This window comes from Triticum urartu, chromosome 5, assembly GCF_003073215.2.
Source record: "Triticum urartu cultivar G1812 chromosome 5, Tu2.1, whole genome shotgun sequence".
Classification (NCBI taxonomy): domain Eukaryota; kingdom Viridiplantae; phylum Streptophyta; class Magnoliopsida; order Poales; family Poaceae; genus Triticum; species Triticum urartu.
Window position 1 is genome coordinate 354,904,806 of NC_053026.1, and position 72,089 is coordinate 354,976,894.

Genomic DNA, 72,089 nt, shown 5'->3' on the forward strand with positions numbered 1-72,089 from the left:
ACATTGACCTCATCGTGCGAAGACATTCACTCATAGATAAGAAGTTGGTTCCAGATTTGTACGAATCCACAGATCAGTACAAGTGAGGAATCTAACTACTTTGTGAAGCACAAGTGAATATACTAGGCATGTTATGAGATGCAGTAAGAGAGAGATCTAGCTTGTGTGAACAGAAACTACTTGTGGTAGAAAGTGACAGATCAATAGGATCAACGGTGCTGTAAAAAGGGAGTTTTATTTACCACACTGAGAACTGCTAGACGGAGTGGGAGATGAGGCCGAGCAGTTCACTCGTCCGCGCCCTAACTTGGCGATGGAGGAGACCTACGGCGACTGCGGAGAGGACGATGTCCGCGGTCGGCGTGAAGACGGCGTCGGAGAGGTTGCGGCAGCGAAGCGCTTCGTCGCCGGTGTCGTCGAGAGCTAGCGGTGGCGCTAGGGTTCGTGCGAGGGTGGAAGAAGAGATAGTTACTGCTGTGAGTGTGTATTTATAGGCACAGGGGTGGCACTGTGCTATTACACAGGTGCCCCTAGAGATTCGCATCTGAGGAACGCGTGGTCAGTTTGCGGAAGTTTGGGGTTTGTTCCACGTCCCACGCACGCCTGGATTGTCGGGTGGTCGTTCCTACTTCTCCGGATTTTATGTGGAGGAATGAGCATTGAAAACGGACTTAATGGTTGTCTCTGTATCTTCTGCTGACAAGGACGCAATGAAGACATTCGACAGTTTCAATAGAATGCATATGACTTGGAGAGATAGAGTTTGAGATAGGAAGCATAGAGAAGTTGGGGTCCGATTACATTCACTTAGTTCAAAAGATTCAACACGAAGACATAGATATAAGTGAATGCTGTAGAGGACAGAACACTAGCATATATATATATATATATCTATCTATAATCAACATAGTGAAGATAATCATGAAAATATGTTGAGTTCGAAGCCAAACCAAATGTGAAGACATTGCAAGGTAACGCATGAGAGAAACACTTCAAAATAGAACATTTGGTGGTGGCGTTACCCACCGTATAGGAAGTATTAGACCCAGACACGGCGCACAATTATCGTGGCGCTCCGAAGTCAAATTCCACATTAATGTATTCACACTTAGAATGTATGTCTTCATTGATTGAAGATATACTTTACTTTGTGTGTTGCACATCTAAGTCATCAATATGCATAAGGGTTAGGATGTGTGCCTGATCACAGGACATTTGAGGATTCTAGGATATTTAGCTCACACCGTAACTTGCAAAACCTCTTCTCATCCAAGGGCTTGGTGAAGATATCTGCCAATTGCTCTTCAGTGTTGACGTGTACGATATCAATGTCTTCCTTCACAACATGATCTCTGAGAAAGTGATGACGAATTTCAATGTGCTTTGTCTTCGAGTGCTGAACTGGGTTGTTGGCAATCTTGATGGCGCTTTCATTGTCGTAGTAAAGTGGCACTTGCTTCAGATGAATGCCATAGTCCTTGAGTGTTTGCTTCATCCACAGAAGCTGAGTGCAGCAAGATCCAGCAGCAATGTATTCAGATTCAGCAGTGGAGAGAGATACACAGTTCTGCTTCTTTGAAGACCAACATACAAGTGATCGTCCCAGAAAGTGACATGTGCCTGATGTAGACTTGCGATCAACTTTGTCACCAGCATAATCAGCATCCGAGAATCCAACCAAATCAAACTCTGAGCCCTTTGGATACCATAATCCTAGAGTTGGGGTGTGAGCCAAATATCAAAGAATTCTCTTCACAGCTAAGTGATGCGACTCCTTTGGTGCCGCTTGAAATCGAGCACACATGCAAACACTAAGCATAATATCTGGCCTAGATGCACATAGATAAAGTAAAGAACCAATCATGGAGCGGTATACCTTTTGATCGAACTCTTTACCATTGTCGTCAGGACCCAGATGATGTTTGGCTGGCATTGGTGTTGTGAAGCCTTTGCAGTCTTGCATACCAAACTTCTTCAGGCAATCTTTGAGATACTTCTCTTGAGATATGAAGATGCCATTGCGTTGTTGTCGTATTTGAAGACCAAGAAAGAACTTCAGCTCCCCCATCATGGACATCTGATATTGCTCTTGCATCATGTATCCAAACTCTTCACTGTACTTCTGATTGGTGCAGCCGAAGATAATGTCATCCACATATATTTGGCACACAAACAGTTCACCATCATATGTCTTCGTGAAAAGAGTGGGATCTAGGGAACCAGGTATGAAGCCTTTGCTCTTCAGGAAGTATTTGAGTGTGTCATACCAGGTCCTAGGGGCTTGTTTGAGGCCATACAGTGCCTTGTTGAGCTTGTATACCATGTCAGGATGTTTTGGATTTTCAAAGCCAGGCGGTTGTGCAACATATACTTCTTCTTCAATCTTGCCATTGAGAAAGGCACTCTTCACATCCATTTGATATAGAAGTATGTTATGATGATTTGCATAGGCCAGCAGTATGCGTATGGCTTCAAGCCTAGCCACAGGAGCAAATGTTTCATCGAAGTCAATGCCTTCCACTTGAGTATATCCTTGAGCAACGAGATGAGCTTTGTTTCTGACAACTTGACCATGCTCATCTTGCTTGTTGCGATATATCCATTTGGTGCCTATTATGTTGTGCTTCCGTGGATCAGGACGCTTAACTAGTTCCCATACATTATTCAGCTCAAACTGTTGAAGCTCTTCTTGCATAGCTTGAATCCATTCAGGTTCCATGAAGGCTTCTTCAACTTTCTTGGGTTCTGATATTGAGACGAATGCGAAGTGCCCACAGAAAATTGCTAGCTGAATTGCCCTTGAACGAGTGAGTGGACCAGGTGCATTGATGCTATCAATTATTTTTTCAATCTGCACTTCATTGGCAACGCGAGGATGTACAGGGCGAAGACTTTGCTCTTGATGTTCATTGTCGTTGTTGGAAGGAATGTCTTCAGGCTGAGCATTGTCTTCATGTTGATCAGGTGCTGAAATGATAAGTTCTTCTTCAGGATGAGCTTCAGAAGGTATAATTTCTCCAGTTCCCATTAGCTTGATTGATTCAATGGATGGAACTTCATCTAGCACACTTGGCAGCTGCTCTCTTTGTGATCCGTTGGTCTCATCGAACCGCACATCCACTGTTTCAACCACTTTGTAATGAAAGAGATTGAAGACTCTGTAGGAGTGCGAATCCTTTCCATATCCAAGCATAAAACCCTCATGTGCTTTTGGTGCAAATTTTGAGGTGTGATGTGGGTCCTTGATCTAGCACCTTGCGCCAAATACTCTGAAGTAACTGACATTTGGCTTTTTGCCAGTAAGGAGCTCATAAGATGTCTTGTTCAGTAGCTTGTGAAGATAAACACGATTGATTGTATGACATGCAGTATCAATGGCTTCGGGCCAGAATTTTCTAGGGGTCTTGTATTCATCTAGCATCGTTCTGGCCATCTCAATTAGTGTTCTGTTCTTGCGTTCGACGACGCCATTCTGCTATGGCGTGTACGGGGCTGAGAATTCATGTGTGATGCCCAGGGTATCAAGATATGTATCAAGGCCAGTGTTCTTGAATTCAGTGCCATTGTCACTTCTGATGTGCTTTATCTTGGCGCCAAAATTGTTCATAGCTCGATTGGCGAAGCGTCTGAAGACATCCTGCACTTCAGTCTTGTAAAGGATTATGTGCACCCAAGTATATCTAGAATAATCATCAACAATAACGAAGCCATAGAGGCAAGCAGTAGTAGTTAGAGTTGAGTAATGAGTGGGACCGAAAAGATCCATGTGAAGCAGTTCGAAGGGTTGAGTAGTAGTCATGATTGTCTTCGAGGGATGTTTGGCCCTCGTCATCTTCCCTGCTTCACAGGCACCGCATAGATGGTCTTTCTTGAACTTGACGCCCTCGATGCCTATGACATGCTTCTTCTTCGCAAGGGTGTGGAGGTTCCTCATGCCAGCATGTCCAAGCCTCCGATGCCATAGCCAGCATTCTGAAGCCTTTGCTAGAAGACATACTGCAAGCTGTGGCCCTGCTGAGAAATCTACCACGTACAAATCATCTTTTCGATACCCTTCAAACACTAGAGACTTGTCAGATTCCATTAGTACAAGGCAACGATATTTTCCAAACATTACAATCATGTTCAAATCGCAAAGCATTGAGACAGACATTAAGTTGAAGCCAAGGGATTCAACAAGCATGACTTTATCCATGTGTTGATCCCTTGAGATTGCAACTCTACCTAGACCCAATACCTTACTTTTACCAGTGTCAGCAAATGTGATGTGGCTCTTGTCGGATGGACGTAAGGTTGAGTCCATAAGAAGACTTCTTTTGCCAGTCATGTGATTTGTACACCCACTGTCAATAATCCATTCTGAAGACGCTGGTGTCGTACCCTACAGTGCAGTTAGGGGGATAGGCTTCACCAAGAGCATTGTGAAGCAAAAACATTTGACGAACCAGTGGGTTATGAAAGCTTAGATCCAGGTTAGGACTAATAGGAAGTGTAGCAAGCGATTCAGGTACGAAGTACATAGTAAGACCATTTGGGCATTTGATCTTGCGCCCTACAAGATGTTTAAGGTCCCCAGCAATAGCGTCAGATGATTTTGGTTTTCTGCTGGAGACCTTTCCCTGCAAAAGAGAGTTAAGCCTTCTTAACCACCCACATCTTCAAGGGTGGCTTAGAAGCAGTAAGTCTAAGTGCAGCATCTGAGAATTTTGGCTTTGAAGCCTTAGCAAACAATCTTGCAGGTGGACAATAGTACTCATAAGAATAAGCAGAATAGTTCTTGGTCTTATGAACATGGCGGTTTGATGAACCGCTCTCATATTCATATGCCCGAGTATGGTTTCCCTGCAAAATATTTGCGTTAGTGCGACTCAAGTGAGTCCTCTGTTTGTATGAAGCCTTTGGACCGTATGAAGCCTTTGGTCTGAGGTTTGTCTTCTTCAAGTGAGGTGTCATGAAGACATTCACAGGAAGATTTTCCAGACACCTTTTCGGAACCCAGATCTTCTTCATAGGCGGTCCATTCCTGCAGTTAGTACCAATGTACCTAGCAAACACTTCACCATTCTGATTCTTAAACAGTATATAGTTTGCATCAAAGGATTCATCAATGATAATGGGGTTAGCACAAGTGAAGCCAGTTAGATTGGATGGATCTGCTGAAGGTTCCTTTGCAGCAACCCACATGGTTTTGGGGTACTGCTCAGGTTTCCAGTACGAGCCATCTGCATTCATTTTCCTTACGAACCCTACACCCTCTTTCCTAGGGTTTCGGTTCAGAATCTGCTTTTTCAGGACATCACATAGCGTTTGATGCCCTTTAAGGCTTTTGTACATCCCTGTTTCAAGCAATGTCTTCAACCTAGCATTCTCATCAGCAATAGCGGTGGTATCCTCAACAGAGGGGTTAGTTACCGCATCAACAGTTGAAGATATTGCAACAGCAGTAGCAGTAGAACATTCAGCAACAGAAGTAGCATTATCATGCTCAATGCATTTAAGACATGGTGGTTCAAATCCTTCTTGAGCGGGACTGATCTGTTTGGCGCGAAGTGACTCGTTTTCCGTTTGAAGGTCTTCATAAACCGCTCTCAATTTCTCAAGATCTTGCTTCCTTTGAAGATAATCATAGAAAGCTTTTCATGAGTTGTTGAGAGAGTTTCATGACGATTTTCAAGTTCCTGATACTTAACGTGAAGATTTTTTATGTCTTCAATTAAGGATTCAGATCGAGTCATTTCGGCACCCAACAGATCATCGCTTCTGTCTAACAGTTTTTGAATATGTTCCATAGCTTTCTGTTGTTCAGTTGCAATTTTAGCAAGTGTTTTGTAGCTAGGTTTTGAAACACAATCAGAGTCATCGTCACTAGATGTTTGATAGTGAGTAGTGCGTGTGTTTACCTTGGCACCGCGTGCCATGAAGCAGTAGGTAGAAGCAGAGCAGTCCTTGTCGTTTGCATCGGTGTCGGTGATGAAGTCATTGTCTTCAGTGTTGAAGATGGACTTGGCAACGTATGCTGTAGCCAGACTTGCGACGCCTGAGTCGGATTCCTCTTCAGACTCCACCTCCGCCTCCTCAGAAGCAGACTCCTCATCTGAATCCATTTCCTTGCCAACAAACGCACGTGCCTTGCCAGATGAGCTCTTCTTGTGTGATGAAGACTTTGAGGAAGACTTGGAAGAAGACTTTGAGTATTTCTTCTTCTTCATCTTGTCGTCAGAGTCATATTCCTTGCTCTTCTTCTTCTTTTTGTTCTCATTGTCCCACTATGGACACTCAGAGATGAAGTGGCCAAGTTTCTTGCACTTGTGACATGTTTTCTTCTTGTAGTCATGAGCAGGAGCTTCATCATTCCTTGAACTTGATCGGGAAGACTTTCTGAAACCTTTCTTCTTCATGAATTTTTGGAACTTCTTGACAAGCATAGCAAGTTCCCTTCCAATGTCTTCAGGATCATCAGAACTGCTATTAGATTCTTCTTCAAATGAGGAGACAGCTTTTGCCTTCAAGGCACGAGTTCGCCCATAGTTTGGACCGTAGATATCTCTTTTCTCCGAAAGCTGAAACTCATGTGTGTTGAGCCTCTCAAGTATGTCAGACGGATCAAGTGTCTTGAAATCAGGACGTTCTTGGATCATTAGGGCCAGGATGTCAAACGAACTATCAAGTGATCTCAGCAGCGTCTTGACGACTTCGTGTTTGGTAATCTCAGTGGCGCCGAGGGCTTGAAGCTCATTTGTGATGTCAGTGAGTCGGTCAAATGTGTGCTGGACATTCTCATTGTCATTTCGCTTGAAGCGGTTGAAGAGGTTGCGAAGGACACTGATTCTTTGATCTCTCTGGGTTGAGATGCCTTCATTGACCTTGGAGAGCCAGTCCCAGACCAGCTTGGATGTCTTCAAAGCACTCACACGGCCATACTGTCCTTTGGTCAGATGACCACAGATGATGTTCTTGGCAGTAGAGTCCAGTTGAACGAATTTCTTGACATCAGCAGCAGTGAAACCTTCTCCAGCCTTGGGAACGCCGTTCTCAACGACATACCATAGGTCGACGTCAATGGCTTCAAGATGCATACGCATCTTATTCTTCCAGTAGGGATATTCAGTTCCATCGAAGACGGGGCACGCAGCGGAGACTTTAATTATCCCTGCAGTCGACATAGCTAAAACTCCAGGTGGTTAAACCGAATCACACAGAACAAGGGAGCACCTTGCTCTGATACCAATTGAAAGTGCATTATATCGACTAGAGGGGGGGTGAATAGGCGATTTTTATGAAAGTCTTCAAAACATGGAAGTTATGAAGACAAACAGCAGAGATATGCCTATTACTATGCAGCGGAAGGTGGACTACACTAGGCAAACCATGGTCAAGTATCAACAGAGTGAAAGCATAGTGACAAATAGCTGCAGTGTAATAAGGATCAGGTAGGAAGATGTTATGAAGCCAAACAGATCATACACTCACGTTGTGAAGACAAAAGATAGAATAGACATGCAATGACTTCACAATGAGTAATCAGTAAGAGAAAGAAGTGAAGATGAAACCAGTGACTCGTTGAAGACAATGATGTGTTGGACCAGTTCCAGTTGCTGTGATAGCTGTACGTCTGGTTGGAGCGGCTAGGTATTTAAACCTTAGGACACACAGTCCCGGACACCCAGTCCTGAACACGCAGCTCAGGACACCAAGTCCTCACCGTATTCTCCTTGAGCTGAGGTCACATAGTCCTCGCCCAATCACTCTGGTAAGTCTTCAAGGTAGACTCCCAAACCTTCACAGACTTCGTTCACTGGCAATCCACAATGTCTCTTGGATGCTCTGAACGCGACGCCTAACCGTCTGGAGGATGCACAGTCCTCAAGTGTAATAAGTCTTCAGATCACACAGACAAGAAGACTTAAGTGATGCCCAATTCTCTCTGGCTCTGGTGGTTAGGGCTTTATCCTTGCAGGGAATTCTCTCTCAAAGGCTTCGAGGTGGGTTGCTCTCAAACGACAAAAGCCGTACTCTCAATCTGAGCAGCCAACCGTTTATGGTTGTAGGGGGTGGGCTATTTATAGCCACTTAGCAACCCGACCTGATTTGTCCGAAATGACCTTGGGTCACTAAGGAACTGACACGTGTCTCAACGGTCAGATTTCAAACTCACATGGCAACTTTACTTGGGCTACAAGAAAAGCTGACTTGTCCGGCTCTGGACAAGATTCGCTCTCATTGTCTTCACTCGAAGACATAGGTTTTTGGTTTAGGCATCACTTCAGTCATTCTGACTGGTTCTCCTGGACCCCACTTAACAGTACGGTGGTTCCTATGACTCAACACAACAGAAAAAGAACTACGAAAGATCTAAGTCTTCGAGCTCCATAGGCTTCATATCGTGTCTTCTCTTGTCATAGTCTTCAATGTGAATATCTTCATATACCACCTTTGACTTCAATGTCTTCATACATTTTTAGGGGTCATCCCTGGTAGTAAAACCGAATCAATGAGGGACTTCTACCTGTGTTATCCTGCAATTCTCACAAACACATTAGTCCCTCAACTAGGTTTGTCGTCAATACTCCAAAACCAACTAGGGGTGGCACTAGATGCACTTACACACTTATAGGAATAGCTCAATAGATTGATCAGAAAGGATAACTTTGAGGTGGTTTCGTGCCCTACAAACAATTTCATATTTTGTTCTCTGCTAGATAAGAACTTTGTGGTGATTCTTTGTTGCACGTTGAGGGATTCTTATATGATTCAATTATGTTAGCACTGTTGAGAGATTACACTAGTGAAAGTATGAACCCTAGGCCTTGTTTCTAAGCATTGCAATACCGTTTGTGCTCCGTTTTATCACTTGCTACATTGCTGTCTTTTTATTTTCAGATTACAAAAACCTATATCTACTATCCATACTACACTTGTATCACCAAGGGTGACTCTTTCCTCCTTGGTGGCAGCCCTCCCTCTCCCTCCAACCTATATAGTAGGGGATTTTGCTCTTTTGGACACACAGTTTTTGGAGCCTCCTCTAGTTCTTCCAGTTCATGTTCTAGTTGGTCCTAGTTGACTAACTAGAGCTTGGCTAATCCTCTTGTCATAATTAGAAGCACAATGTGGTTCTAATATCCTCCCTCTAATTCTCCCACCTTTCTTCATCAACAATTATTGGTTAGTATCGACTGAGCCTAAGTTTTTGCTTCTTTGCATGACATGTGCTATTCTTGGAATGTCATTTTATTTTGTTTCCTTTGCTGTTTGAATAAAATACTTAAGATCTGTAATTCTTAAATGGGAGAGAGCCCTCACATAGCTACCTATTTACTTAACTACTCATTTGATCTTCACTTATATCTTTTTGGAGTAGTTTGTCAAACACCCTCATGCTTCACTTATATTATTTTGATAGTTATGAAGTTGGTCCCAAAATGATGAATATTCCAGAAGGATATAGTAAAAACTTTCATGTAGTTCATTGGATATGATAATTTTGATTCCTTGCAATAGTTTAGCGATATGGAGATGATAACATGTGAGTCATGTTAGTGAGTAATTGTGCTTTAGTAAGAATATTGGTGTTAAGGTTTGTTATTCCCTATGCATACACATAAAGTCAATAGTTATGCAGCGAACTTACATCCTACTTATGGTGCACCATTCAGTGTTAGTTATGCTCAATGCATGTTTATGACATTTTTCGCTTTTTGGTTGGTTGCTTCTCAATCTATTTGCTAGCCTTCAGTTTTACTAAGCGGGAATGTTGCCTGTGCATCAAACTCCTTAAACCCAAAGTTGGGCCAAATGAGTCCACCATACCTACCTATATGCAGTATTTCCATGCCGTTCCAAGTAAATTTGCATGTGCCAACTCTAATTTTTCAAAATGAATTTCCGTTTTGTGTGCCCATACCGCTCATGAAGCGGCTGTTGGGGAACGTAGCAGAATTTTAAAATTTTCTACGCATCACCAAGATCTATCTATGGAGTCATCTAGCAACGAGGGAGAGAGGAGTGCATCTACATACCCTTGTAGATCACGAGCGGAAGCATTCAAGAGAACGAGGTTGATGGAGTCGTACTCGTCGTGATCCAAATCACCGAAGATCCTAGCGCCGAACGGACGACAACTCCACGTTCAACACACGTACAGAGCGAGGACGTATCCCACGCCTTGATCCAGCAAGGAGGAGGGAGAGGTTGAGGAAGAGGGCTTCAACAGCAGCACGACGGCGTGGTGGTGGTGAAGCTGCAGTACTCCGACAGGGCTTCGCCAAGCTCTTACGGAGGAGGAGAGGTGTTGGGGAGGGGAGGGGCTGCACCTTGGATGTTGTATGCAGCCCTCCCCTTGCCCCTCTATTTATAGGGGAAGGAGGAAGGGGCCCGGCCCCCTCTAGATGAGATCTAGAGGGGGGGGCAAGGGGAGGGGGCTTGCCCCCCAAGCAAGGGGGCGCCCCCTTTAGGGTTCCCCCCCCAACCCTAGGCGCATGGGCCCAAGGGGGGATGCGGCCAGCCCATGTAGGGCTGGTTCCCTTTCCTCTACAGCCCATTAGGCCCTCCGAGAGAGGTGGCCCTTCCCGGTGGACCCCCGGACCCCCTCCGGTGGCCCCGGTACAATACCGATATGCCCCCGAACCTTTCCGGTGACCGTATGACAACTTCCTACATATAAATCTTCACCTCCGGACCATTCCGGAACTCCTCGTGACGTCCGGGATCTCATCCGGGACTGCGAACAACATTCGGTAATCACATACAAGTCTTCCTAACAACCCTAGCATCACCGAACCTTAAGTGTGTAGACCCTACGGGTTCGGGAGACATGCAGACATGACCGAGACGACTCTCCGGTCAATAACCAACAGCGGGATCTGGATACCCATGTTGGCTCCCACATGCTCCTCGATGATCTCATCGGATGAACCACGATGTCGAGGATTCAATCAATCCGTATACAGTTCCCTTTGTCAATCGGTATGTTACTTGCCCGAGACTTGATCGTCGGTATCCCAATACCTTGTTCAGTCTCGTTACCGGCAAGTCACTTTACTCGTACCGTAATGCATGATCCCGTGATCAACCACTTGATCACATTGAGCTCATTATGATGATGCATTACCGAGTGGGCCCAGAGATACCTCTCCGTCATACGGAGTGACAAATCCCAGTCTCGATTCGTGCCAACCCAACAGACACTTTCGGAGATACCTGTAATGTACCTTTATAGTCACCCAGTTACGTTGTGACGTTTGGCACACCCAAGGCACTCCTACGGTGTCCGGGAGTTGCACAATCTCATGGTCTAAGGAAATGATACTTGACATTCAGAAAAGCTACAACAAACGAACTACACGATCTTTGAGCTATGCTTAGGATTGGGTCTTGTCCATCACATCATTCTCCTAATGATGTGATCCCGTTACAATGACATCCAATGTCCATAGTCAGGAAACCATGACTATCTTTTGATCAACGAGCTAGTCAACTAGAGGCTCACTAGGGACGTGTTGTGGTCTATGTATTCACACATGTATTACGATTTCCGGATAACACAATTATAGCATGAACAATAGACAATTATCATGAACAAAGAAATATAATAATAACCATTTTATTATTGCCTCTAGGGCATATTTCCAACAGTCTCCCACTTGCACTAGAATCAATATTCTAGTTACATTGTGATGAATCGAACACCCATGCAGTTCTGGTGCTCTAGGGAGAGGTTTAGTCAACGGATCTGCTACATTCAGGTCCGTATGTACTTTACAAATCTCTATGTCTCCATTTTGAACACTTTCACGAATGGAGTTGAAGTGATGCTTGATATGCCTGGTCTTCCTGTGAAACCTGGGCTCCTTGGCAAGGGCAATAGCTCCCGTGTTGTCACAGAAGAGAGTCATCGGGCCCGACACATTGGGTATGACTCCTAGGTCGGTAATGAACTCCTTCACCCAGACTGCTTCTTGTGCTGCCTCCGAGGCTGCCATGTACTCCGCTTCACATGTAGATCCTGCCACAACGCTTTGCTTGCAACTGCACCAGCTTACTGCCCCACCATTCAAAATATACACGTATCCGGTTTGTGACTTAGAGTCATCCAGATCTGTGTCGAAGCTAGCGTCGACGTAACCCTTTACGACGAGCTCTTCGTCACCTCCATAAACGAGAAACATTTCCTTAGTCCTTTTCAGGTACTTCAGGATATTCTTGACCGCTGTCCAGTGTTCCATGCCGAGATTACTTTGGTACCTTCCTACCAAACTTACGACAAGGTTTACATCAGGTCTGGTACACAACATAGCATACATGATAGACCCTATGGCCGAGGCATAGGGGACGACACTCATCTTTTCTCTATCTTCTGCCGTGGTCGGGCATTGAGCCATGCTCAATCTCGTACCTTGCAATACAGGCAAGAACCCCTTGTTTGACTGATCCATTTTGAACTTCTTCAATATCTTGTCAAGGTACGTACTCTGTGAAAGACCAATGAGGCGTCTTGATCTATCTCTATAGATCTTGATGCCTAATATATAAGTAGCTTCTCCAAGGTCCTTCATTGAAAAACACTTGTTCAAGTAGGCCTTTATGCTTTCCAAGAATTCTATATAATTTCCCATCAACAGTATGTCATCCACATACAATATGAGAAATGCTACAGAGCTCCCACTCACTTTCTTGTAAATGCAGGCTTCTCCATAAGTCTGCATAAACCCAAACGTTTTGATCATCTCATCAAAACGAATGTTCCAACTCCGAGATGCTTGCACCAGCCCATAAATCGAGCGTTGGAGCTTGCACACCTTGTCAGCATTCTTAGGATCGACAAATCCTTCTGGCTGCATCATATACAATTCTTCCTTAAGGAAACCATTAAGGAATGCCGTTTTGACGTCCATTTGCCATATCTCATAATCATAGAATGCGGCAATTGCTAACTTGATTCAGACGGACTTCAGCTTCGCTACGGGTGAGAAAGTCTCATCGTAGTCAACCCCTTGAACTTGTCGATAACCCTTAGCGACAAGCCGAGCTTTATAGATGGTCACATTACCATCCGCGTCTGTCTTCTTCTTAAAGATCCATTTATTTTCTATGGCTCGCCGATCAACGGGCAAGTCAGTCAAAGTCCATACTTCATTTTCATACATGGATCCTATCTTGGATTTCATGGCTTCCAGCCATTTGTCGGAATCCAGGCCCGCCATCGCTTCTTCATAGTTCAAAGGTTCACCGTTGTCTAACAACATGATTTCCAAGACAGGGTTGCCGTACCACTCTGGTGCGGAACGTGTCCTTGTGGACCTACGAAGTTCAGTATCAACTTGATCTGAAGTTTCATGATCATCATCATCAACTTCTTCTCTAGTCGGTGCAGGCATCTCAGGAACATTTTCTTGAGCTGTGCCACTTACCGGTTCAAGAGGTAATACTTCATCAAGTTCTACCTTCCTCCCACTTATTTCTTTCAAGAGAAACTATTTCTCTAGAAAGGACCCATTCTTGGCAACAAAGATCTTGCCTTCGGATCTGAGGTAGAAGGTATACCCAACAGTTTCTTTAGGGTATCCTATGAAGACGCATTTTTCCGACTTGGGTTCGAGCTTTTCAGGTTGAAGTTTCTTGACATAAGCATCGCATCCCCAAACTTTTAGAAACGACAGCTTAGGTTTCTTCCCAAACCATAATTCATACGGTGTCGTCTCAATGGATTTTGATGGAGCCCTATTTAAAGTGAATGCGGCAGTCTCTAAAGCATAGCCCCAAAGTGACAGCGGTAAATCGGTAAGAGACATCATAGATCGCACCATATCTAATAGAGTGCGATTACGATGTTCAGACACACCATTACGCTGAGGTGTTCCAGGCGGCGTGAGTTGTGAAACTATTCCACATTTTCTTAAGTGTGTGCAAAATTCGTGACTCAAGTATTCTCCCCCATGATCTGATCGCAAGAACTTGATTTTCCTGTCACGTTGATTCTCAACCTCACTCTGAAATTCCTTGAACTTTTCAAAGGTCTCAGACTTGTGTTTCATTAAGTAGACATACCCATATCTACTCAAGTCATCAGTGAGGGTGAGAACATAACGATAGCCACCACGAGCCTCAACACTCATTGGACCGCACACATCAGTATGTATGATTTCCAATAAGTTGGTTGCTCGCTCCATTGTTCCTGAGAACGGAGTCTTGTTCATTTTACCCATGAGGCATGGTTCACACGTGTCAAATGATTCGTAATCAAGAGACTCTAAAAGTCCATCTGCATGGAGCTTCTTCATGCGTTTGACACCTATGTGACCAAGGCGGCAGTGCCACAAGTATGTGGGACTATCATTATCAACCTTACATCTTTTGGTATTCACACTATGAATATGTGTAGCATTACGCTCGAGATTCATTAAGAATAAACCATTCACCATCGGAGCATGACCATAAAACATATCTCTCATATAAATAGAACAACCATTATTCTCGGATTTAAATGAGTAGCCATCTTGAATTAAACGAGATCCTGATACAATGTTCATGCTCAAAGCTGGCACTAAATAACAATTATTGAGGTTTAAAACTAATCCCGTAGGTAAATGTAGAGGTAGCGTGTCGACGGCGATCACATCGACCTTGGAACCATTCCCGCGCGCATCGTCACCTCGTCCTTCGCCAGTCTTTGCTTATTCCACAGCTCCTGCTTTGAGTTACAAATGTGAGCAACCGCACCGGTATCAAATACCCAGGAGCTACTACGAGTACTGGTAAGGTACACATAAATTACATGTATATCACATATACCTTTCGTGTTGCTGGCCTTCTTGTCCGCTAAGTATTTGGGGCAGTTCCGCATCCAGTGGCCACTTCCCTTGTAATAAAAACACTCAGTCTTGGGCTTGGGTCCATTCTTTGGCTTCTTCCCGGCAGCTTGCTTACCGGGCGCGGCAACTCCCTTGCCGTCCTTCTTGAAGTTCTTCTTACCCTTGCCTTTCTTGAACTTAGTGGTTTTATTCACCATCAACACTTGATGTTCCTTTTTGACTTCTACCTCTGCTGATTTCAGCATTGAATATACCTCAGGAATGGTCTTTTCCATCCCCTGCATATTGAAGTTCATCACAAAGCTCTTGTAGCTCAGTGGAAGCGACTGAAGGATTCTGTCAATGACTGCGTCATCCGGGAGATTAACTCCCAGCTGAGTCAAGCAATTATGCAACCCAGACATTTTGAGTATGTGCTCACTGACAGAACTATTTTCCTCCATCTTACAGCTGAAGAACTTGTCGGAGACTTCATATCTCTCGACCCGGGCATGAGCTTGAAAAATCATTTTCAGCTCTTCGAACATCTTGTATGCTCCGTGTCTCTCAAAACGCTTTTGGAGCCCCGGTTCTAAGCTGTAAAGCATGCCACACTGAATGAGGGAGTAATCATCAGCACGTGACTGCCAAGTGTTCATAACGTCTTGGTTCTGTGGGACGGGTGCGTCACCTAGCGGTGCTTCTAGGACATAATCTTTCTTGGCAGCTACGAGGATGATCCTCAGGTTCCGGACCCAGTCCGTATAGTTGCTGCCATCGTCTTTCAGCTTGGTTTTCTCTAGGAACGCGTTGAAGTTGAGGACAATGTGGGCCATTTGATCTACAAGACATATTGTAAAGATTTTAGACTAAGTTCATGATAATTAAGTTCATCTAATCAAATTATTCAATGAACTCCCACTCAGATAGACATCCCTCCAGTCATCTAAGTATAACATGATCCGAGTTAACTAGGCCATGTCCGATCATCACGTGAGACGGACTAGTCAACATCGGTGAACATCTTCATGTTGATCGTATCTTCTATACGACTCATGCTCGACCTTTCGGTCTTCTATGTTCCGAGGCCATGTCTGTACATGCTAGGCTCGTCAAGTCAACCTAAGTGTATTGCGTGTGTAAATCTGGCTTACACCCGTTGTATTCGAACGTTAGAATCTATCACACCCGATCATCACGTGGTGCTTCAAAACAACGAACCTTCGCAACGGTGCACAGTTAGGGGGAACACTTTCTTGAAATTATTATGAGGGATCATCTTATTTAAGCTACCGTCGTTCTAAGCAAATAAGATGTAAAGCATGATAAACATCACATGCAATCAAACAGTGACATGATATGGCCAATATCATTTGCTCCTTTTGATCTCCATCTTCGGGGCTCCATGATCATCGTTGTCACCGGCATGACACCATGATCTCCATCATCATGATCTCCATCATCGTGTCTTCTTGAAGTTGTCTCGTCATCTATTACTTCTACTACTATGGCTAACGCTTTAGCAATAAAGTAAAGTAATTACATGACGTTTATGTTGACACGCAGGTCATAAATAAATAAAGACAACTCCTATGGCTCCTGCCGGTTGTCATACTCATCGACATGCAAGTCGTGATTCCTATTACAAGAACATGATCATCTCATACATCACATATATCATTCATCACATCCTTTGGCCATATCACATCACAAAACACTTGCTGCAAAAACAAGTTAGACGTCCTCTAATTGTTGTTGCAAGTTTTTACATGGCTGCTATAGGATTCTAGCAAGAACGTTTCTTACCTATGCCAAAACCACAACGTGAATTGCAAATTTCTATTTACCCTTCATAAGGACCCTGTTCATCGAATCCGATCCGACTAAAGTGGGAGAGACAGACACCCGCCAGCCACCTTATGCAACTAGTGCATGTCAGTCAGTGGAACCAGTCTCACGTAAGCGTACGTGTAAGGTCGGTCCGGGCCGCTTCATCCCACGATGCCGCCGAATCAAGATAAGACTAGTAACAGCAAGCAAATTGACAATATCGACGCCCACAACTACTTTGTGTTCTACTCGTGTATAGAAACTACGCATAGACCTAGCTCATGATGCCACTGTTGGGGAACGTAGGAGAATTTTAAAATTTTCTACGCATCACCAAGATCTATCTATGGAGTCATCTAGCAACGAGGGAGAGAGGAGTGCATCTACATACCCTTGTAGATCACGAGCGGAAGCGTTCAAGAGAACGAGGTTGATGGAGTCGTACTCGTCGTGATCCAAATCACCGAAGATCCTAGCGCCGAACGGACGGCACCTCCGCGTTCAACACACGTACAGAGCGAGGACGTCTCCCGTGCCTTGATCCAGCAAGGAGGAGGGAGAGGTTGAGGAAGAGGGCTTCAACATCAGCACGACGGCGTGGTGGTGGTGAAGCTGCAGTACTCCGACAGGGCTTCGCCAAGCTCTTACGGAGGAGGAGAGGTGTTGGGGAGGGGAGGGGCTGCGCCTTGGATGTTGTATGCAGCCCTCCCCTTGCCCCTCTATTTATAGGGGAAGGAGGAAGGGGCCCGGCCCCCTCTAGATGAGATCTAGAGGGGGGGGGGCGGCCAAGGGGAGGGGCTTCCCCCCCAAGCAAGGGGGGCGCCCCCTTTAGGGTTTCCCCCCAACCCTAGGCGCATGGGCCCAAGGGGGGGATGTGGCCAGCCCATGTAGGGATGGTTCCCTTTCCTCTACAGCCCATTAGACCCTCCGAGAGAGGTGGCCCCTCCCGGTGGACCCCCGGAACCCCTCCGGTGGCCCCGGTACAATACCGATATGCCCCCGCACCTTTTCGGTGACCGTATGACAACTTCCTACATATAAATCTTTACCTCCGGACCATTCCGGAACTCCTCGTGACGTCCGGGATCTCATCCGGGACTCCGAACAACATTCGATAATCACATACAAGTCTTCCTAACAACCCTAGCATCACCGAACCTTAAGTGTGTAGACCCTACGGGTTTGGGAGACATGCAGACATGACCGAGACGACTCTCCGGTCAATAACCAACAGCGGGATCTGGATACCCATGTTGGCTCCCACATTCTCCTCGATGATCTCATCGGATGAACCACGATGTCGAGTATTCAATCAATACGTATACAATTCCCTTTGTCAATCGGTACGTTACTTTCCCGAGACTCGATCGTCGGTATCCCAATACCTTGTTCAGTCTCGTTACCGGCAAGTCACTTTACTCGTACCGTAATTCATGATCCCATGATCAACCACTTGATCACATTGAGATCATTATGATGATGCATTACCGAGTGGGCCCAGAGATACCTCTCTGTCATACGGAGTGACAAATCCCAGTCTCGATTCGTGCCAACCCAACAGACACTTTCGGAGATACCTGTAATGTACCTTTATAGTCACCCAGTTACGTTGTGACATTTGGCACACCCAAGGCACTCCTACGGTGTCCGGGAGTTGCACAATCTCATGGTCTAAGGAAATGATACTTGACATTCAGAAAAGCTACAGCAAACGAACTACACGATCTTTGAGCTATGCTTAGGATTGGGTCTTGTCCATCACATCATTCTCCTAATGATGTGATCCCGTTATCAATGACATCCAATGTCCATAGTCAGGAAACCATGACTATCTTTTGATCAACGAGCTAGTCAACTAGAGGCTCACTAGGGACGTGTTGTGGTCTATGTATTCACACATGTATTACGATTTCCGGATAAAAAAATTATAGCATGAACAATAGACAATTATCATGAACAAAGAATTATAATAATAACCATTTTATTATTGCCTCTAGGGCATATTTCCAACAGCTGCAGGGGGTGGCCAATATTTCCCATGCTAAGTATTTTATTCTCCAAGATGAGTGTTTATTCACTTGTCATTGCACGAGAGTATGGCAGGTATTAGGGATGCCCAGTCCCGAAATAGAAAAATATGATGATAATAATGAATTCCTTGGAAAGTGTTGGTATGGAAGGCACCCCTGCATACGGCTAGCCATGATTATGAAAGAATGGTGGAAACAAAATAAACTTTATTTTCTGTTTGGGAACCGCATATGATTTGTCTAGCATGGAAGATATTGGGAATTCTTGGTTGTTTTCGTTGATAGGAAAAACATGCCTCTTAAAATACTTTTATATCTCATTTTAGTCGTGAGCTCTCGCACCTCTGCAAATCTCCGCTTCCCTCTGCGAAGAGCCTATCTATTTTCTTTTATGCAATTTTTATTTTTGAGTCTCCATCTTATCTTACAAAGCACCAACTAGCGAGCACTATTGTCATACTTGTGCAATGGATATAGCTAATATTGAGTGTGTTTCTTTAATGGATCAATGATTGAGCATAATGGATCAATGGATCAATGATTGGGCTAGGGATAACTATCTTTAGCGTTGGTATTTTGAAAGACATGGTTGCTTGTTAGTATGCTGAGTATTTATGTCTCCATGTCAAATTATAGACTATTGCTTTGAATCATTCAAGTCCAAATGTCCATGCTACAAAAGAAAAGAGTATATGATGAATACGATAGGTAGCATTCCACATCAAAAATTCCATTTTCAATTGCTACTTTATCATGATGAGTTTTATGAGAAAGAGTTGCTATTATAATGCTAGGAACATTGATTGAAATTATCATTGATCAAACTTACACATTATGCTAGCATTCACACTTCATATATTATTTCTTTTATCATTTGCCTACTCGAGGACGAGCAGGACTTAAGCTTGGGGATGCTGATACGTCTCCAACGTATCTATAGTTTATGAAGTATTCATGCCATGTTTACAACAATTTTATATGGTTTTGGTATGATTTGAATGGAGCTAACCCAGACTAATGCTATTTTCAGCAGACCTATCGTGCTGTTGTTTTTTGTGCAGAAATAAAAGTTCTCCAAATGAAACGAAACTTGACATTTCTGGAAGAAAAGAGGCACTAGAAGCTTCATGGGAGGACCAGAAGGTGAAGGAGGTGGCCACTACCCACTAGGGCGCGCCAGGGGCCTTGGCCGTGGGCTGTTTGTAGTGGGCACGCTGTGGCCCATCTTAGCGTGAGACCAACGCCAAAAAATCCTATAAATCGAGAAACCACCAGAACTAACCCTAGAACTTCAACTCCGCCACTGCATGCCTCTGTACCTTTGAAATACCATATGGAGCCCTGTTTCGGCACCCCGTGGGAGGGGAAAATCATCACTGAAGGCCATCTTCATCATCCCAGCGGCCACCATGATGAGGAGGGAGTAGTTCACCCTCGAGGCTAGGGGTATGTACAAGTAGCTCTGTGTTTGATCTCTCTCTCTCCCTCTCTCTCATGTGCTTGATTTTGCACGATCTTGATGTACCGCGGGCTTTGCTAATATAGTTGGATCATATGGTGTTTTCCTCTCTCTATCTTGTTGTGATGAATTGTGTTTTTACCTTTGAGGTTTCACTATTATCAGATGGAATACTTGTTGGATTTGAGAACACTTGATGTATGTCTTGCATATGAATACCCGTGGTGACAATGGGGTATTATGTTGATTCACTTTATGTATGTTTTGGCACTCAACTCGTGGATTCCCGAGGTGACATTGGGATAATCTATGCATAGGGGTTGATGCATGTTTTTGTCCTACTTTCACCGATAGAAATCTTGGGGCACTCTTTGAAGTTCTTTGTGTTGGACTGAATATTATCAATCTGAAGTTGTTTGATGCGTATCGTATAATTGACTCACGGATACTTGTGGTGACATTGGAGTATCTAGGTGACATTAGAGTTGATTGATGCGTATCATATGGTGTTATTTCAGTATGAACTCTAGGGCTGTTCGTGACACTTATAGGAATAGCTCAATAGATTGATCGGAAAGGATAACTTTGAGGTGGTTTCGTACCCTACAAACAATTTCATCTTATGTTCTCCGCTAGATAAGAACTTTGGAGTGATTCTTTGTTGCACGTTGAGGGATTCTTATATGATTCAATTATGTTAACACCATTGAGATTGCACTAGTGAAAGTATGAACCCTAGGCCTTGTTGAGGGAGTCCTGGACTAAGGGGTCCTCGGGCGTCCGGCCTGTTATCCATGGGCCGGACTGATGGGCTGTGAAGACATGAAGGCCGAAGACTGCACCGTGTTCGGATTGGACTCTACTTGGCGTGGACGGCAAGCTTGGCGACCGAAGATTCCTTCTTATGTAACCGACTCCATGTAAACCCTAGATCCCCTCGGTGTCTATATAAACCGAAGGGGATAGTCCGGAAAGGACACCACATATACTCATTACCATACCCACATAGGCTAGACCTCTAGGGTTTAGCCATTACGATCTCGTGGTAGATCCACTCTTGTAATACTCGTATTCATCAATATCAATCAAGCAGGACGTAGGGTATTACCTCCATAGAGAGGGCCCGAACCTGGGTAAACATGGTGTCCCCTGTCTCCTGTTACCATCAATCCTAGACGCACAGTTTGGGACCCCCTACCCGAGATCCGACGGTTTTGACACTGACACTTGTTTCTAAGCATTGCAATACCATTTGTGCTCCGTTTTATCATTGGCTACATTGTTGTCTTTTTATTTTTCAGATTTCAAAAACGTATGTCTACTATCCATACTACACTTGTATCACCAAGGAGGACTCTTTCCTCCTTGGTGGCAGCCCTCCCTCTCCCTCCAACCTACATAGTAGGGGATTTTGCTCTTTATGACACACAATTTTTGGAGCCTCCTCTAGTTCTTCCAGTTCATGTTCTAGTCGGTCCTAGTTGACTAATTAGAGCTTGGATAATCCTCTTGTCATAATTAGAAGCACAATGTGGTTCTAATATCCCCCATCTAATTCTCCCACTTTTCTTCATCAACAATTATCGGTTAGTATCGTCTGAGCCTAAATTTTTGCTTCTTCCATGACATGTGCTATTCTTGGAATGTCTTATTTTGTTTCATTTTCTTTTTGAATAAAATACTTAAGATGTGAATAACCCTAGAACTTTGAATCCACCACCGCATGCCTCTGTACCTTTGAAATACCATCTGGAGCCCTGTTCTGGCACCCTGCCAGAGGGGGAAATCATCACCGGAAGCCATCTTCATCATCCCGGCGGCCACCATGATGAGGAGGGAGTAGTTCACCCTCGAGGCTAGGGGTATGTAAAAGAGCTATGTGTTTGATCTCTCTCCCTCTCTCTCTCTCGTGTTCTTGATTTGGCACGATCTTGATGTACCGCGAGCTTTGTTAATATAGTTGGATCATATGGTATTTTCCCCTCTCTATCTTGTTGTGATAAATTGAGTTTTTACCTTTGAGGTTTCACTATTATCAGATCGAATACTTGTTGGTTTTGAGAACACTTGATGTATGTCTTGCATATGAATACCCATGGTGACAATGGGATATTATATTGATTCACTTGATGAATGTTTTGACACTCAACTTGTGGACTCCCAAGGTGACATTGGGGTAATCTATGCATAGGGGTTGATGCATGTTTTCGTCCTACTTTCTCCGGTAGAAATCTTGGGGCACTCTTTGAAGTTCTTTGTGTTGGATTGAATATTATCAATCTGAAGTTGTTTGATGCGTATTGTATAAATGAATCATAGATACTTGTGGGGACATTGGAGTATCTAGGTGACATTAGAGTAGGTTGATGCGTATCATATGGTGTTATTTTAGTACGAACTCTAGGGCTGTTCGTGACACTTATAGGAATAGCTCAATAGATTGATCGGGAAGGATAACTTTGAGGTGGTTTCGTACCCTACAAACAATTTCATCTTATGTTCTCCGCTAGATAAGAACTTTGGAGTGATTCTTTGTCACACATTGAGGGATTTTTATATGATTCAATTATGTTAGCACTGTTGAGAGATTGCACTAGTGAAAGTATGAACCCTAGGCCTTGTTTCTAAGCATTGCAATGCCATTTATGCTCCATTTTATCACTTGCTACCTTGCTGTTTTTTTATTTTTAGATTAGAAAAACCTATATCTACTATCCATACTACACTTGTATCACCAAGGGGGACTCTTTCCTCCTTGGTGGCAGCCCTCCCTCTCCCTCCAACCTATATAGTAGGGGATTTTGCTCTTTTGGACACACAGTTTTTGGAGCCTCCTCTAGTTCTTCCAGTTCATGTTCTAGTTGGTCCTAGTTGACTAATTAGAGCTTCGCTAATCATCTTGTCATAATTAGAAGCACAATGTGATTCTAATATGCTCCCTCTAATTCTTCGGTGATGATTAGCTCTGGACGACAAAGCGCTGCCGGATTGTGAAGGTTGCACGCTTGCAAGCAAGTAGAGAGGTCGTGCTTTCGGTTCGAGGGGCCATTTATGGGCGGTAGAGGGATCATTCATCGATGGTTCGAGGGACTCCAAGTACAATCTACACCGACATGTTCTTCTTCCACTGCAACTCCGTGATGGTAATGATCATGATCCCAACCCGTAATGCATCTTCATATTAATCTTGGGTGATCGTAGGTGCGATTTTTTTGTTTTCTATTACATTTCCGAGCAAATCCAACATAAAGAAACCTCAAAGAGAAAGACTCAATTCACCATAAAAGAGATAGAGGGGAAGAACATCTTATGATCCAATTATATTAATAAGGCTCATGATACATCAAGATCATGCCAAATCAACAACACGAGAGAGAGAGATAAAACAATAGCTACTGGTACAAACCCTCAGCACCAAGGATGAACTAATCACGCATCACCATGAGGCATCAAGGATGATGAAGGTGGCCTCCGTGATGGCTTCCCCCTCCGGTGGGGTGCTGGAAAAGGCCTCCAGATGAGATCGCTTCGGAATAGAGACTTGCGATGGTACAGTAAAAGTTCTAGATTACTTTTCGCAGATTTATGAATATATAGGATTTTTCAGCATTGGATTCATGTCAAGGGGGTCTCGAGGGCCCCACAAGCTCACATGGCGCTCCCTAGGGGGCGCCCCTTGAGCTTGTGGGCCCCCTGGGAACCTTATGGATCTCCCCCAAAGCTTCCCGAGTCTCTTTCCTTCTATAAAATTTATCGTAAATTTTTATCACGTTTGGACTTCGTTTGGTATATTTTTCTGCGAAACAAAGAATATGCAAAAAATAGTAACTGGCACTGGGAACTAAACTAATATGTTAGTCCATAAAAATAATATAAAAGTGCACCAAAACCATGTAGAATTCAAGTAAATATAGGAACTTCATAAATTATAGATACGTTGGAGACAGATCAACATCCCAAGCTTAATTCCTGCTCGTCCTCGAGTAGGTAAATTATAAAAGAAACTATTTATGAAGTGTGAAATCTAGTATAGTGCATAAATTTGACCATTGATAATTCTAATCACTTTTCTACCATCATTATATATCATGAACAATAGATTATTTATCATAAAACTTCTATTGATCAAGTAGCAAAGCTATTCACATGTTAAAGTATAGACCATAAACTCTCTTGAAATTTAGCAAACTATGTTTTCCAGATAATATCTTTAGATAAATTTTGTTCTAGGAATTAGTTCTAATACGATTCCCTTGTGCCAAACCCTTGACCAAGCCATGGACAATAGATGGAAACTTCATATGGGATTTATTTGGATATTGTTATTCAATAGAAACTTAGTATAGAATATATTGGATTTGAACCATGACTTTAGATTTTCGTACCATGATATTGGATTATAAGATTTAACTTGTACATGATGACTTGGATTGTTATACAAGGATCAAGACCTTAAGCCATGATTAATCTTTCACATTTCCATATGTTTAGACTAAATGGTGTTTGAACATATTTTGAAACCCTTTGATCATATAATCTAGCCCAATATGAGAAAATGGTTGTAAGGAAAGGCTTTGGACGATAGAAATGCCGTAATGTTATCCTAGGAATATTACTAGTTAATAATTTGTATCTTTTATTTGTATTTTTGGTTTTTTGAAATATTTCTCTTATCATCAGATATATCGAACAAGAAGAATAGTGAATAGGGAAAGAATATTGTCTTCCACGAGAAACACATGAAAGTTGCAAATTGACCATCATTTGTCCTATATTTTTCTCTTATACATGATATACTTTAAATTTAGTAGTATGCATGTGTATGGTACTTGCCAAAGTTTTGGAAATTATTATTGTGGTAGTTAAAGCCTTAGGATTAATTCCTATTATACTTTATGCTTATCCATGCTTGTAGAATGGGGTGGATTAAAGTAAAACTTGTTTTGAAACTTTTGGACTTGCTCCCTCCTTGAGTAATGTCTTGTGTAATGTTTGTTTTAAAAAATACAAAGATTTACTCTACTCTCTCAGCAGAATGGATTGATGGGAGCGTCTACAAGTGATTGTACCCGACTAGGATATTGCACACTTAGTGATTGTGCCCGACGGGGGATTTTGCACACTTAAGTGATTGCGCATGACTAGTGTCTTGCACACAGGTTTTTGGAGGGGACCATCGTCCAGGAGACAGACATCTTCCAAGTTTTAGTACGAAGTACTTTCCAGAATAACGACATGATATTATCATATCTAGTTTAGCTTGGTACTTATTAGGAAATCCTTTAGTTTGGTGCTGCCATCAGAAAGAGGCTTTAATTGCCTAAGCATCTGGTGAACTTGAACTAAGTAGAGGGGGCTACTAAGGAAAGGCTTCATCACAATCTCCCCCCGATCGTGCATAAATGGATTCAACGACAACATGAGGTTGGTTGTGTCACGTGGGGAACGTGTACATATGTTGCGGATTCAAACCTAATCAATTAGCCATGCCCACGGATACGGGTAATTTGAGCAACTAATGACTTGAACTAAAGAAGAATCTCCCCTTTATTTTCTTAAATCTACTTCAAGGGTTTAGGTTGGATATTTAGCACATGGATGTGTTTCACTTCAACCCTAAGTATTTTACCTAGGTTGGAGACTGAGCCTTGGTGTGGTTAGCCAAGCATTTCACTCTACCCTTTGTATCCTTTGAACTTAAAAAATATTCGTATAAGTGAAAATTGGCCTTTTGCAAACAAAACCCCTTGGCAACTCTTTTGACTTACACCACATGAATACTCAGTTATTATTTCCTTTGCAGCTTGCAAGTACATTGGACGTACTCATCTGCACATGTCATGTGCACATGTCAACAATTAAGATGCGATAGGACCACATATTACACTCAATGAGCCCGGTGACGTTCATAGAGCCCTCGACGAAGTATGATTTCATTGTAATTTGTGTTAGCCTTGTGTTCTTGAAGTAGTATATGTATGTAACTCTCAATCCAACGTTTTCTAGTAAAATAATGTATGTTTATTTGATATTCTCTCTTGTTACTGTGTGTGCTAGCTATGATCCAATGATCACACAATAAACATAGAGATTGGGATCCTACGAGATTCAGGTTGTTACATGCTCATCGTTATAGAGTGCTTCTACCTTGAGAGATCAAATAAATGATGCACCAAGGAGGTGCCAGAGAGATACAAAAGAGTTGAGGGAAAAAATAAGAATAAAATATAAAAATAAAAGAGAGGATATGAGAGAAGGAGCAACACTAATATGCCTCTTTAGTGTGCAATTCTGCTTCAACTAGCACCTAGTATAGCACGTATCATAAAGTGCTTCGAAGTAACACTATTGCATATCATATAGAGAGTTTTAATGTAAATTATGTTACATACTGGTTGTTTTTTACATTACACAACTTGTCTTGTATATTTTAATGATGAGCTTCCTCAGCCGCTCTAGGTATTTGCGAGCAAGCAAGTGGGAAGAACTCCCCACTAGTTGCATACATTCATATATCTAGTGCACCTATTGCATGACAATCCATACTCCTTGCATTAGTATCGATTATACACTTGTACATCGAGTTGCTATACAAACGGTTTTAACCCCTTTCCACGACAACATTTGGAACTGTCGCCTAGTGAGTGACTGTGATAGGGGGTCCTTCCCACACGACCTAGAAACCGTCGGGGATATACCCTCCTGGCACACACGCTCGACAAAATGAGGTCGTGTGCGATCGGCGAGCAATCAAATACGGTTATATGTAAAATAGTGCTAAAAAATTCAATTATACATGCGAAATCATTTCCAGTCGTAAGTTCATCCCACACAGTGAGTCCCCACTAAACGTTTCCGTTCGTATATACATCCCACACAGTCGCTCCAAGGAAAAAGTTTCCGTTCGCAGGTACATCACACACAATTTTCCCTGTTAAATCGTTTGTCATAGTGTTTCCATTGCACATGGTATTAAAAATTTATCGTTTGGATTACTGAATGCATCACACACGGTGCGTAGAAGAAACTGTGTGGCAAAGACTGTCCATGACACACAGTTTTTATGTGGTAAACATTTGCGCCAGGTAGCCTAAATCAAACAGTTTTCAAAAGGATGTCGTGTGTGATTGTTCATTAATCCAACACGGTTTATTCCAAGAAACTGTGTGCGTTGCCTGAGGTCATCGCCCATGGTGTTTTCTCAACAACCGTTTGCAATAGAAAAACCCAATTAGCATGCTAATTATCCTATTATTAATAATCCATTTATTAATCTAATTGACATTTCATATTAAGCACACAATATATTTCATTTTCATAGTTGAAATACATCAGAGTACAACTTCATATAGCTTCAGCACTCAGCTACCCCATTGCACAACTGCACCAGCACCAATTTTCACATGCAACATCTATAACCTTTCGAAATTAGCATCATAGACGGTACATAGACATATGTATCTCATCTGGAAAACTGCTGAAGCAGAAGGCGAATATTGAGCCTTCATTGATGTTGAAGGTCTTTGCAACTTTAGGCCAGCGCATGTGGATGATTGACCGTCCATCCTTCACCCTCTTTACGAACACTTCAATATTGAACCGTGGGTGTTGTATGAATATCTTCCTCGCCTTCTGACCATATCGGTGGTTTGAGAGGTAATCATCAATGAACTGCTTTGGAAAGGCCTGGAAACAAGGATATGCATAAATATCTTCTCTCTATTGGAAATGGGGCAAAGGAATAAAAATGCAAGGTATAATAGTTAGTACCATCCTGTAGTGAACTGATGTCTTCTTCATTGTGCAAACAAAGATTTGTTGTTTTTTGTCGCTAATTTCTTTATCTTAACAATCTTTCTAAGTTTCTTGACTTGACTGATATTCATGGACAACTCAATTCCCCATATGCAAAAAGGGTCGAACTGTGGGTCAAAACCTCTGACAGCACGACCTACATGTGCAAGACCATATTGTTAAAAACCTAAATATTAGAATGGTTCCTGCAATTGCACAATAATGTGCTATTAGACAAAGGACCATGCATGTGCAAACCTTGATTCTAAACGTCAGTGCTTCCCATTGTTTCCCTGAAACACATATAAGGTAGTTAGTGATCCGGTTAAGTGAGGGTTCACATGCTATTAGTAAAATATGTTGATGAAAAACAAGCACATTCCAGATTCATCAGATTAATTCAAGCCACATGGAAAATCTATTTATCCAAACCAAGCATGATTAAGAACTAGGAAATATAGCAATTGTATATGTTTCTCATGTATTAAGTGCAGCCAAATTCGACTATTCCTCACATGCACAACAATACAAAATTCTATCCACGACAATTGGACATCGCATTACAAAATTGAACCAAGCAGTTAACTAAACACCACAACAAATGAACAAAACATTAACTGAGCACCACATTGCACAATATAACATACTCCTAATAGAAGATCAGACAGTTAACCAAACCAAGCATGCTTAACAACTTGCAAATATAGCGATCTACTTCATTTTTCATCTTGATTTGAATTACATAATGGGGTCATAGCTACAAAGGATGGTGTTTGAATTGCTAGAACTTTTATCGGCAGTGAACATGCAACTATAGGTGTATCGTCAAAAAAATTGGAATTATTCAGTGTTCGTTTGGACATTTTTATACATTAACTTAGTTTTCTAGGCATTTTAGGTGCACAATTCAAAATTAAACTACATGCACAAGCTCTGATGCACCAAAATGGGTTGTAAAATGATATATGTGTCCATGGGTTGATGCTTATGTCTCATTCAAGAAATGGGGATGAATTTCAAACACCACGGCACCGTGGTTCTCCGGCAAACGTTGAGGTGCTTGCTTTTGTAATTCTAGTAAATACAAAAACTCGTCTGAAATTCATGAACCTTGGCATGCTATCATGGATCGACATCAACATGCTGGGGTACAAAAATATTGTCCCATTTGGGGCATCTTATGGTATAAGCTTCTCGCAAACCAGGGCTTCTCTCACAACAAGCCTGATAGTTTCGGTAGGGAACGTGCCACCTCGGGAGATGAAACGATATATGTTGCCTCTTCTTACTTTCAAAAATTTTCTCGTGTCAACATAGAATAACAGGAGTGTTGTGCAATTTTCGGGATTTTTCGGGGTTCGCTTGGACATTTTTATACATTAACTGAGTTTTCTATGCATTCATGTGCATAATTCAAATTTGAACTACATGCACATGCTCCAATGCATATAAACGGGTTGAAAAATCAAATGTGTGTCCTTGGTTGCAACCTTAGGTCCCATGCAAGAAATGTGAATGAATGTCAAACACCTTTGCCACCGTTGCTCGGCTGCTAACATTGAGATACATGGTTTTAAAATTCTAGTATATCGAAAACTCATCTGAAATTCATGAAACTTGACATACTATCACTACAAAAAAAGACACATCCATGACATTTTGGGCCGAACGATTTTTTTCTATCATACTTATGACACTTCTATGACGATAATTGTGACAAAACTCGGTATCATCATAGATGTGGTGGGGTCCTACTTCTATGACAAAAAATTATGACAGAAAATGGGCTTTTCGTCCTAGGCGGGCCGGAGACGCAGCTGCATGACATTCTTTGGGCCGTCCATGAAGGAAAAAACCGTGGTAGAAGCGAGGGCGCGGAAAATATCAGGGAGTTCCTGGTTATAGTGGGCGGTCGGGGGCCGAGCGATGCGCATTTCTCTCGTACACGTATGCGCGTGGGTGGGAGGCATTGGACTCTAACTGAACCCGACCGATGCGTTGGGATCTAACTGAACCCGAGAGATTGCACTGCAGGCTACGTGTTACACTGAACCCAAGAGATCGATCGATCGCTTACTGTTAACTGAACCCGAGTGATTCCTTCGCTATTGCTGCTAACTGAAGCCGATTGATGCTATCTCTGGATGAATAGTGAGCGTTGTTGGGGGGTTTGGATGAACAGTTCCCGGTGGGGGTTGGATGAACAGGAACCTGTGGTAGTAGAGGTCGCTGCCGTTGGATGAACAGTACCCCGATCGATCGAGCAGGTAGATGAACAGGATCCCGTGGAGGGCTGGATGAACAGGACCACGTGGAGGGCTGGATGAACAGGACCACGTGAAGGGCTGGTTGAACAGTAGTCGGTGGAGGGCTGGTTGAACAGTAGCCGATGGAGGGCTGGGTGAACAGTAGCCCGTGGAGGGGTGGTTGAACAGGACCCCGTGGAGAGGGTTGGTTGAACAGTAGCCGGTGGAGGCTGGCTGAACAGGAGCCCGTTTTGACCATAGAAGGTCCGTTTCCTCTGTTTTGCGGTACGCCAGACCCATCCCGATGAACATGATCCTGTTTCCACCGCGGTCGGTCGAACACAAGGCCGTTTCCTCCATTCTGCGGTACGCCAGGCCTCGTTTCCATCGCTTGTTCCATCCAAGCCGGTTGGCTCCCGGTGAACAACATGCGTTTCGTTGCCTCCCGATGAACACGACGCATTCCGTTGCCTCCCCATGAACATGACGACGACGACGCAGTTTCTCCGTTTCCACCCAGCCACAACCATGTACACGAGCCCTAGCCGTATGTATGCGCGAGTAGGCGTTCGAGACCCCGCCCGTATGTACATACGTGGCCGTATTTACTTTCTTGCACCCTGGCTACTGTAAGTACGTGTACATGCTACGTGCGCGCCTCTACTACCACACATGCGTGCCTCTACTACCACACGTGCACGCCTCTACATCGACCAGTATGTACGCACACGCTCGCGACCAGAATGACAACGCTACATACGCTTCGACCGGGTGGATCCCGACTGTCAGGCACTTCCTTGCGTGCGAAGATGTAGCTGGTGGGTTCCAGCAATCAGGGGGAGAAAACATTATTTTTTAGGGTAAAAAGTATGCAGTTGCATGCATGCTTCCATGGGCATGGTGCGTCCCCACTGTCAGCCTCTCACATACAGTCATCTTCCAATGACTCTCGGTTGTTGACCACGTTAACCACGCCATGCCGAGTGCAGCACGGCCGGTGGTCGATGGCGAGGCCCCAGATTGGAACGAACCGAAGATGGGGAAGACGTGGCAGTGGAGTCGCAGATGTAGAGGAGTGGGAAACTTGACTGGTTCGGGTGCGCGGCAGCACTACTGCGGTGCCGCCCACGGGAGACAAGAGCAAGAAGAGAGGTTGAAGAAGGAGCACGGCTATTGAATTAACATCCAATGGTCCAGCTGCTAGAATCATTTGTTGATTAAGTTGACAAAGCCCTGCGTCACATCCGCTTAGTAGGCCCACAAGTCAGCCACCAAATCTGACGGGTCCCAGCTGTCAACGGGAGGAATAATTTTTTTCGCATAACAATGAGGCACTTCCTTCCGTGTAAAGATACAGCCGGTGGGTCCCAGATGTCAGGGGGAGGAAACATTTTTTCAGCTTAATAAGGAGGAACTTTCCTTGCGTGAGACCATGGACCTCGTGGGTTCCATCCGTCAGGCTCTCCACATACAGTCCTCTTCCGATGACTCTCGTTTGTTGACCACGCCACACCGAGCGCAGTGAGGCGGTGGACGACGGCGAGGCCCCGAACGGGAACGACCCGGAGAAGGGAAGACGTGGTAGTGGAGTCGCAGATTGAGATGAGGAGAAGGGTTATAACTGGTTCTGGTGCGGCGTGGGGCTGCAGTCGATGGAGAATAACAGTAGGTGTGGAGGGGCGGAGGGATAGCCTGGCCGGCGGTGGGGTAGCGATGTGTGCTAAGCAGAGACGCTAGCCGCTAGCCGCCGAAGGCCGGACCAGGCGGTCCCGGCGACGCTAGAGGAAGAAGATGAGATATTGAAGGTGTATGCCGGCCATTGGATATAAATCCAATGGCTGTGGATGTCTTAATCATTTGTTGACCAAGTTGACAACGCCGTGCGTAGCCTTCGACCTATTGGCCCACATGTCAGCCAGCAAAAATGTGGCATATATTTAACCCATGTTTTGTCCATTTGCTGGGCTGGGTGAACAAATAATTTCGCGTCAATGCGGCCCATTTATATTTTCTAAGAAATCCCAGCCCATTTGCACTTTCTTGAAATACACGAATTAGCTAGACTCGTTCTATATATAATGTTAGGTTAGAAGGAGCAATTAATATCAAAAAATAAACCGGAGCGACACAATATATATATATAATCAATAAATTAGAGAGTTATTGCTCAAAATAAAAATGAGCGTGTTATTATTACATTGGTCCTTAAAATCTTTGCAAGCTTTTGTACGCAATCACCAGGATTTTCCTTGCGTGTGAGTCAAAAACAACCATGATTTTCCTTCTCAACTTCTGTTAAACATTTACTTTTATAAGTTAATAACACGTGGGATGTTTTTATAATGTATATATAAGTCTCTATAAAATATACGATAATAGTAATAATATAAATATATATAATGTGGTTAGGAGGGAAAACATAAATTCGAGACAACATTATTATTCTTATATATAGGTAAATAGAACAGAGATCTGCGTTTTATTAAGAAAAATACATTGGGCTGCCGATCTTTAAGAAAAAGCCCATAGGCCGGTATGGACCTCAAAAAATAAGTTGAAACCACTATCTCCGTATATCGTGGGCTACGCATGTTAAAAAACAAAACCTAGGCCTAACTGATACTTGTTTGCCCTCTGGAAAACAATGATACCAACTAGTTCCCCGAGCGAACTGGATTAAAGAGGGGGCCGGCGGCGTGACTGAAGAAGCACATCAGGAGCGATTTTTTCTTCTTTAGTGGATGGCTCTCGATGGCGTTTTTTACTTGCCTCTGCACCATAAAACTTGTATTTTTAGCCTCGCAGTCCGTGGTGGACCAGCAGCCCATTTGTTGGGAGGGCCAACCTACAGAAACCAACACTCGATTTTTCATCAAGCCCCCAAAACAACGCAGTACTATGTTTGTTTTGAGGCCGAAAACATTACGGCAGGGGTTGAGCGGGGGAGGGGGGAAGACAGAGCAAAAAGATTAAAAAAGAGTTGATGCGTCGTTGCTACCCTAACAAAGCAGGTGCAATTCTTCTCGGGAAGAAGGTGTGCCGTTGACACCCACACGTCGCAAATCCCACAGTAGGCATACTAACAAGTTCACAAACAAGTACAACAGAAAGGGTAAACATTCGTATCAAACTCAGGTTCACAGGACACGTTCATATTCATAGCCAACATTCACAATCAACAACTCAAAAGATTCATATATACACAAGTTCAGCATGTCTATGCATCCAAATGATTGATAGATCACACGACAATATTCATAGATAATTCATAAAAAGATTCAGATATACACATGTTCAGTATGTTTATGCATCCAAATGATTGAGATCACAACCAATATCATCCATGGACGAACTTTAATTACCTAGGGTACAGACTGGTAAATGTTGTTTAGTCGGAGGTACTTCTTGCTAAAATTAATGCTTGTACGAGTAAACTTTCGAGTACATAAGAGGCATCACAGACAATCTGAACTTTTCTTGTAGGTTTATTCTCAAATAGTGGCCTCATGCAGAGGGAGGTTTGAGCAACTTGGCCACTACTTTCATCCAACTAGTTTACTGGCTCATCTTGGTCCTGTACCTTGCCAAAATTCTACATTGCAGACAAGAAAGGAGGCGGTTGAGAAAATGAACCACCCAATTTTTTTGTGCAGTTCAACTGAAATGGAGCATCCCTGGCGTGCAGACTGATTAAGTGCCAGATGAATATACGCATCAACCAACTTGTCTAGAATCTTTAGACTCCATGCCATACAGTTCGCTACCATATGTGCCGATAACCAAAAGGCATAAGTTGGGACCAAAGACTGGACAACATTTTTCTAGGCTATGTGCCAAGCAATATTTTTGGCGTTCACTCTCCTAATACTTGGAGTTTGACAACTGGTTGACGCCGGTTGATACTTGAATGAATATAGGCACTTCTTCTTGTCAACATCAATGCTTGTCTGAGTGAACTTTGGAGTACATATCAGCAGCATAAGTACCTGTCCATCTGATCTTTTTGTGCAATTCTACTAAGATCACCCAATGTAATGATTTGCCTACGAGTTCAGGCTCCAAGTTACTCCTTTATGAAATCGGAAAACAGTAGCACAATACCAAATTACCAATACATATGACAAGCACAATAATCAGGATAAAGACTAGTACCAACCTGTGTGGGGTAGCATATCAATTACTATTTCCTTTGACTGGAAGCCGAGATAAGCCAAGCGATTGATAGCAAAGGAAGGAAGCAATCCCAGATTAGCGACTGACAGGAAAGGAAGGAAGCTGTCGAGGCAATGAAGCACCCAAAGTTTTTGTGTAGTTCCACCAAAATCGAGCATCCCTGTTGGCACATATATTGAGAGAGTGAGATTACTTTAATAGTGGCACTAGTTGATGAAACATACACTAACAAATAGAAGCACCCTCATTATCTTAATGGGTAAAGTTAGCAACATAGTAGTCTTGCTTAAAGAGAGGTATTAGTTTATTTAATCAATGCCAATTAGCTCAACACTCAAAGCATTGCCATGTATCATAGGTTGCAAAACTTTAATGTGCAAAGATAAAGGAGTTTCTCATGACAGTAGCACGCTACAAATAGAGATGACAGCAAACTAATATGGATGAAGGCCTTAGGCCAGTACCAACCTGAGCAAAAAAGCTTATTCATGTAGTCCCAGAAGAGATGATAAAGCACTCACTGGAATCACTCAATTGTATATATTTTTGTGCACTTCAAATGTATGGTTGAAATCACTCTTGTTTACCAGTGCTGAGATTATATCGAAAGATTATCAAGAACTTCCAGCAGAGTTAAAGCACTGGCTGGGATACAGTTCATTGTATTGTCTTGTGTAGTTCCACTAAAATTTATGATTGGCACAACATGATCCCTGTTTGCACAAGTAGGAACAAGGTGAAACCTTCATTAGCTTAGTGAGAAAGGATATAAAGACATTAGCATATTACTCTAACAGTAGCATCAAATTCATCATGAACAATACGCAGAAGTGGAAGGGCTCCCTGGAGGATCGTCTCACATGTAAGGTAGATGTTGTCGGAGCCCTTGAATGGCCTAGACCGAGGCCTCGGCTTCAGCAATATCACCTTGGCACTACTTACTCTTCTTCTTCCTCTTCATGCTCTGTTTCTCTTTCTCCTCACCAGTTGGTGAAACCAAGTACATGATTGGCCTTCTATTTCAGAATTGGTTTTCAGTGAGGGAGTACAAGTGTACTATAGTAAATAATTACATTATTTTCTCATGGCAGTCGCAAAACAAAGATGAACACATGCATTAAATATCATTCTTACCTAAAGGATGGTTATGGTGCCAATATGGATGATGAGGATTGGAACACAGATCTCCCTTTGTGTAGTTCAACCGAAATGAACCAACTGTTCCATTCTGACATTCCAGTTAAACAGCACAAAAGTCACTTCTTTTAAGAAGTGTTTTGTGCAGTGCACCAAAAGGTCACAACAGCAACCTAGTGAAATGGATATCCCTGTTTGCACAAAAAGCTACAATGGAAACAGTTAGAGTCTCAAACAATTACAAGCAAAAACATTTGGCTAAACTTGTCATGGCTAATAACAGTGGCATGACTTCATTTTACCAGGGGCATTAGATTAAGAACAACTAAATATTTGGTATAAGGGCATGGGACAGTGGGTGCACCAGCAGTCCAGCACAATGTACCTAAACAGGGGCATAATGTGGTGATTCGGAGTTTGTTGCCCCGAGAAACAAACACTCAAGAAACATATCTGGGTTGGTCCCATTTTTGTTCACTCTAGCCACCTACTCCTATAAGTGGATATAAAATCTAGTCCTGGTCATACCATTGTGTATAGCGTTACCCCAATATTTCCCTTTTCGACCAAGAGACGGGTTGGATGACCAGTCTGTACTACTTTCACCCTCATTCCTTCCTGTTTGTACCAACTTCGATGTACATACTAAATTCCCCCACCCCCACTTTATTTCTTGTTTGAACCAAGTACAAGACTCGACTCCATGAAGTAGCTTTACCTATAACAATAGAAGAAAAAAAGGTGACGTTGGACCATCCGATCGAGAGGGGTTGAGAGGCATAAAATGATGCACATGCAACGACGTAGCGAGCTAGGGAAGTAGAGCTAAGGCGGTTTTGAAGGAAGATATACTTGAAGGTCGTCGAGATGTGGATAGGTGGGCGACGGGAGGCCGGATCCGCCCACACTAGGGCAATGACGAAAGGATCGGAGGACCTTCCGCGCCGGTGCTCGGCCAGAGATAACGGTGCGGCCGGCAGTGGGTCTCCTCCCTCGCCGTCGATGACGGCCTAAACGCTGCCCCTCCCCCCTTCACCGACGGAGGGGGATACGTCCGGGTCTGTAACCAACGGTGAGGATAGAAAGACAATGTTTTTTGAAGGGAGAAAGACAGTGTTACCACCGCTATCTTGTTTAGATCTGGAGAGGATGAGAGTGTGTGAATAGAGCAACCCTAGCAAGCAAGCGCGGAGGCTCTGGCCTATATATACGTAGTGGGGTAGTTTTCCTTTTTCACTCCATCAAAACAATCGTTTAAAATTGTGTACGTGCCAGGTCGCCGTTTTTTAGTTGTTGATTATTTTTTGAGATAGCTACTCGCTTATTCCAAGTGGTGTTACGGCGTGTCAGGTCGCACTTTGTATCGTTCAAGTCTGGTACAAGACCCTCCATTAAATGAACAACCACCCCTCGTAAAAATTGTGAAAAATCCCATGGCTAAAATTATCGGAAACGTGGGCTGCCCCAACATGCATTATTATTTATATTTTCTACTCCCTCCGTTCCTAAATATAAGTCTTTTTAGACTTTTCAAATGGACTACAATATACAGATGTATGTAGACAATTTTAAAGTATGGATTCGTTCATTTCGCTCCGTATGTAGTCACTTGTTAGAATCTCTAAAAAGACTTATATTTTGGAACGGATGGAGTATGTGGGGGTATCCTCAAAACAAAATGTGAGAGTACAATATTTATTGGGCCCCTTTGTAATTGGTGCTAAATTTTGACCAAAGATTTAACTGACAAAATGCTAGTGCATGTTAACAAAAAATATATCGTTTGATTCGTATTTGAACATAGTTTTCAATTATGTAATTTTTTTGTGACATGCATGAATATTTGGTCGATTAAATTTATAGTCAAAATTTGGCAAGGTGCATTAAATCAACACATGCAAGTACCAAAAGGAGAGTCATGGCATGCATGTATGCGTTGTAATTAATGCATCGGTAAATGCAAATTATTGAAATATATCAAGTGCAGTGCTTTGATGTGTCGCGTCAACTCGTACAAGACCGAGAAGTTTGATTACTACAATGCCCTCCCGCCTTAACCGCACCTGCCTTTGGCTGCATGACAGGTGGGCCACCCACCTGTTGGTCCCACCTATCATAGACGCAAAGGCAGGAGCAGTAAGTCAATGAAGCTGCATCCCTCCCTCGCCCATGAGCATGGTGGCTGCTGGCAGGACTAGGAGAAGCTTTCGTTTGCTACACGCTCTCCCTCCCTCACGCGGTGGACATGCAACAGTTCAATCGGTGTTAGATGGCCAGAAGAATATTGTAGTACTCCTTCACTGCAGTAGTACTCCATCATTGTTCGACTTCACGAAGAGGTGAAGAGCCAAGCGCAGCCCGGACGCTCGTGTGGCAGTTTCATGTGTAAAGTAGTCTAGGATAGCGTGTACCGTGCCTGTAAGCTTAAAATCGTTGGGGTCGGCTCCATGCTTTTTTTGATCAAAATAATCTTCTGGCCCTACCTGTCATCCTGGTGCTTCTAGTTTGCACACTCATCTGGTCAAGAAAGGAATATATATTTTAATTTGTGGTGGGGTAAATGTTAGACGTTGCAGCAAATGGAGTATTGTACGCTGCGGGTCTTTCAGCCAAGTTTAGAGGCAACCATGTGGGGCTAGTGCTATGATGTGTCGCGTCAACTCGTACAAGGAGGTCTCTGCTAGTGTAACTACTGTAGCTAGCAGTACTGCTGGTACAGTTGTTTTCTTCAAGAAGCGGAATTCAACGAAGTCATGATGGTTCCTTCGTCCGAGCAACTTCACAGCGGGAAAGGTGGGCCTGTGATTTGACGGCTCATTAGTCATTATTACTGCGGCGTGATGACTGGGGTGACTCTCCCTTGGAGTTCTGCGTGCATGGCAAGTGGACCAGGATGGTCGACGTCCCACATGTTGGCGAACGGAAGTATTCTTTCCGATATCGAGGAGCAAGGAAACCACGTGGTATAGTATCACTGCTGATTTATATTTTCTTTCTGATGAATGCTAGCGTTTCAAATCTTACAACGAAGGAGTGCCAAACATGGCACGTGCTAGATGTCCCACACGTCAGCGAAAGGAGTGGGACATGAACATCGTGGTAGAGCATCTCCACTTCTTCCACTTCTGGGTCGGAGACCACACGTAGTAGTACTAGTGGTATGAACGATACAAAGTGCGACCCGGAGAGAAAGACACGTCTAGTTGGAAGGTCTCGGGGCATACACATAAACAAATATAAAACCTAATATGTGCCTCCAATTAATATAGTAGTAGTAGAGTACTTAGGCACGTACTCCATAACATCACCGTGCATTGCACGTACAACATTTAGTGGTATGTAGTAAGAGACAAATGCCTATATGCCACGCATGTTCATAATATTTGCGCCTTTCTACTTCACTTACTATGCTACATTACTCAGGTTCATATGTCCACTCCTGGGTACATGTCCGTCTCGTAGTTCCAGTCTCACGTGTTCTTCATAGATGGAACGATCCATATCATCGCAGTTAGTGTGGCTCCCCATGATGTAGACTCATCCAAACTATGGCCAGCCTCGACGTGGAGCAGTCACGTGCACCGGGAAGCGGCTCTCTCTCGGCCGTCGCGCTGCTTCAAAGCCGGCGCCAGTGAGAGGTCGCCTCCGCTCTGGTTGGGCATTAATGCGGCACTGACGCTCCAGGGTGACGCTGACCATTTCACGCTAGAAGTGCGCGCTGTTAAGGGAGTATTGGTTTTGAAGCATTTCAGGTGTAGTACTGGCAGTTTGCAAAACTACTCAATAATTTCACTCAGTTTCCTAAGAAATTGTGGTAAAAACGTTACTCCACATCCCGCTTCCCTTCTCCTTCCTCTTCCACCGCCCGCGCACGTCCGCGGGAAGCGACCGGCCAACCCTTATATAGGAGTGCTAGCACAAAAAGATGCATGCATGACCACTAAAATTCCCAGATTAAGGCGCCATGTCGTTACCTTTGGGCGGGCCATGGCTACCAAGCGACGACAACCAGAGAAGAGGCGGCGGGAGGGGAATGAATGAAGCTACTGTTTGGGTTCGTCGTCCAGCTTAAATAAATGCGCACCATCACGTTTACCCGTGGGTGCACAAATTGTAACATACGTGTCTTCTTAAGTGGGCGTCACGTAACTGGTGTGTGTGAGAGATTCTGAGAGACAGAGTGCATGTGTGCGACTCTACTCTTCGGACATGTACTCAACCTTTTGCATTGGGATATAAGCATAATGGTATTACACTTTAGCTAGTGATTTACGTGGCCATGTTAACGTGGTTGTGTAAAAAAATGTCACTTCCTGCTCGTGATTTGCTTTATATAATCACAAGCAAGATGCTCGTGCATTGCACGGAACATCAATATGCATTTTTTTACAAAACACCTGTTGTGATTGACCCATGCAGGAGTAATCCCATGTGTAAAAACTAATGATATCTCGAGAATTTTATTGGAAAACTAGTATCTCGAGAATTTCATTGAAAAAATGAAAGATGAGAGATAAGGTGAGGAGGAGTGGAGCGTGGTGGTGACTGGTGGTCGGACTAGGCGGAGGCATGGGGATGGACGGCGCCGGCAGGCGGCAACAGCCACCATGCTAGATTTTTCTAGAGACTTCCTTTTTAATTGCTCAGCAATGAGGTTGTGGGAGATAAGGATGTGGAGAGAGGTGCGGGAATCTTTTGTAAAATTATCATAGTTTGCTTTCTATCCGTCAGATATAGATCAGACGGTCTATATTACAAGATGGCAGTCACACCATCATCACCAACTCAATTTTTTATAAGAGTAGAGATGATAAGTTTGCTAACTACTAAAGTAAAGTGGAATTTGTCCATGTTATACAAGTAAATTAAGGTGATTGTTTATCATACGGGTAAGGTTGGACGAAGGGTGGTAGGAACAAATGCTCCGCCTAGAGCATGTGTGTGTGAGATGGAGGATTAGTGTGTGCGTGTGTGTCTGGGGGTGGGTGGGTGCGTGCGTGCATGTGTGTGTGAGAGAGATGGAGTCGTAATGTGTGTGTGTGTGTGGGGGGGTGCGCGCGTGCATGCGTGTGTGTGGGGGGGTGGTGGGGGTGCGTGTGTGTGTGATGCGGGGTCCTCAGTGGCGGATGTAATTTAAGTGTGCGTGGCTTCATCATAGAGAGGTGATGTGTATGGCAGAGGCCACCAACGATGGGGTACGAGAGAGAAAAGGCCCGTAGAGAGGGAAGAGAAGGTGTGTGCGCGTGAGAGGAGCCGACATCGAGAGAATGTGTTTGTTCGAGAGACACCGAGGAAGACTACTATATATCGATGGTGCATGTAGGCGGGAATTAAATGAAGGGATGGTCTTATTAGTTTCGAGCATATAGGGGAAGAGTGAGAGGGGGTAGCTAGAAGGAGATTGTTAAGTGTGAGTGTGTGTTTTACCCATCTAGACGGAAGTTATGTGCACACAAGAAGAGAACGATTCGATGTGGCGTTATGGTTGAGGGTAATTAGCTACGTATGGAGACAAAGAGACCTTGAACGTGCATGTGCGAGAGGTATACATGTATACGTGGATCTGTGTGTGCGCGCGCATGATCGAGATAAAAGAAAGAAGACATAAGTCATAAGATCAACGACATGGGAGAGACGGATCGGTATGACAATATGCATGCATGTGAGAGTGCAGGGAAGAAGGCCTGACAATTGAGCATGCGTTTTTGTCTTTAAGAGATAGTGGCGTGGGCTGGAGCATGCATCTATGGAGAGCAGAGGAAGTGAGAGACAACGATTATGCAAAAGAGATCAACCTATAAATGCATGTATGGAGAGACATATATAGTGTGGGTGATAGGAAGCAAGAGTGCGTGCGAGAAAGAAATGTTGACGGAGAAACTACAGATAGATACAAAGATGGAAATGCTAGCTAGAGGACATCGGCTAGTTTGAGTGTTGGAGATGACCGCCAGGTGGTTCAGAGGGTGAAGTTATGTGTGTGTGAGAGAAAGATAAAAAGAGGGCACTTGACTGCATGTAGAGATAAACATACATAGTGTGCGTGATATGAAGCAAGAGTGAGGGCGAGAAATAAGGTTGATGGAGAAACAGATAAATAGAAGATAAAGATGCTAGCTAGTGTGCATTAGAGATAGGAGTCGAGTGGATCAGAAGGCTGAGTTATGTGTGTCGGTGTGAGAGAGATGGAGAAAGGGTGCATGCGACTCACATACAAACAAATATCGGAGAGAAATGAGATCCCGAGAGACGGATTTTTGTGTCTGCTAGAGAGAAAGATATTTCACAATGAGAGTGATAGCTAGAGACATATGAGGGGAACGCAAAATATCTCTACGGAGAGAGAGTGTGTGTGAGCGACATACAAGAGAATGGTGGAGAGATATGAGACCCTGGGAGACAGAGTTTGTGTTTGTGTGTGAGAAAGAAATATTTAAGAGGAAGAGTCGTAGCTTCTCATACCTAAGGAGCGAAAGACATCTCTGTGTGAGAGGGTGTGTGCGAGTGGCATACAGGGGAATAGTAGAGAGAAATGAGACCCCGGGAGACGAAGTTTGTGTTTGTGTGAGAGAAAGAGATTTCACATGGAGAATCATAGTTAGAGACACGTAGCAGGGAGCGAGATATACTTAGAGAGAGATAGAGTGATGGAGGTCAAGGGAGAGAGTACTGTCAGTGTGTTACGAAGATAAAAGATCATTGTCGACATACATGCAGCATGAGAGATACTCAGGAGACGATGAACGCGTATAGGTCTAGAGAGATACTCATATATAAGCATGAGTGATAGCTATATGAGACGAATATCTGGATTAAACGGGATTCAAATATTTAAACTGGAGATCACGACATCGATAATATCATAACGCAAATTGGTGTATCAAACATGCATATTCATTTGAATTTGGGGACACGTGTAATGTTATATAGTTTATCTATATTAGTGGTCCATAGATTCTTTAATTAGAGACAATGCATGGTTTATATGCAATTAATGTATAAATGGGATTACACTATATGTTGCGTGTGTGAAACACATTATACAGGTTTGAGAAGTAAAAAAATAAAAACCCGCATGAAACACACATTAATTGGAGACAGTTAGCGAGGAATGCATACGTTAGATTTCAACATAAAGTGGTTTCAAATATTTGAAATCCAAATTAAGATGGGTACATCCTTATGAATCTGAGATCATGCCATTTGCAAACCATATTTATGTATAAAGGTGTCATGCTTTTGAAAAAAAATATATATAAAATGATGTATATAGAATTTTATTCCAATCAAAAATGGAACCTTCCTGAAAAAAAATAGAATACAAGCTGGATTCGAATTGATTTGGCATGATAAACATGCACTCTTGCTCTGCGAAAATTTGAACGAAGCGGGCAAAGTCGCAGTAACCGCCCGAAACCAAAATCTGCGAGATGGAAATTACTGCCTATCCCTGCCATGTAAAGCCTATCGGCTCAATTTCTATAGGTTTTGATAGGGGTAGGTTTGTAATTTCACTCAAACGTGACATAACCGCCTCTCACCCGGGTTCATACATGGTGGGCGCCAAAACACAGTGTCTCCTTGGCCGAAATCGACTCCCTCCCCGATTCATACACGGTGGGCGCCAAAAACAAACTCTCGTCGACAAATATTCGGTGTATGCAAGATTACCGTCCTATCCCCAACTGACTAATATTGCTGTGATGTAGGAAATTTTAAACGGTGGCTAAGTTTGTAAATTTCTTCGCATTTGAGACAAGCGCGCCCTGAAGACATGGTTCCCCTCTCTCCCTCCATTTCCCCATCCGTACTCCGTGGGTGCCAAAACACCCTCTCCACCCAGCCTCCTCCATCCGCCACCCCATGCACCGCCGTCCTCCTCCACCATGCCGGAGCTGATACCCTGACGCCGTCGGCCATTACAAGAGATCGACCTCTCTCGTCCACGCCTTCGGACCGGGATCCTTGCATCCTGTCCTCTCGCTTCATCCCCGCCGTCGTCCACCTTGCCGGCGCCGCTCCCACGACCGTCTCGTCCACCGCACCCCGCCGCCACCGTCTACCCTCCTAGATCCGCGTCCACGCCGCCGACAGCTATCGCTACCGCAACACCGTCAAATTCTCGGCAGATGCATACACGCGCCGCACCAGAGGCGGTACTCTTTCGTATCCGCTCAACTTATTTATCGCAGCAAGAAAATAGATCACCACTGCTTTACTCTGATTTCTTGTCCATCACTTACTTGTTAGTTGAAAGCAAACATTGGTTGTGAAGTTGCCTTTGTCCGGTTTGCACCTTCAGATCCGCATGGCACGCTCAACACTATACTAGCAATGATTATGTTTTCCCCTTTTATATTTCACACTAGTTAAATGATAGTAGACTAAATTTCAAAATTGGGTCAGTCGATTTTTGAGAGCTCGCTAGAGTTCGCCGGTGCGAAGGAAGGGGCTCGGGTGGGGACGGTGGTTGTGGGGGCGGTGGTGGGACCTCGCCGAAGGAAGAAAACTCGACGCGGGGGGGGGGGGGGGGGGGGGGGGGGGGGGGGTGGGCGGGGGAACACAGGCGGTGGGGGCCGGTGGTTCGGCCGGCGGCCCGCGCGGTGTTCTGTATGGGAAGCATAGTATGTTCCTTGTCAGGAAGGGGAGCAGGGACATCTGCAGTTGACACCTCTATCGGGCCGGTTCTGCTAAATGATTTCGCACTTCGAGTTGGTCTGCCATAATACCTCGGAAATGGTGGGAGTCGCGCGGTCTTTGATAGACTAAACTGATAGTAACAGCTGTGCGCCTTCAGATGAATAGAGCTGGCCTGTAGGTGATCGATAGGCTGCATATTAGTAGTGGCAAAACCCTATGTTTTCCAGGAAGTTCCGCTTTCCTAATTTATTTATGGTGGTTATGGTGTACCCCTATTATCTACACTACGATCCGCCTACTAGCTCTACGCTCTCGTTATCATGGTTTGGCAATAAACTTTCTATATGGTATATTATGAACCTATCATCTGCCAACTATCCTTACATCTGGGGCCCCCTACAAGGAGACTATTTTTTGTGTAGTTGTGCCAGATTATATTAATCTACTCACCATATTACAACACACATGGGCTCTGTCATCAGAATCCAGTGATAGCACACAAGGGTTCACAGGGAGCCTCTATTATATTACAATATCCTCTGCATTACAAAGATAATCTCACTACTATTTGTGTTTTCATGCTTTACAGATATTGTACGTAACCACAATGAATATAAGAAAGCGCACATCAGAAGAATATTGCGGAACAGTTCAATGGGTAACAAACTTGGGATCAAGGGATTGAGGTCCATTGTGGATGCAATGAAACCCACATGCTCCCGACCTATAGATTCGTATTCAGAATATGATCCTAATGACTATTCTGAGCTCAAGGAGTCAAAGGTATATGGCCTATCCTGTTCACCCAATAAGGTGCCTGTTCTAATTTGGCAAGGTTTTATTGGTTGCACATATCTTGCATAAGGTGTCTTGCATTTCTTTTGCTTCGTTGCACCGCCATCTGCTTAGTTTACTCATGATATATGTGAAGATGCCATGCCCATCCATTATCAACATCTATTCCATTTGTCGTCATACCATGTTTTTCCATTCAAATTTTGTTCTTGTGTTTCAGACATCCAAAAGGAAGAGGGTGATTGCAGAACCTGAAGGATTACAAGCATAGTCCTTGAAAAAGGTGGTGCTATCGGAGAAATCACATAGCACCCGACATATATTGGCGATAGAACCAGCACCGCAAAACCTAGGATATCGCAACTATGCCGGTCGTTGCTTTGCTCTTGTGATCACCTATTGTCCTATCGCTGTCCTTACATTCATACCTGGTGGATTATGTGACATCATTGTGCATTATAGCTTGGTTATCCACTGTTCGCTCCAAATTATCAGATCTATATTAATGCTTAAATTAATGTAGAATAAACCCAATGCCTATGAAGAAATTTAGTTCTGCATTGTTCTGGTAAGTATCTGTTGTCCTTATATTTGTCAGCTGGTTCTTCATGTACACTTTGTAGCTTATTTTCCCTTGTCCTCCATTTTTCTACACATCAGATCTACATTTACTCTTGCCAAAATATTGAATAAAACCAATGTTACCGAAGAAGTTTAGCTCTGCATTGCTCTTGTCGGTGCCTTCTGCCTGTATGTTGTATTTACATTTGTACTCCGCATCTTAAGTTAAATAATCGCCATTTGTTCCTATATTTTCACATCTATATTTACTCTTAAAAAATGTAGAATAAAGGAAATACTCTTGAAGAAGAGTGTGAGGTAAACTTCTTGAATTGCCCCCCCATCAATATGGACAAGGCCTTTATAGAGCCTGTCTTCACTACTAATGTAAGTTTGTTCTCCTCGAGCCTTCAAACTTTGTGTTTATATTTGGATAGCTATGAGTGCAAATGCTGTTTATTTTTGTCGTATGCATCAAATTGCTTGTTCAAAGTTTATAAAGTAGAAGTACATAAACATAAGTTTGTCATTCTCAATTTCAGTCTTTAGTTGTACAATCTAGTTCCTTATTCGTACCATGTAAATTAAACTAAACATAGCAAGTTATATTCTTTAGCACTATGTGTATGCTTGTGTTCTTGATCTGTAATCCAGTGGTGTGGTGAGACTACCAACAACAGCACAATGTCATGTCGTGCTATGTCTCAACTATGAACAATGCCATATTATATTAATGTTATTTAAATCGTGTCTCTTTATTTACCAATCTGAAATGGTATAAATTGACAGTATACTCACCATTCATGCTTATACATTGTTTAGAACTACATCTATGCTTGTGTTCTTGATTTGTAATCCAGTGGTCTGGTGAAGTTGGCCGCTCCTGCACAATGCCATTTCCTGCCATCTTAACTATGAACAGTGCCTATTATTTTAATGCTATTTTAAACTGTGTCTCTTTATTTCTGACAAACAAATGAGATGAATTGACAACGCTGATGCTTATACGTGTAAAACCTATTATCTACCTACGTGTTTCTCTTTCAGGGTGACAACACTGCTACTAGGAAGAACTGCCACAATGATAGTGAGACGAACCCATTGTTTGTCCCTCTAACTCATATTCCAGAGGAGAAGGCAAAACATATTGAGGGTAGGGATACAACCACGAAGTCACATCTTGATGTAGTGTCAAACTTACTTAGTGACACAAGCTCAATGAAGTCGCCGCGTGAATCTGTTCGACTTCTTCAGTCTGAAATTCAAGAAGAAATACATGCTTCTGCTCAAATACGACTGGAACTCCAATCTCTATGCAAGATTAACCGTAAGTACAGGACGTTTATTGATGCTATGCAGCTTAAGTTGGTGGATATGAAAAGCGCAGTCTCATCAGGTTGCTAAGCCGCTTGCGCTGCAGCAGCTGGGCCGGGCTAACCTTTCTTGAACTGTGTTGAAGTGTTGTCGGTTCTGTCTATTATTTTGTCTGCCTGTTAACTTCCACTGGTGGCGACCTGCCCAGTTTATGTAATCTGCTGTCTGGTTGCCCTTTATTATCACTTGCGGCGAACTTTGATGCCGAGGGGATGTAATATGCTGTAATTTCTTTGTTATATAGTCTAGGTTTATTCTTGGTCAGTATGATGTAATTTAGGCAGGAAGGTTCATCTGATCTCAGTGTTGTTGGTCTTCAGGGCGGCCCGTTACTCATATGGGCCAAAACGTGGGCCTAGAATCATCTTGGGCCATTAGCAGGTCTAAATCTTATGGTTGTTTCCCGCCTTTAACATGCCGAGTAAAAGTTCTGGCCAGCTGGGCCAAAGAATATAATGGGCTTTTAATAGGCTAAAATCTAGATTGGGATAGCGTTGAGCCGAAAAATTCATGGGCCAATACAGGCCGAAACTGCCTAAGGCCCATGTTTGGCCCAAATAGGACAAGCAGTTAACAAGCCAAAATATATCTCGGGCCCGTTTGGCCCAATAAAATTCCGGGCTTTAAGCAGGCCTAAAAGTGTCACAGGCCATTATCAAATGGGCTGTAAGCAGGCCGTATTCAATGCGGGTTGTGATTAGGCCGAACTATTACACGGGCCATTAAAGGCCGGTAGGCCAGTTGGGCTGAAATTTATCCACCAAGACTACGTGCCGTTAAGAGGCCTAAAGTTACGTTAGGCAAAAAATAGCCCAGTGTCTGCATGGGTCGTTAAATGGCCTAAAGTTAAACCGGGCCGACAACGTCCCGGATCCACCACAGGCCGCTAAAGGCCAAAACTATTATCGGGCCGAACTGGTAAACAGACATTTAACAGGCTGAAATAGAAACCTATCTTAGAATGGGCCCAAAAGAATAGTGGCCTGTTAACGGGCCTGATCCGATATGGGCCGTAATTTGGCCCAAAACACGGCAGAACCAAGCAACACTATGTAAACGGTACCTGCACACAAAGAACAAATAGTTGCAACCCGACGAGTAAGAGGGGTTGTCAATCACTCGGGTAAAAGATAGATTGGTTTGTATGATTTTGGATAAATAGATCTCTTGATAAAACAAAATAAAATAAATAAAGAAAAAGTGCAGCAAGGTATTTTTGGGTTTTTAGAATAATAGATCTGAAAACAAAAGCAAATAAAAATAGATCTCGAAGCAAATATGATAAAGAACAAACTCAGGGGCCATAGATTTCACTAGTGGCTTCTCTCGAGAAAATAGCATACGGTGGGTAAAGAAATTACCGTTGAGCAATTGATAGAACCTCAAATAATTATGATGATATCCAGGAAATGATCATTATATAGGCATCACGTCCAAGATTTGTAAACCGACTCCTGCCTGCATCTACTACTATTACTCCATACATTGGCCGCTATCCAGCATGCATCTAGTGCATTAAGTTCATGGAGAAACAGAGTAATGCAATAAGAACAATGACATGATGTAGACAAGATCTATTCATGTAAGAATAGACCCCATCTTGTTATGCTTAATAGCAACGATCAATACGTGTCTTGCTGCCCTTCTGTCACTGGGAAAGACTGCACGATCGAACCCATCACAAACACCTCTTCACATGGCAAGAAAAAATGATCTAGTCGGCCTAACAAAACCAAAGGTCCGAAGAAGAAATACGAGGCTATAAGTAATCATGCATATAAGAGATCAAAACTCAAATAACTTTCATGGATAAAATAGATCTGATCATAAACTCAAAGTTCATCGGATCCCAACAAACACACCGCAAAAAGAGGTACATCAAATAGATCTCCAAGAGACCAGTGTATTGAGAATCAAAAAGAGAGAAGTGATGTCTAGTATGCAACTTTATTCTTGTAGACATGTGTTGGGCCTCCAACTGCAGAGTTTTGTAGGACAGTAGCAATTTTCCCTCAAGTGGATGACATAAGGTTTATCAATCCGTGAGAGGCGTAGGATGAAGATGGTCTCCCTCAAACAACCCTGCAACCAAATAATAAAAAGTCTCTTGTGTCCCGAACACACCAAATATGATAGTAATTTATATAGGTGCACTAGTTCGGCGAAGAGAACGTGATACAAGTGTAATATGGATAGTAGATATTGACTTTTGTAATAGGAACAATAAAAAATAGCAAGTTAGCAATTGATAAAACAGAGCACGAACGGTATTGCAATGCTTGAAAATGAGGCATAGGGTCTGTACTTTCGTAGTGCAATCTCTCAACAATGCTAATATAATTGCATCATATAGCCATCCCTCAAAGTGTTATGAAGAATCACTCCAAAGTTCCTATCTAGTGGAGAACATAAGAAGAAATTGTTTGTAGGGTACGAAACCACCTTAAAGCTATTCTTTCCATTCGAGCTATTCAAGAGTTCGTACTAAAATAACACAAAGTTATTCTTTCCGTTCAATCTATCAAGAGTTTGTACTAAAATAACACCAAAACAAATTCAGATTCATAATACTCAATCCAACACAAAGAACCTCAAAGGGTGCCCCAAGATTTCTACCAGAGAAACAAAGACAAGAACGTGCATCAACCCCTATACATAGATTACCACAATGTCACCTCGGGAATCCCCAAGTTGAGTGCCAAAACATAAATCAAGTGAATCAATATGATACCCCATTGTCACCATGAGTATTCATATTCAAGACATACATAAAGTGTTCTAAAATCCATAAAAGTATTCAATCCGATAAAACGAAATCTCAAAGGGAAAACTCAATTCTTCACAACAAGATAGAGAGGGGAAAACACCATATGATCCAACTATATTAACAAAGCACGCGATACATCAAGATCGTGCCATCTCAAGAACACGAGAGAGAGAGATTAAACACATAGCTACTGGTACAAACCCTCAGCCCCGAGGGTGGACTACTCCCTCCTCATCCTGGTGGCCGCTAGGATGTTGAATATGGCCACCGGTGATGATTTCCCCCTCCGGCGGAGTGTCGGAATGGGGTCTATATTGGTTTCTTGTGTCTACTGTCGGCATCCTGGGAATGGGGGTCCACAGACTTGCCTGCTTGCGGCCCACGGCGTGGCTCCACCAGTGGCCCTGTACGGCCCATCTTCACCGGCAAAACACTCAAGACCCTCGTGAGGGGCCAAGCCTCGCGAGGCGGACGATGCAAGACCTCCTCGGGGGCGGCCTCACCAAACTGGCTCACGAGGGGCGGAGAGATCAAAGCAAGGGGCGCCTCGCGAGGTTCCTGTGACGCAAGCCATGACGACCAGGGCCAGGCGGGCGCCAGCGCATAGTGTCCTCGTTTCCTCTTTGGTGCTAAAGAGGCAAGCACAGGCACGGAGTCCCAAGGAATCAAGCAAAGGTTTCCATATTGGTGCAACGAGACCAAGACCAACATGACGGCGGGATGGAGGTCATCGTTGAGCCCAAGACGACGTCATCACCAGAGCCTTTGGCAGGTGAAGACCATCTTTTGTCAGGATAGCTTGTACTAGTTGTTGATACATCTCCAACATATCTATAATTTTTTATTGTTCCATGATATTATATTATCCGTTCTGGATGTTAATGGGCTTTATTTTACACTTTTATATTATTTTTGGGACTAACCTATTAACCCAAGGCCCAGTGCAAATTGTTGTTTTTTTGCCTATTTCAGTGTTCCACAGAAAAGGAATATCAAACGGAACGAAACCTTCAGGAACGTGATTTTTGGAACAAACGTGATCCAGAGGACTTGGAGTGGATGTCAAGAAACAAACGAGGAGTCCACGAGGCAGGGGGCGCGCCTACCCCCTGGGCACGCCCTCCCCCCTCGTGGCTAAACCGACCTACTTCTTCCTCCTATATATACTCATAAACCCTGAAAACATCCAGGAGCACCATGAAACCCTATTTCCACCGTTGCAACCTTATGTACCCAAGAGATCCCATCTTGGGGCCTTTTCCGGAGCTCTGCCGGAGGGGGTATCGATCATGGAGGGCCTCTACATCAACTCCATGCCCCCCGATGATGTGTGAGTAGTTTACTTCAGACCTTCGGGTCCATAGTTATTAGCTAGATGGCGTCTTCTCTCTCTTTGAATCTGAATACAAAGTTCTCCTCGATCTTCTTGGAGATCCATTCGATGTAACTCTTTTTGCGGTGTGTTCGTTGAGATCCGATGAATTGTGGGTTTATGATCAAGTCTATCTATGAACAATATTTGATTCTTCTCTGAAATCTTTTATGTATGATTGGTTATCTTTGCAAGTCTCTTCAAATTATCAGTTTGGTTTGGCCTACTAGATTGATCTTTCTTGCAATGGGAGAAGTGCTTAGCTTTGGGTTCAATCTTGCGGTGCTCGATCCCAGTGACAGAAAGGGAAACGACACGTATTGTATTGTTGCCATCGAGGATAAAAAGATGGGGTTTATACCATATTGCTTGAGTTTATCCCTCTACATCATGTCATCTTACCTAATGCGTTACTCTATTCTTATGAACTTAATACTCTAGGTGCATGCTGTATAGCGGTCGATGTGTGGAGTAATAGTAGTAGATGCAGGCAGGAGTCGGTCTACTTGTCACGGACGTGATGCCTATATACATGATCATGCCTATATATTCTCATAATTATTCGCTTTTCTATCAATTGCTTGACAGTAATTTGTTCACCCACTGTAATAATTATGCTATCTTGGGAGAAGCCACTAGTGAAACCTATGGGCCCCGGGTCTATCTTTTATCTTATAAGTTTCCAATCTATTTTATCTTGCAATCTTTATCATAAAAATACCAAAAATATTATCTTATCATCTCTATCAGATCTCACTCTCGTGACCATGAAGGGATTGACAACCCCTTTATCACATTGGTTGCGAGGTTCTTATTTTTTTGTGTAGGTACGAGGGACTAGCGTGTGGCCTCCTACTGGATTGATACCTTGGTTCTCAAAAACTGAGGGAAATACTTACGCTACTTTGCTACATCACCCTTTCCTCTTCAAGGGAAAACCAACGCAGTGCTCAAGAGGTAGCAAGAAGGATTTCTGGCGCCGTTGCCGGGGAGTCTACGCACAAGTCAAGACATACCAAGTACCCATTGTAAACTCTTATCCCTCGCATTACATTATTTGCCATTTGTCTCTCGTTTTCCTCTCCCCCACTTCACCCTTGACGTTTTATTCGCCCTCTCTTTTCGCTTGTTCCTTGTGTCCCGTGTGCCGTCATGGCCAGTCCTTTATCTGTCCCTCTGTCTCCCGAGTTTGAAGTTCTTCACTTCAAACAAAGACAAGGAGAAAACTTAAAAGATGCTTGGTTGATGGAATCTTATCGTAATTGCACCTTAGAGGTGAATTTTAGAATTTTACTTCACAATTTTTATGTTGGACTAAATATGTCCCATAGACAACTCTTGGATTGAATTGCCAAAGGAAATTTTATTGAAGCAGATTCCGGTATCACTCATGAAATCTTAGAGGGAATAGTGGGAACACTACCTCCACCAAAGGGGCCACATAATACCCAGGAAGAGACACATGTTTTTGAGAAGATCTGCGATGTAACGAAAATTTTACAAAAATCTCTTGAACCTCTCAAGAGTGTCAGCGGAAATCTTCACCGCATGAATATGTTAATTACCCTTTGCAATAAGCGGTTGGATTCTTTAGATCTAAAAATTTCGAATATGAAGGGAAGCGTAAGGAACCTCCCATATTCGAGCATGACTCCTCTAAGAAAATTAAAACCAAAGATGACAATACCTAGATCTATCCTTACTTTTATGCCTAGCTAGGGGCGTTAAACGATAGCGCTTGTTGGGAGGCATCCCAATTTTATTTTTGTTCTTTGCTTTTTGGTTATGTTTAGTAATAAATAATTCATCTAGCCTTTGTTTAGATGTGGTTTTATGCTTTTAATTAGTGTTTGTGCCAAGTAGAACCTTTGGGAAGACTTGGGGAAAGTCTTTGCGATCTTGCTGTAAAAAACATAAACTTTAGCGCTCACAAGATTTGCTGCCATGTTTTACTGGAGAGTGCTATTTAGTTAATTATTTTTGCAGATGATTAATAGATAAATTTCTCACGTCCAGAAATTTATTTTAGAATTTTTTGGGTTCCATAAGTATTCGAAACCTACATATTACTACAGACTGTTCTATTTTTGAGAGATTCTGTTTTTCGTGTGTTGTTTCCTTATTTTGATGAATCTATGGCTAGTAATAGAGTTTATGAACCATAGAAAAGTTGGAATACAGTAGGTTTAACACCAATATAAATAAAGAATGAGTTTAGTACAGTACCTTGAAGTGGTGGTTTGTTTTATTTTACTGACGGAGCTCACGAGATTTTCTTTTAAGTTTTGTGTTGTGAAGTTTTCAAGTTTTGGGTAAAGATTTGATGGATTATGGAACAAGGAGAGGCAAGAGACTAAGCTTGGGGATGACCAAGGAACTTCAAGGTAAAATCCAAGGACAACCAAAAGCCTAAGCTTGGGGATGCCCCAGACGGCATCCCCTCTTTCGTCTTCGTCCATCAGTAACTTTACTTGGAGCTATATTTTTATTCGCCACATGGTATGTGTTTTGCTTGGAGCGTCTTGTATGATTTGAGTCTTTGCTTTTTAGTTTAGCACAATCATCCTTGCTGTACACACATTTTGGGAGAGACGCACATGAATCGAAATTTATTAGAGTACTCTATGTGCTTCACTTATACCTTTTGAGCTAGATAATTTTGCTCTAGTGCTTCGCTTATATCTTTTAGAGCACGGTGGTGGTTTTATTTTATAGAAATTATTGATCTCTCATGCTTCAGTTATATTATTTTGAGAGTCCCTTAGAACAGAATGGTAATTTTCTTTGGTTATGAATTTAGTCCTAATATGATAGGAATCCAAGATCGGTATAATAAAAACTTTCATAAAAAGTGCATTGAGTACTAGGAGAAGTTGATACTTGATAATTGTTTTGAGATATAAAGGTGGTAATATTATAGTGTGATAGTTGAGTAGTTGTGAATTTGAGAAATACTTGCGTTGAAGTTTGTAAGTCCCGTAGCATGCACGTATGGTGACCGTTGTGTAACAAATTTGAAACATGAGGTGTTATTTGATTGTCTTCCTTATGAGTGGCGGTCGGGGATGAGCGATGGTCTTTTCCTACCAATCTATCCCCTAGGAGCATGCGTGTAATGCTTGGTTTATGATGACTTGTAGTTTTTTGCAATAAGTATGTGAGTTCTTTATGACTAATGTTGAGTCCATGAATTATACGCACTATCACCCTTCCATGATTGCTAGCCTCTTCGGTGACGTGCATTGCCATTTCTCACCTTGAGAGTTGGTGCAAACTTCGCCGGTGCATCCAAAACCCGTGATATGATACGCTCTGTCACAGATAAACCTCCTTATATCTTCCTCAAAACAGTCACCATACCTACCTATTATGGCATTTCCATAGCTATTCCGAGATATATTGCCATGCAACTTTCCACCGTTCCATTTATCATGATACACATCATCATTGTCATATTGCCTTGCATGATCATGTAGTTGACATCGTATTTGTGGCAAAGCCACCGTTCATAATTTTTCATACATGTCACTCTTGATTCATTGCCCTTCCTAGTACACCGCCGGAGGCATTCATATAGAGTCATACTTTGTTCTAGTATCGAGTTGTAATCATTGAGTTGTAAATAAATAGAAGTGTGATGATCATCGTTAATAGAGCATTGTCCCAAAAAGAAGAAGAAGAAGAAGAAATAAAAAGGGGCAATGCTACTATCCTTTTTTCCACACTTGTGCTTCAAAGTAGCACCATGATCTTTATGATAGAGAGTCTCTTGTTTTGTCACTTTCATATACTAGTGGGAATTTTTCATTATAGAACTTGGCTTGTATATTCCACCAATGGGCTTCCGCAAATACCCTAGGTCTTCGTGAGCAAGCAAGTTGGATGCACACCCACTTAGTTTCTTTTGTTGAGCTTTCATACATTTATAGCTCTAGTGCATCAATTGCATGGCAATTCCTACTCCTTGCATTGACAACAATTGATGGGCATCTCCCTAGCCCATTGATTAGCCGCGTCGATGTGAGACTTTCTCCTTTTTGTCTTCTCCACATAACCCCCATCATCATATTCTATTCCACCCATAGTGCTATATCCATGGCTCACGCTCATGTATTGCGTGAAAGTTGAAAAAAGTTTGAGATTACTAAAGTGTGAATCAATTGCTTGGCTTCTCATCAGGGTTGTGCATGATGAGAGCATTCTTGTGTGACGAAAATGTAGCATGAACAAACTATATGATTTTGTAGGGATGAACATTCTTTTGCCATGTTATTTTGAGAAGAGATAATTTCTTAGTTAGTATGCTTGAAGTTTTATTATTTTTATGTCAATATTAGTCTTTTGTCTTGAATCTTTCGAATCTGAATATTCATGCCACAATAAAGAGAATTACATTGAGAATTATGCCAGGTAGCATTCCACATCAAAAATTCTGTTTTTATCATTTACCTACTCGAGGACGAGCAGGAACTAAGCTTGGGGATGCTTGATACGTCTCCAACGTATCTATAATGTTTGATTGTTCCATGCTATTATATTATCTGTTTTGGATGTTAATGGGCTTTATTTTACACTTTTATATTATTTTTGGGACTAACATATTAACCCAAGGCCTAGTGCAAATTGTTGTTTTTTGCCTATATCAGTGTTTCACAAAAAAGTAATATCAAACGGAATCCAAACGGAATGAAACCTTCGGGAACGTGATTTTTGGAACAAACGTGATCCACAGGACTTGGAGTGGACATCAAGAAACAAACGAGGAGTCCATGAGGCAGGGGGCGCGCCTCCCCCTAGGCGCGCCCTCCCCCTCGTGGCTCAACCGACCTACTTCTTCCTCCTATATATACTCATATACCCTGAAAACATCCAGGAGCACCACAAAACCCTATTTCCACTGCCGCAACCTTCTGTACCCAAGAGATCCCATCTTGGGGCTTTTTCTGGAGCTTCGCCGGAGGGGGCATCGATCACGGAGGGCCTCTACATGAACTGCATGGCCCCTGCGATGATGTGTGAGTAGTTTACTTCAGACCTTCGGGTCCATAGTTATTAGCTAGATGGCTTCTTCTCTCTCTTTGAATCTCAATACAAAGTTCTCCTAGATCTTCTTTGATATCTATTCAATGTAACTCTTTTTACGGCATGTTTGTCAAGATCCGATGAATTGTGGGTTTATGATCAAGTCTATATATGAACAATATTTTATTCTTCTCTGAAATCTTCTATGTATGATTGGTTATCTTTGCAAGTCTCTTCATTATCAGTTTGGTCTGGCCTACTAGACTGATCTTTCTTGCAATGGGAGAAGTGCTTAGCTTTGGGTTCAATCTAGCGGTGCTCAATCCCAGTGACATAGAGGGAAACGACACGTATTGTGTTGTTGCCATTGAGGATAAAAAGATGGGGTTTATATCATATTGCTTGAGTTTATCCCTCATCATGTCATCTTACCTAATGCGTCACTCTGTTCTTATGAACTTAATACTCTAGATGCATGCTGGATAGCGGTCGATGTGTGGAGTAATAGTAGTAGATGCAGGCAGGAGTCAGTCTACTTGTCACGGACGTGATGCCTATATACATGATCATGCCTAGATATTCTCATAATTATTCTCTTTTCTATCAATTGCTCGATAGTAATTTGTTCACCCACCATAATACTTATGCTATCTTGGGAGAAGCCACTAGTGAAACCTATGGCCCCCGGGTCTATCTTTTATCATGTAAGTTTCCAATCAATTTTATCTTGTAATCTTTATATTTCAATCTTTATCATAAAAATACCAAAAATATTATCTTATCATCTCTATCAGATCTCACTCTTGTAAGTGATCGTGAAGGGATTGACAAACCGTTTATCGCGGTGGTTGCGAGGTTCTTATTTGTTTGTGTAGGTACGAGGGACTTGCGTGTGGCCTCCTACTGGATTGATACCTCGGTTCTCAAAACGTGAGGGAAATACTTACTCTGCTTTGCTGCATCACCCTTTCCTCTTCAAGGGAAAACCAACGCAGTGCTCAAGAGGTAGCAGATGTCCCCCTTCAAATTGGCCGTTGTGGGATCCATTCCCGCCTAATATTTGGGAAGAGGACCCGGGCCCCTATATATAGGACTACCCACCATCGTAGAGAGGGGATCTGATCTTGGACCGGATCCACTCCACCAAGGCACACACTCACCAAGCACAAGAGCATCTCTCCTCAGGAGGCTGTTCTTCCCTTGTAACTATTCATCCTCAGCCCAAGAGGCAATCCACCACACCAACTGGGGTAGGGTATTACACCACATCAGTGGCCCTAACCAGTATAAATCTTGTGTCCCTTTGTTCTGGGAGTTCAACGCGCTGAGCCTTGAGATCGTGGTGAGGGTGAGAGCTTGGGGGAGGAGAGATCTTCGTGCGCACCCCAGAGGTCGAACCTCAAGGGTTTTGCCAGAACCCGAAACCGACATTTGGCGCACCAGGTAGGGGGTGCGCTGAAGCCCCGCCTCTCCGCTTGCTTCATCCTGCTCCATGGCAGACGCCACCCCTCAGGTTAAGCCAGTTGGGCACCTGCGGATGCGCCGCGGGCGTCTAGGCCTTCATCCACACCTTGCGACAGGTGCGGTGGCCACGCAAGTTCAAGCCAGAGATGCCACCCCGCTACGACGACGCGGCAGATCCGGCTGCCTTCTTACAGGCATATGAGAAGGCCGTCCTCGAAGCTGGAGGCGACGACCAGGTCATGGCCAATTGGTTCCCCCTGGCCCTGGCCGGCGTGCCATGTGCATGGCTGCTCAGCTTGCCAGGATCTTCGGTGACCTCCTGGGAGGAGCTGCGCGGTTTCTTCATCGGACGCTTCGCAGCAACGGCGCCCCTCGCCATCGTGGCCCTCCTCGGCGGCTCGCAAGCACCACCCTCGAACCGTCACACCAAGCCGTTCCTTCGCTAGATTGGCGCCGCCTCCGCACGGCAAGGAGATCCCCCGGGTTGGGCGTCGCCCAAGGCTAACCTTACCTTCGGCATGGGAGATCACCTCGCCTCCACCATCGGCTCGGGCATACTCCCTATGCTGTGCGCGCCCACCATCTGCAGTGTAGCTGTCACCAAGAGCCTCATCAACGGTGGAGCCAGTATCAACATGCTCTCTGTGGAGGCTTTCAGCCTTCTTCATGTACCGCTCCAACGGCTCTGACCCAGCAAGCCCTTCTCCGGGGTCGGCAGCGGCTCCACCAGCCCCTTGGGGCAGATCCGCCTTCCTGTGACCTTCGGCACCCACGATAACTACCGCACCGAGCTGAGCGACTTTGACATTGCCCGCATCGGCCTTCTGTACAATGCCATCCTCAGATACTCGGCTTTGGCGCAGTTCATGACGGCGACCCATCCGGCTTACAACCTCATGAAGATGCCCGGGAGCAAGGACGTCCTCACCGTAGTTGGCGATACCAAGGAGGCTCTAGCGGCGCTGAAGTGCACCCTCAAAACCGCCGCGATGGCACGACCGGCCAACAAGTCCACCCCAGGGGCTAAGGAGGCTGCGCTACCAAAGAAGAAGCAGTTGTTCACTCAAGATCGGGGCGAAACCAAGCAGGTGCCGGTTGTGGAAGATGGGTCCTAAGGAACCACCTTCACCATAGGCGCCAACCTCGACCCAAGTCAAGAGGAGGCACTGGTGAGGTTCTTGTGCGCGAACAAGGATGTGTTTGCTTGGGAACGCAAGCAGCTGGTAGGGGTCCCGAGAGGGGTGATCGAGCATCACTTGAGGGTGTGCCCCAATGTGCGCCCTGTGAAGCAGAAAGTGCGGCGACAATCCATGGAGAAGCAGTCCTTCATCGCCCAAGAAACCCGCAAGCTGGAGGCGGCGGGTGTCATTCGCGAGGTTCGGTACCCCGAGTGGCTAGCGAACCCCGTCGTCATGCCAAAGAAAGGTGGGAAGGAGCGCATGTGTGTCGACTTCACAAACCTCAACAAGGCTTGCCCCCAAGATCCGTTCCCACTTCCGCGCATCGACCAGATCGTTGACTCCACCGCCGAATGCGACATGCTGTGCTTCCTGGACGCGTTTTCAGGTTATCACCAGATCAAGATGGCAGTGGAAGATGTGGAGAAGAGGGCCTTCCTGACCCCATGAGGGGTGTACTGCTACACTTGCATGCCGTTCGGGCTGCGCAACACAGGCGCAACCTTCCAACGGCTGATGCACATCGCCCAGGGCCAGCAGCTCGGGAGGAACGCGGAGGACTACGTTGACGACATTGTGGTAAAGTCTCGGGAGGCAAGGACCTTGATTCAAGACCAGCAGGAGACCTTCGCAAGCCTGCGCCAGGTAGACCTATGATACGTCCATTTTGCATCATGCTTTTATATCGATATTTATTGCATTATGGACTGTTATTTCACTTTATGTCACAATACTTATGGCTATTCTCTCTTATTTTACAAGGTTTACATAAGGAGGGAGAATGCCGGCAGCTGGAATTCTGGGCTGGAAAAGGAGCAAATATTAGAGACCTATTCTGCGCAACTCCAAAAGTCCTGAAACTCCATGGAACATCTTAAAATAAATAAAGAAAAATCCTCGCCAAAGATGAAGGCCAGGGGGCCCACACCCTACTCACGAGGGTGGGGGCGCGCCCCCTACCTCGTGGGCCCCCTGGTGGCTCTCCGACGTCCATCTTCTCCTATATGAAGTCTTCCGATGAGAAAAAATAAGAAGGAACTTTTCGGGACGAGACTCCGCCGCCACGAGGCGGAACCTTGGCGGAAGCAATCTAGAGCTCCGACAGAGCTGTTCTGCCGGGGATACTTCCCTCCGGGAGGGGCAAATCATCACCATCATCATCACCAACGCTCCTCTCATCGGGAGAGGGCAATCTCCATCAACATCTTCACCAACACCATCTCATCTCCAAACCCTAGTTCATCTCTTGTATCCAATTCTTGTCTCAAAGTCCGGGATTGGTGCTAGTAGGTTGCTAGTAGTGTTGATTACTCCTTGTAGTTGATGCTAGTTGGTTTATTTGGTGGAAGATCATATGTTCAGATCCTATATGCATATTATTACCCCTCTGATTATGAACATGAATATGCTTTGTGAGTAATTATGTTTGTTCCTGAGGACAAGGGAGAAGTCTTGCTATTAGTAGTCATGTGAATTTGGTATTCATTTGATATTTTGATAAGATGTATGTTGTCTAGCCTCTAGTGGTGTTATGTGAACGTCGACTACATAACACTTCACCATTATTTGGGCCTAGAGGAAGGCATTGGGAAGTAATAAGTAGATGATGGGTTGTAGAGTGACAGAAGCTTAAACCCTAGTTTATGCGTTGCTTCGTAAGGGGCTGATTTGGATCCACATGTTTCATGCTATGGTTAGGTTTACCTTAATACTTTTGTTGTAGTTGCGGATGCTTGCAATAGAGGTTAATCATAAGTGGGATGCTTGTTCAAGTAAGAATAGCACCCAAGCACCGGTCCACCCACATATCAAATTATCAAAGTATCGAACGCGAATCATATGAACGTGATGAAAACTAGCTTGACGATATTCCCATGTGTCCTCGGGAGCGCTATTCCTATCATAAGAGTTTGTTCTGGCTTGTCCTTTGCTACAAAAGGATTGGGACACCTTGCTGCACTTTATTTACTTTTGTTACTTGTTTCTCATTACAATTTATCCCGTCACAAAACTATTTTTTACCACTTATTTCAGTACTTGCAGAGAATACCTTGCTGAAAACCGCTTATCATTTCCTTCTGCTCCTCGTTGGGTTCAACACTCTTACTTATCAAAAGGACTACGATAGATCCCCTATACTTGTGGGTCATCAAGACTCTTTTCTGGCGCTGTTGCCAGGGAGTGTAGCGCCTTTGGTAGGTGGAATTTGGTAAGGAAAAATTTATATAGTGTGCTGAAATTTACTGTCACTTGTTACTATGGAAAGTAATTCTCTGAGGGGCTTGTTCGGGGTATCTTCACCCCATCCAGTAGAACAAAGAGTTGCTCCTCAACCTACTGAACCTATTGAAAATGAAACTCCTTTTGAATTTCCTTCGGGTATGATGGAAAAACTGCTAGCTAACCCTTTTACAGGAGATGGAACAAAGCATCCTGATGAGCACTTAATATATGTGGATGAAGTTTGTGGATTATTTAAGCTTGCAGGTGTACCCGATGATGTTGCTAAGAAGAAGGTCTTCCCTTTATCTTTGAAGGGAGACGCATTGATATGGTATAGGCTATGTGATGATATGAGATCATGGGACTATAAAAGATTGAAATTGGAATTTCATCAAAAGTATTACCCTATGCATCTTGTTCGTCGTGATCGCAATTATATATATAATTTCTGGCCTCGCGAAGGAGAAAGCATTGCTCAAGCTTGGGGGAGGCTTAAATCAATGTTATATTCATGTCCCAATCATGAGCTCTCGAGAGAAATAATTATGCAAAGTTTTTATGCTCGGCTTTCTCATAATAATCAAACCATGCTCGATACTTCTTGTGTTGGCTCTTTTATGATGAAGACTATTTTATTCAGATGGAATTTATTGGATAGAATTAAACGCAACTCTGAAGATTGGGACCTCGATGAAGGTAAGGAGTCAGGTATGACACCTAAGTTTGATTGTGTTAAATCTTTTATGGACACTGATATTTTCCGTAAGTTTAGCACTAAATATGGACTTGACTCTGAGATAGTAGCTTCTTTCTGTGAATCTTTTGCTACTTATGTTGATCTCCCTAAGGAGAAGTGGTTTAAATATCATCCTCCCATAGAAGTAAAAGTAGTTGCACCTATTAAAGTTGAAGAAAAGACTGTCACTTATAATGATCCTATTGTTCCTACTTCTTATGTTGAGAAACCACCTTTCCCTGTTAGAGTAAAGGATCATGCTAAAGCTTCAACTGTTGTTCGTAAAAGCAATATTAGAACTTATACACCCCCTGAGCAAGTTAAAGTAGAACCTAATATTGCTAGTGTTAAAGATCTCTTGTCTGATAATATTGATGGGCATGTTATTCAGTTCGAAGGTGAAACTGCTAGAATTGCTATACCTTGTGCTAAAGATAAACATAGACCTGTGGTAGGCATGCCTGTTATTTCTGTTAAAATAGGAGATCATTGTTATCATGGCTTATGTGATATGGGTGCTAGTTCTTGTGTTATACCGCATACTTTATATGAAGAAATTAAGAATGAAATTGCACCTGCTGAGTTAGAAGGTATTGATGTCACAATTAAACTTGCCAATAGAGATACTATTTCACCAATTGGAATTGTTAGAGATGTTGAAGTCTTGTGTGGGAAAACTAAATATCCTGCTGATTTTCTTGTTCTTGGTTCCCCACAAGATAGCTTTTTCCCATTATATTTGGTAGACCCTTCTTAAATACTGTTAATGCTACCATAGATTGCACAAAGAATGTTGTTACTGTTGGCTTTGATGATATGGTTCATGAGTTTAATTTATCGAAATTTAGTAAACAACATCGTGAGGAAGAATTACCTAGTAAGGATGAAATTATTGGTCTTGCTTCTATTGCCGTACCTCCTAGTGATCCTTTAGAACACTATTTGCTAGACCATGAAAATGATATGTTCATGAATGAAAGAAGGGAAATAGATGAAGTATTCTTTAAACAGGAACCTATTCTGCAACACAACTTGCCTGTTGAAATTTTAGGGGATCCTCCTCCACCCAAAGGTGATCCCGTGTTTGAGCTTAAACCTTTGCCAGATAATCTTAAATATGCTTATCTTGATGAAAAGAAGATATATCCTGTTATTATTAGTGCTAACCATTCACAACATGAAGAAGAAAGATTTTTGAAAACTCCGAAGAAGCATCATGCTGCTATTGGATATACTCTTGATGATCTTAAGGGCATTAATCCCACTCTATGTCAACATAAAATAAATTTGGAAGCAGATGCCAAACCAGTTCGTGATCCTCAACGACGTCTGAATCCTAAAATGAAAGAAGTGGTAAGAAAAGAAATACTAAAGCTTCTGGAGGCAGGTATAATCTATCCCGTTGCTGATAGTGAGTGGGTAAGTCCTGTCCATTGTGTCCCTAAGAAGGGAGGTATTACTGTTGTTCCTAATGATAAAGACGACTTGATTCCACAAAGAATTATCACAGGTTATAGGATGGTAATTGATTTCCGCAAATTAAATAAAGGTACTAAGAAAGATCATTACCCCTTACCTTTTATTGATCAAATGCTAGAAAGATTATGCAAACATACACACTATTGCTTTCTAGATGGTTATTCTGGTTTCTCTCAAATACCTGTGTCGGCTAGAGATCAATCAAAGACTACTTTTACATGTCCTTTTGGTACTTTTGCTTATAGACGTATGCCTTTTGGTTTATGTAATGCACCTGCTACCTTTCAAAGATGCATGATGGCTATATTCTCTGACTTTTGTGAAAAGATTTGTGAGGTTTTCATGGACGATTTTTCCGTCTATGGTTCCTCTTTTGATGATTGCTTGAGCAATCTTGATCGAGTTCTGCAGAGATGTGAAGAAACTAATCTTGTCTTGAATTGGGAAAAGTGCCACTTTATGGTTAATGAAGGTATTGTCTTGGGGCATAAAGTTTCTGAAAGAGGTATAGAAGTTTATAAAGCCAAGGTCGATGCTATTGAAAAGATGCCATGTCCCAAGGACATCAAAGGTATAAGAAGTTTCCTTGGTCACGCCGGATTTTACAGGAGGTTCATTAAGGACTTCTCAAAAATTTCTCGGCCTCTGACTAATTTATTGCAAAAAGATATACCATTTGTCTTTGATGATGATTGTGTAGAAGCATTTGAAACACTTAAGAAAGCATTAGTCTCTACACCTGTTGTTCAGCCACCTGATTGGAATTTACCCTTTGAAATTATGTGTGATGCTAGTGATTATGCTGTAGGTGCTACTCTAGGGCAAAGAGTTGATAAGAAATTAAATGTTATTCATTATGCTAGTAAGACTCTAGACAATGCTCAAAGAAATTATGCTACTACTGAAAAAGAGCTTTTAGCAGTTGTATTTGCTTGTGATAAGTTCAGACCTTATATTGTTGATTCTAAAGTAACTATTCAAACTGATTGTCACGGCCCTAGATTTGCTTGTAACTAGTTGCATGAAAGCATTCATGTCATCATGTTTAAATTTAAGAAATTTGAATTAGGGATTGATAAACCCTAGCACAAATGCAATTGAAATAGGTTCAACCAAAATATTTTCAATGACCTCAAAATATCCTTTTAAAATGTTCATGATGTATGGAAAAAGGTGAAAGCCTCTACCAGAGATGATGCATATTTTTCCAGGACATTTTGGTCATTGAATTAAATCATTATGGTATTTGAGTTGGAGTTTAAAATTTACCATTAAATATTGGTTGCTCCAAATATTCTGAAATTTGTTGTGTGGTTTGGAAATAATTCAATTATTCCTCACAAAAATTTACAGAATTAACCTAAGTTTTTGGTTAGTATTTTATTTGCAAAACAGTAGCAGAAATTAGAAAAACTGAAACAAATAATAAAAGAGAGGGAGAGAAGGCCACAAGGCCACCTACCTAACCTACCTGGCGGCCCAGCTGCGGCCCAGCACTGTTGGCCCAGCCCAGCAGGCGCCCCCACCGTCTTCATCCTCCTGCCAGTAGGCAGGAGGGCGTGTGGTCGCCGTGCCTGGGCACGCGCCCTGGCCACCTCCTCCCTCCCAGCCTGCCTGGCTCCTCCTCGACGCCCAGGAGACGCCACGCACTTCCCCGGGCCCCCTCCCTCTCTCTCGCATCCATTCCCTCCTCTCCCTCGCTCTCCCCCGTGACGGCCGACGCGGCCATGGAAGCGCCGCCCTGAACCACCGCGCTCCCCGACCCCCTCTCGCCTTCCCGTGTTGTGTGGAAGCTCCACCACCGTCGCCTACGCCTCCTGGATGACCCGCAGGACGCCGGATGCACCGCACCACAACCATGGCGTCGTCTTCAACCTCTCAGCCGCTGAGATCGCCGACGACCGCACACCGTCACCAACCCTTCCCCGAGCCCGCTGAGACGTGTACTGCAACCGCCGTGAGCTCCTTCCCCGAACCCCCCTCTTCTCCGTCTCGTTTGCATGCCGTAGAGCCATTCCCCACCGTCACCGAAGCTCGCCGCCGTTGTGCTTCGTCGCCACCGCGGCTACTGATGACATAGCTCGCGCCTGAGCGTGTCGCCGTGCTCCCAGGAGCCGAACGCATCACCCAACTCCTCCTGTCGTGCTCCGCAGCCCCGTTCCGCTCGAAGCCGTAGCTCCGGCCGCCGCCGAGGTTGACGCCGTGCCCAACTCCGGTCACCTTGTGCCCTCCCCCTGCCACAGTTGGATGCGCACGAGCCCCAGCTCCTCGTAGGTGGGCTTGGCCATCGTTTTGGTCACCGGAGCAGCCATTCCGATCGTCGCCGCCGCGTTTGTGTGCTCGCCGGCATTGAACTCCGGTGAGATGACGTGGCCCGTCATTAGCCACTAATGACCCTGCTGATTAACCCCCCTGAGTCACTGACACCTGGGCCCCACGTTTTAGTTAACCGTACTTTATTTCTCTGTTTAGCTTAAACTAACCACAGTGGCCCCACACGTCAGCGTTGACTTGCTGACGTGGCCGTTGACCCGACCCCACCTGTCTATGACCTAGGCAGCACTGGGTCACTGACCAGTGGGCCCCACTGGTCAGGTTTGACCTGGACGGCTCCTGTTGACCTGCTGACGTCAGCATGACCCAATGCTGACGCAGTAATACATTTTCTGGATTTTTTAATAATCAGTCAATTCCAGAAAATATCCAAAACTTTGAAAAATCATAGAAAATAATATATAACTCAGAATGAAATAAATTATATATGAAAAATTATCAGAAAAATCTAATCTATCCATTTATGCTACTTTCATGCATGTTCAACCAACTTATACCCCCTGTATAAGTGAAAACATGATAATGGCATTTTAAATACCCCTTATGGAGTTTGCACATGAACCCTTGGTTCATATGGACTTCATTTAAATTGTTGCTAGATGCATTAGTACAAATCATAGCATATTTCCATGTCATGATCATGCATCATATTGTCACATTTGCATTGATTGTGTTCTTTCTGTGTTTGCCGGTGGTTGTCCCCTCTCGATAGACGTGTTCCGACGATGAGTTCGATGACACCGATGAAGAGCTATATTATCTTCAGAAGTGCCAGGCAAGCAAAACCCCCTTGTTCATTCCGATACAATCCCACTCTCTCGCTCCTGCTCTCTTTTACTGCATTAGGACAACAACGATTCATCTATTACTTGCTGCGGTAGTTGAACCCCTTATCCTCTGCATGACCCGTCATTGCCATAGTAAATAGATGAAACCCACTAGCATGAGTAGGAGTTGTTTGAGCCCTGATGTGCCTACTCATTCATGCTTGTTTGTCATGCCTGCTATTGCATAGAGTTGTGTCAGGTCTGATTCATCGGGGATAAATCGGAGGTGTGTGAACATGTCCTACTGTGTGTGAGCTAAGTGTGTGAACACGATTTGGTAAAGGTAGCGGTGAGAGGCCATGTAGGAGTACATGGTGGGTTGTCTCATTGAAACCGTCCTCAGGAACTGAGTTCTATGTCTGTGATCCATGAACAGCTAATACCACTCATTGGGATCCTTAATTGACCCTCTCGGCTTCTTAATCACCCTAGTACTCTGTCCAGGAGTTGCAACTAGTTTCTGGTGTTTGTAGGTTATGTGTTGGCGGCCGTGCGTAGCGCTGACCCTAGGGGTGGGCTATGATGCGGTAGATACACCGTGGCACGGTGTACCGGGCGCCCGTTTGGTGTCTCGGGAACCCTGTTCACATCGTTCGGGGCTGTATGTGGAAACCTCAGCCGGACTCCCTGCGGATGGAACCTAGATAGGCGATAAACCTAGACTAGAGACTTGAGTGTTTAGGTAGGTCATGGCCGACACCCTCGTTGGGCTTCCGCTTGAAGGTTGCCGAGTACATGTCGTGTAAACGACGGTAAGTGGTGGGAGCATGTGTGAAGAAGTACACCCCTGCAGGGTTATCATTATCTATTCGAATAGCCGGATTCCTCGGATATGGAAACTTGGACCCCTTGCATAGTTCATAGACAAGTGAAAATGGATACTCTAAAACTCGCAAGATAAGCGTGAGTGCTATGGATGGCCTTCTCATAGGGAGACGGGAGCGGATCCATAGTGGTGTATTGATATGGTGAATATGTGGACTCGTGTGCGCCACCTCAAAGAGTTGCTTGCAGTCGTAGTTCAGGTTAGCCACTGAGTCAAAGCTGGCTTGCTGCAGTTAGACTCCACTACCCCTTTGTTGATACCGATGCATATGTAGTTAGTTCTGATGTAAGTCTTGCTGGGTACATTTGTACTCACGTTTGCTTAATTTATGTTTTGCAGAGAGATTTCAGTCTTGCTAGTAGTTCCATGTGGACTTCGACGTTTAGCTTGATACCTCAGCTACGATCTTGTGCCCTCGGCAGGATCTGGTAGATAGTCAGGCTTCTCAGCCTTTTTCATTTGTAGATGTCTGTACCCAAATATGTTAAGCTTCCGCATGTGCCTTGATTTGTATGCTTTGAATGATGGGTCACGAGACCCATGCTTGTAATATCTCGCTCCTCGGAGCCTAATGAATAAATGCTTGAGTCGTAGAGTTATGTTGTGATGCCATGTTGTATTTACACATATCGAGCATATTGTGTGTATGATTGAAATGCTTGGTATGTGTGGGATCCGACAATCTAGTTGTTTATCCTTGGCAGCCTCTCTTATGGGGAAATATAGTCTAGTGCTTCCATGAGCCATAGTAGTCCGCTACAGCCCGCTTCACCGGAGTCCTGCTAGCCCAGCACTACTGCTCAGGACACTTGACTGGCCGGCATGTGTTTCACTTTGTTCCTGTGTCTGTCCCTTCGGGGAAATGTCACGCGGTGACATCCGGAGTCCTGCCTAGCCTGCTACAGCCCGGGTTCCCGGAGTCCTGTTAGCCCAGTGCTACAGCCCGGATTCACATGCTGCTGACCGACATGCTCGATGTGATTCATGTATGCCTGTCCCCATAGGTTGGTGCCGCTTTGGGTTCATGACTAGCCATGTCGGCCCGGGTTCTCTGTCATATGGATGCTAGCGACACTATCATATACGTGAGCCAAAAGGCGCAAACAGTCCCGGGCCATGGTAAGGCGACACCCGTGGGAATACCGTGCGTGAGGCCGCAAAGTGATATGAGGTGTTACCGGCTAGATCGATGTGACTTAGAATCGGGGTCCTGACACTTATCATGTTTCTATTAAATATCTTATGGAAAAGAAAGATGCTAAACCTAGACTTATTAGATGGGTTCTCTTGCTACAAGAATTTGATTTGCATATTGTTGATAGAAAGGGAGCTAAGAACCCCGTTGCAGACAACTTGTCTAGGTTAGAAAATATTCTTGATGACCCACTACCTATTAATGATAACTTTCCTGATGAGCAATTAAATGTTATAAGTACTTCTCGTAGTACTCCATGGTATGTTGATTATGCTAATTATATTGTTGCTAAATTTATACCATATAGCTTCACATACCAGCAAAAGAAAAAGTTTTTCTATGACTTGAGACATTACTTTTGGGATGACCCACATCTTTATAAAGAAGGAGTAGATGGTGTTATTAGACGTTGTGTACTTGAGCATGAACATGAACAGATCCTATGCAAGTCTCATTCCGAGGCTTATGGAGGACACCACGCTGGAGATAGAACTGCACATAAGGTATTGCAATCTGGTTTTTATTGGCCTACTCTCTTCAAGGATGCCTGTAAGTTTGTCTTGTCTTGTGATGAATGTCAAAGAATTGGTAATATTAGTAGCCATCAAGAAATGCCTATGAATTATTCTCTTGTTATTGAACCGTTTGATGTTTGGGGCTTTGATTATATGGGACCTTTTCCTGCCTCTAATGGATACACACATATTTTAGTTGCTGTTGATTACGTTACTAAGTGGGTAGAAGCTATTCCAACTAGTAGTGCTGATCATAACACTTCTATTAAAATGCTTAAGGAAGTTATTTTCCTGAGGTTTGGAGTCCCTAGATATTTAATGACTGATGGTGGTTCACACTTTATTCATGGTGCTTTCTGTAAAATGCTTGCTAAATATGATGTTAATCATAGAATTGCATCTCCTTATCACCCTCAGTCTAGTGGTCAAGTAGAGTTGAGCAATAGAGAGCTCAAATTAATTTTGCAAAGACTGTTAATTGGTCTAGAAAGAATTGGTCCAAGAAACTTGATGATGGATTATGGGCTTATAGAACTGCATACAAAAATCCTATGGGTATGTCTCCGTATAAAATGGTTTATGGAAAAGCATGTCACTTACCTCTCGAACTAGAACATAAGGCATATTGGGCTATTAAAGAGCTCAACTATGATTTTAAACTTGCCGGTGAGAAGAGGTTATTTGATATTAGCTCACTTGATGAATGGAGAACCCAAGCTTATGAAAATGCCAAGTTGTTTAAAGAAAAAGTTAAAAGATGGCATGACAAAAGGATACAAAAGCGTGAGTTTAATGTAGGTGATTATGTATTGCTATACAACTCTCGTTTAAGTTTTTTTGTAGGAAAACTTCTCTCGAAATGGGAAGGCCCCTGTGTTATCGAAGAGGTCTATCGTTCTGGTGCCATAAAAATCAACAACTTCGAGGGCACAAATCTGAAGGTGGTAAATGGTCAAAGAATCAAACATTATATCTCAGGTAATCCCATAAATGTTGAAACCAATATTATTGAAACCGTAACCCCGAAGGAATACATAAGGGACACTTTCCGGAACGTTTCAGACTCCAAAAAGGAATAGGTATGTGGTACGGTAAGTAAACCGACTGCAAAACAATTTTTAAGGCAATATTTCTCCGTTTTGGAATATTTAGAAAAATAAGTAGCAGTCCGGGAAGGACACGAGGGCCCCACGAGGGTGGTGGGCGCGCCCTACCCCCTGGGCGCGCCCCCTACCTCGTGAGCACCTCATGTGCCTTCTGGACTCCGTTTTCTTGCACGTTATGTATTTTGGTCGGTAAAAATTCATTATATAACCTCCCGAAGGTTTTGACTCCCGTATCACGCAAATATCCTCTGTTTTCATTTCAAGCTGTCCCGTTGCAGATTAAATCAACATGTCTTCCTAGGATTCGGAAGGAGAAAACTATGTGGATGATTACTTAGCAAACCCAAAGGTCTATGGAGATGTGGAACACGATGGATGGACCACGGAGGAAGAAGAGGACTATGAATCCAAGGGGAAGGAGGAGACGAGCTCAGATGAAGATGAAGCACCATTACCTCAACCTGGGGACATGCACATGGAGTTCAAAAAGTCAAGTCTCCCTGATAGGGTAAAGAAACCCAAGTTCGAGTTTATCCCTTTTCGTCTCTTGTAGGAAAATAAGCAGGACCTATGCAAAAAGATATTAACCCTGGAGTGGGAGATTGCTGATCTAAGAGATCAAAATGCCGTCCTCAAGCGCAAATTAAGGGAGAATCCTAAGCCATCAACTAAGCCAACATCACCGCCACCTTCTTCACCAACCAAGGAGATATAATCACATGAGTATGGACACTCCCCTTGGCAACTGCCAAGCTTGGGGAAGGTGCCCCGGTATCGTATCACAATCACAACTCCTATCTTTACCGTTTTTCTTAGTTCGATCCTATTAGTAGTATCTTGATCTAGTAGAATAAAGTTTATGGCATGATCTAGTTTTGAGTTTTGCTTTATGATCTCTCTTTGTATCGAGTTCGTGAGCTATATATAATAAAGATTAGTGTTGAGTCAAGGGCTTGATTATTTTGACATGATCTTGGATGAATAAAAGAAAAGAGAAAAAGAATAAAAAGAAACAAAAAGTTCATATTGATCTTATTGAGAGTAATGACTTCACATAGAAAGAGTATGATGATTAAAAGTTGTTGGGAGTTGGCAGACATAGCTTTGGTCATTGTTGCAATTAATAGGAAGTAATAAGGAAAGAGAGGTTTTCACATATAGATATATTATCATTGACATCTTTTATGATTGGGATCACTCATTAAAATATGACATGCTAAAGGGTTGATGTTGGACAAGGAAGACAATGTAATGAGTTATGTCTTTCTTATATCTGAGATAAAGTATGTTGTCATGGATCCTCTAACTTGTTGAGCTTGCCTTTCCCCCTCATGCTAGCCAAATTCTCAGCACCAAGTAGAAATACTACTTGTGCTTCCAAATACCCTTAAACCCGTTTTGCCATGAGAGTCCACCATATCTACCTATGGATTGAGTAAGATCCTTCAAGTAAGTTGTCATCGGTGCAAAGCAATAAAAATTGCTCTAAATATGTATGATTGATTGGTGTGGGAGAAATAAGCTTTATACGATCTTGTGATGTGGAAGTAATAAAAGCAACGGACTGCATAATAAAGGTTCATATCACAAGGGGTAATATAAAGTGACGTTCTTTCGTATTGAGATTTTATGCATCCAACCATAAAAGCGCATGGCAACCTCTACTTCCCTCTGCGAAGGGCCTATCCTTTATTATTATCTTCTACCTTATGCAAGAGTCATGGTGATCTTCACCTTTTCTTTTTCATTTTATCCTTTGGCAAGCTCCGCATGTTGGAAAGAACATGATATATATATATATATCTAATTGGATGTAGGGGAGCATGAACCATTATTGTTGACATTACCCTTGAGGTAAAAGGTTGTGGGGCAAAACTATAAGCCCCTATCTTTCTCTGTGTCCGATTAAAACTCCGTAACCACAAGTATTGCGTGAGTGTTAGCAATTATGGAGGACTAAATGATAGTTGAGTATGTGGACTTGATTTTTAGCTCTAACATAGACTCTTTCCGATGTTATGATAAATTGCAATTGCTCGGAGCCCAATAAGGTTTATGATTTATACTTTTGCGTTGTGAATAGATCATCACTTGAACAGAAGTAATCATATGACAAAATCTATATATGTTGCTGTTATGAGAATAATCATGATGCCTTCATGTCCGTATTTTATTTTTATCGATGCCTCTACCTCTAAACATGAGGACATATTTATT